We start from the raw sequence: 65,404 nt of genomic DNA, 5'->3' as shown, positions 1-65,404 counted from the left end.
TCACTCATGTGCCTGTGGCCATCTCATGGCTTAAGCCTGATGGCCTCTCTCACAGATCTGGTGGTAGTAGGCACCAGCTCTCACCCCTTGATGCTCCTGCACATGGCTTCTCTAGCAGGCTGGCTTGAGTTTGTTCTTGCTGTGGTCTCAGGACTCCAACCACAGTCTGAAGAGCACAAGCCCCAAGGCAAATGCTTTCCAAACTTTTGCTCCTGACACATGTACCAATGTTCCGTGGGCTAAGTCACAAGACCAAGCCCAGATTCAGGGCTTTGGCATTAAAGAGTTGATTGGCAGCTCTGTATGCATGTGTGTGTGTGCATTTGTGTGTGTGCATGTGTGTGTGTGTGCATGTATATGTGTATATGTGAGAAGAGGGACCATTGTCACTAGTAGGCTTACTTTGGGATGATCAGCTGGGAACTCAATCACACTTGGGGGAAGACCCCCCAGTCATTGCTATTTTTCTTTGTGGCTGGCTCCTCTCTCCAGGGAGGAATTCTTCCACCTCCTGCTCTGGGGCAGAATCTTGGGTTCCAGTGTCTTGGGAGATTTAGGAGGGAAAGGGACCTAGGCAGGGGATCTCATCATTCAGAATGTGGATTTTCACACAGTTACCCTTTTTTCAGTACAAACCCACTCATCTGTCAGCACTGCCAGGTTCTCCTTTTGGGCTCAGATTTTTCAGAGTAACCTTCCAGCTCCTTCCAGGCTTGCCCCCATGATTATTACCTCCCACCAGGTCCCTCCCACCACACATGGGAATTATGGGAGCTATAGTTCTAGATGAGATTTGGGTGGGCACACAGCCAAACCATGTCCAATTCTCACTGTCCTGCCCTGATTTTTAATCTTCAAATTTGTCATTCACATCCTATGCCCTCACTTTCCTGCCCTGCGTGGCTCCCTACTCATTTAACTTCTTCAAACATAGCACTTTCAAATGAAGGCAGTGTGGAGGGATCATAGGAATCATGGTGGCATCTCTCCTCACCACATACTGGGGATACACCCTAATTAAAAAAACATGTGGCTGGGTGCAGTGGCTCACGCCTGTAATCCCAGCACTTTGGGAGGCCGAGGTGAGTGAATCACCTGAGGTCTGGAGTTCTAAACCAGCCTTGCCAGTATGGTGAAATCCCATCTCTACTAAAAATACAAAAATTAGCCAGGCGTGGTGGTGGGCACCCATAATCCCAGATACTCGAGAGGCTGAGGCAGGAAATCTCCTGAACCTGGGAGGCAGAGGTTGCAGTGAGCCAAGATCATGCCATTGCACTCCAGCCTCAGGGACAAGAGCAAGGCTTCATCTCAAAAAAAAAAAAATGCAATTTATTGTACACTATGGGTAGAAATTAACCAAACACAGCAAATTATTAATATAGTACCTTCTAATTAATCATTATTTACTGTGCTTCATATTGTGCTAAGAAGTGGAGTAGGAGCCAATAGACAGATACTTTTTTTTTTTTGAGATGTAGTCTCGCTCTGTCACCCCAGCTACTATGCAATGGCGTGATCTTAGCTCACTGCAACTTCTGCCTCCTGGGTTCAAGCAATTCTGCTGCCTCAGCCTCTTGAGTAGCTGGGATTACAGTCACAAGCCGCCACACCAGGCTAATTTTTGTATTTTTAGTAGAGATGGGGTTTCACCATGTTGGCTAGGCTGGTCTCGAACTCCTGACCTCAGGTGATCCACCTGCCTTGGCCTCCCAAAGTGCTGAGATTACAGGCGTGAGCCACCTTGCCGGGCCGACAGATACTTTATAAGACAGCATGCTGAGGGATGTAATGGGGTTTTGAATCCACACTGACAAGACTGAGAAGAGAATGATCTGCAGGGTTCGGGGATGCCTGGAAAGACATCTGTAAGGGGCAAGTGTGATGGTGAATATTTTCAACTTGATTGGATTTAAGGGTGCAAAGTATTGTTCTTGGGTGTGTCTGTGAGGGTGTTCCCAAAGATTAACATTTGAGTCAGTGGACTAAGAGAGGCAGACGCACCCTCAGTCTGGGAGGGGACCATCTAATCAGCTGCCAACAAGGCTAGAATAAAGCAAGCAGAAGAACGTGGAAGGACTGGACTGGCTGAGTCTCCTGCCTTCATCTTTCTCCTGTGCTGGGGGCTTCTTGACCTCGAACATCAAACTCAAGTTCTTCAGCTTTTGGACTCTTGGGCCTACACCAGTGGTTTTGCTGGGGGCTCTCAGACCTTCAGCCACAGACTGAAGGCTGCAATGTTGTCTTCCCTACTTTTGAGGCTTTGGGACTCAGACTAGCTTCCTTCTCCTCAGCTTGCAGACAGCCTATTGTGGGACATCAGCTTGTGATCATGCGAGCCAATTATCCGTCATGAGCTCCTTTTCACAGATACATCTTTCCTATAGTCCTATCCCTCTAGAGAACCCTGACTAATACAGCAAATAACATCTGCCAGGCAGAGGAGGGAGAAAAACTCATTCAGGCGAAGAGATGATGCTGTGACAAGACCCAAAGGCATGCAAGAGGCATTCATGTCCCTGAAATGGAGAGCACCCTGTGGCTCAGACCTCAGGGACTCAGTGGTTAGCACTCTCTTGGTTGTAGGTAACAGATATTCAACCTGAACCTGCCTACCAGAAATTTATTGGCTCACTACTTGGGAAGTTCAGGCTTGGGCTGGCTTCAGGCTTAGCTGGATCCAGGAGTTTCAATGATGCTATATCCCTCTCCTTTCTCTCCATGCTTTAGCTCTGCCTCCCTCTGTGTGTGGGCCTTGCTTCTTCCTGTGCATGATAGGAGGTGGGATACTCCAGGGTCACATCTTCCCAGGACAGCAGTGCTCATTAAACAGCCTTCCTCTCTTGCTTGGCAGAGACACTAGGCATGGGGTTCTGCTGGCCTGACTCCAGCTGGGGCTCCTGTGATGGGGTGGGATAAGAAGGGCAGGTTGGTGCCCTGAGAGTGGAAAGAGTTGCTGGGCAGTAAGCAAGGCTCGTCCACTGGGGGTGCTGGCAGCACCGTAGATGAAGGTGGGGACCAGGCTCCCAAGGGTCTTGTGGGACCAGTTAGGAGTTTGGATTTCCTTCTGGAGGCAACTGGAAACGAACCAGAGTTCTAAAGAAAAAAGTGATCCAGCTGGAAGATGGAAGCCAGCCCAGTGACCAGCCAGACAAGGAACGGTGGTGGGTGGGGAGGGGACAGGAGGCAGCAGAGGGAACAGGAGGCAGTGGAGGGGGAGTTGAAAGCAGGGAGTCAAGAGGTGGGAGCTGCAGAATTTGGCCTCTCTTCCCATGACTGTGAAGTGTTTAGAGACTGGCTTAGGCTAACGTGGGAGCTCACCTGGACCTACCACCTCTTGCTGCATGTAGATGCTAATTGAGAGTGGGAAGCCAGGCAATTGAAGCACTTATTTTTTATCATATAAGAAAAGAAATGCCAGCTGCAGAGGCTCATGCCTGTAATCCCAGCACTTTGGGAGACCGAGGTGGGTGATCACTTGAGCCCAGGGTACGAGACCAGCCTGGCGACATAATAAGACCCCATCTCTACAAAAAATATACAAAAGTTAGCCAGGTGTTGTGGTGTGTGCCTGTAGTTCCAGCTACTCAAGATGTTGAGGCAAAAGGATCACTTGAGCCCAGGAAGTCGAGGCTGCAGTGAACCATGATCATGCCACTGCCTCCAGCCTGGGTGACAGAACAAGACCTTGTCAAAAAAAAAAGAAGGAGAAGGAGAAGGAGGAGAAGGGGAACGGGAAGGGGAAGGGGAAGAAGAGGAGGAGGAGGAGGGAGGGAGGGGAGGGAGAAGGAGAGAGAGAGGGAGAAGGAGAAGGGGAAGGGGAAGGGGAAGTGGATGGGGAAGGGGAAGAAGAGGAGGAGGAGGAGGGAGGGAGAGGGAGAAGGAGAAGGAGAAGGGGAAGGGGAAGAACAAAAAGAGCAAAACCTAGCCTCAGCACGAGGCTATGGGGAAGATCGGAAAAAGAACTGGGCCAGGGGAAGTCTGGATTCTGTTTTCTGTCATTGGTTAGAAGATGACCTTGGTTATTCCCTTTGCCACTGTGGGCCTCAGTTTCCCCTCCGTGGATAACAGGTTGGGGTGAATGATCCCTAGGGTTCCCTCAGCATGATAGTGTCCCGGTTCTATTTTCAGCAATGGAAATCCCTGTTTGGGACTGAAGCTACGTATCACACTCTGCGGCTCAGTGGCGCTGTGGAAAGAGCAGGCCTGGGGATGCGGGAAGTGTGATTTTCTTTACTCTGTCTAAATAACATGCAGGGGCCTTTGGTGGCCACACATGCCCAGCCCCTCATAAAGCCCCTGCCCTGTGGTGGCATGGTCATAAACTTTCCTGCAAAGGTCATGTGAATTTATCGCCCCCAATACTTTATAATTAGAAATTATGGCCTCCCTTCTGCATGACACTTTTGAGCCTTAGCAGATCTTAAATTAAAACTATGTTTATGTTTCAAAATGTTCTTCAGAAAACTTTAAACTCATGAGTTGAAAATTTGACTTTAAAAAGTTCTGAACACTTATCTAAATAAACACTCGGGTTTGACCTAACATGTATGAAGCAATAAACTTGGAATTAAACTCGTGTGTTAAAACTGATTATATCTGGAATATAAAAACACATCAAAGCAGGTTTCTGGGGGGAATACTTCTGGGTGTATGGTAAATTTCTCTTTTCCGGGGCAGTTGGAGTGGGCTACAGGCCTCTCCCAAGTGACCGGGAAAGAAACATGGAGTGTCCTTGTTCAGAAAAGAGAGAGACAGTGTGTGTATGTGTGTGTGTGTGTGTGTGTGTGTGTGTGTAGGTAGGTAGGGATATGAAGTGATATGTTACTTCTCTAGGCTGTACAGTTTCTAAAATGTTTTTAATGATTTCCCTTGACTCCATTTCCCTTCTTTATTTCTTCATCTCCTGCCAGGGAAGATGGATAGATGGCGGCCAGGAGTGCCGCCGCTTCCCCTCCCTCTGAGCCAAGGCGCCGAAGCCTGCCCGCTCCAGGCTTTCCCTCCAGGCTTCTTCCCCCAGTTTCTTTTTCCTCTTCTACTCCTGATGGATTTTTCCTTCCTCCTTCAAAAAGACCCTCACTCCTACCCACGGAAGAGATGCTGAACTCCAAGAGTAAAGTGAAACGACTTTATTGCATTATTTGACAGATACTTACTTTTCCCCCTGAGGAGAAATTCATGAACCGGTATCAAAGGATGAGAGTGTGGCCTTTGTTTCCCTGGGCCACACATGATGGGTGTGTCGCCTGTGGTCTTAATCCATTTGAAATCCATGGATTTCCACTGACTCCCGGCTGAGCAGCTCAGCAGAAGCGCTCTCAGGTCGGCTAGCAGATGCACACACAGAAGTAAAGAGGTTTGAAATGTAATAGGAGGAAAATATTGACACTAATTTTTCATTCTCTAAAAATTATTTGTGTAAGGACTCTGGAATATTGTATTTTCTTCCAGGAAGATTTCACACGTAATATTTTGGTATATAATCAATAACAATGCAAGTTGTGGAAATCTTCAAGTAAGATATTTTCTTTATGCTCAAATTAAGGAAAATGGTCAATTCATTAAAGAGGAAGGACAAGGAGAAAGGGAGAGAGAAGGTGAAGGAGAAGGCGCTGTCAACACCTAGTAAAAAACAAAACAAACAGCCTTGTGGGTCCTTGCTGCTGACATTGAGAAACCGACTCAGTTTCCCACACGTGCACATCCTCCTGCAACTTTTGTGTGTCTCGAGACACAGTGAGCCCCTCCACCTGCAAGCTGGTTTTCATGCTCCACATACAAAGCAGAAAAGCAGATCCATCTAAAGCATGCAAGCTTTAAAAAAATAATAACCATTTTTAAAAAGGTATAGTTTGCATACAGTACAATCCATCCATTTCAAGTTTAAAATTCATATGTGGAACTATCTCCATAAGAACATTCTCATCACTCCAATGAGTCCTCTTGAACCCCTCTGCACTCAGTTGCCTCCCGCTCCCCAGCCACTGGCAACCACTGATCTCATTTCTGTTTCTGTTTTGCTTTGTAAAGACTGTCATAAAAATAAAATCAGACAGAAAACAACCTTTCGCGTCCACCTTCTCACCCTCAGACTCATGCCCTGGAGGGTCATCCATGCCGTTGCACATATTTGAGCCTGCTACTTTCTGTGACTGAGAATTCTATGGTCTGTATATACTACAATTGCTCATGCATTCATTGGCTGATGATCATTTAGGTTGTTTCTAGTTTAGGGTGATTTTTAGTCAAGCTGCCTCTGTACACATGTGTTTCACCTCTCTCAGGTCTCTTGCAGACAATTTCATCTCTCATCTTTCTAGGGGCTTGGTTGCTGGGTCCTGTGAGGGTGTACACTTACCTTTAGAGGAAACTGCCAAACTATTTTCCAGAATGGCTGGACCATTTTGCCTTCCCACCAGCAATGTAGACAAGTTCAGCTGCCAATGGCTATAATACATAGAAAACAAAAACTGGAAAATGACACATTTTGGCAAGGATGTGGAGAAATGGGAATCTTCCTCCACTGTTGGTAGGAATGTAAAATGGCACAGCTACCGTGAATAACCATTTGGCAGTTCCTCAGTAAGTGAAATACAGAATGACCATATGATCCAGCAATCCTATTAATACTTTTGAGTATGTAACCAAAATAATTAAAACAGCTGTTCGAATAACAATGTGTACATGAACATTTACAGCAGCATCATTCACCATTGCTGAGATGTAGACACCACCTGCATGCCCACACATGGATGAATGGGTAACAAGATGTGGTCCAGCCATACCATGGAATATTACTCAGCCATGCCATGTAAAGGGATGAAGTACTGTCACATGCGGCAACGTAGACAGACCTTGAAAACAGTACGTTATGTGAAAGAAGCCAAAAACAAAGGGCGACATATTATACGGTTCCATTTCTATGAAATGTCCACAATAGGCAAACCAGGAGACAGAGAGCAGACGAGTCGTTGCCAGAGGTTGGGAGGAGGGCATGTGTTAATCATGTTTTTTATTTTCTGTATTTTACGGTGCTTTGACATCTTGGGTCCTTGCAGATCCAGGGAGGGACTGCCCCTCCCAGGGTTCACTAATTCCTGGAGATAGCAAACAACTTGTCTGAGAGCATGTCTTGATTTGCAAACCAACCAATATCCCCACCCACCTGATTGTATCAGCCTCCTGCAGATCATAACACTACCCACCCTTCCCTAAATCACCCCAGAGCCAGACACTGACAACTAGGGACCACTATAGCCCAGAGCCTGCTGAAATTGTTTCAGCTATTCAATCCTAAACATGCTCAGCTTGCTCACCCCGCCCTGCCTCTGCAGTGAAAACCACGATCAGGGATCTCTCGCACACTTTCCCCTCACCTCTTCTGCCTCCTGATCAATCCTGGTGCTTCGCCATAAGACCCTGCCAGGTGTACTGCCTCTCCTGTTTCCGGCGACCTGTCAGTATAAAACTCCTCCCTTCATGACAGTCATTTCCATATCTGCGTGTCTTATTTCCCCCGATTAAAACAAATCCTGGGTATATGTTAAAACAGAGGGGAATAAGGAGTGAGTATTAGTGGGTACAGGGTTTTCATTTGTGCTGATGAAAAGACTCTGGAACTGTTCATATATAGTGGTAGTGGTTGTGCAACATCGTAAATGCGACAGATGCATCATTTTTACCACAATAAAGACAGGAAACAAATTCAGTTTCTCTGCATCTTCGTTAGTACTTGCTAGCATCAGTCTTATTAATTCTAGCCATTCTAGTAGGTGCACAGTTATCTCCTGGTGGTTTTAATTTGTATTTCTCTAATGACTAATGATGTCGGCTTTTTTTCTACCAAATGTCATTTTTATTCTGAAATAATTTTAGATTCACATAATAGTTGCAAAAATAGTTCAGAGAGTTCTCGTATGCCCTTCATTCAGTCTCCCATAATCTCACAAAGCCATAGTACAGTGGTGGAAATCAGGAAACTAACATGGATATAATACTATGAACTGATCTATAGACTTAATCAAATTTTCCTGTTTTTACACTTTTTTTTCTGGTCCAGGATTTAATCCTGGATGCCACATTGAATTTAACTGTCAAATTTCCTCTAATCTGTAACAGATCCTCAGTCTTTCTTTGTCTTTCATAACTTTGACACTTTTGACAAGTCCTGGCCAGTGATTTTAAAGAATGACCCTCAAATTGAGTTCATCTGATGTTCTTTCATGAACATATTGAGATTATGCATTTTGGGTAAGAATACCACAGAAGCGATATAATGTATTTGGAATGTGTTATTACTGCTGATGCAACTTTGATAACTGGGTTAGGTGAATGCTAGTTTTCTCTGTTATAAAGTGACCCCTTTTCCTTTAGTAGAAATTCCAAATTAGTAATTTGGAAATTACTAATTCCAAATTAGTAAGATTCTTGTGGGAAGAGACTTTGAGACCAGGAGACTATCCTGTTTTTCATCCTATTTTTACTCAATAATTTTAACATCTATTTGTGATTCTTGCCTACAACAGCTTTTATTGTGGTGCTTGCCAAATAGTGATTTTCTATTTGTATTATTTCTTCTCCATTTACTAATTAGAATCCTATTGTAAGGAAGAGCAGTTCCCTTTCCCCATTTATTTATTTATTTGCTATTTATATCACTATTGACTAACAGATATTTATTTTACACTGTGGGGTATAATCCAATACTACCATTTATGCTGTTGCTCTAATTGCCTCAGCTTTGACCATTGGGATCACTTTCACGTTGGTACCTGTGTCTTTCCCAAATGTCCTATCATTTTTGAGCACGTCTTTTTCTTCGGCATTACAAGAATCTCAAGATTTGTTGACCATCTCTTAATATACTTAGTTGCCATTTGTCTGTCATCTTTGGCGAAATGTCTGTTCAAATATTTTGCCCGTTTTTAATTTGGTCACTTATCTTCTTATTAAATGGGTAAAAATTTTATATAAATTCTAAATACAATTCTAAATGTATATAAATTCTTAATATAAATTCTAAATAAGAATTTTACATAAATTCTAAATACAATTCTAAATTTATATAAATTATAAATAAGAATTTTATATAAATTCTAAATTTCTTTACTTAATGTATATTTTGAAAGTATTTTCTCTCACAGTTTTCATCTTATTTCATTTTCTTAACAGTCTTTCAAACAGTTGAAGTTTTCAATGTTGATAGAGTCCAATTTATCACTTTTTCTTTCACAGTTTGTATTTTTGTATCATATCTAAGAAATCTTTGCCTAACTCAGATATCAAAAAGAACTTTTCTGTATTTTCTTTTAGAACATTCATTGCTTTAGCTCTTTTATTTATGTGATTTATCTCTGGCTAAGTTTTGTTTACAGTGTAAGATTAATAGTTGAGGTTGATTTCTATTACATATTGATGTTCAATTATTCTAGCCACTTATTGAAATTAATATTCTTTCCCAATTGAATTTTCCTGCAAATTTTTCAAAAATCCATTGACCATATACATGTGAGACTATTTCTGAGCTATCTGTTCTTTTCCTTTACTATATATCTGTTCTTACATTAATAAAACACTGTCTACATTTCTATAGTTTTATAGCTAGTCTTAAAGTAGTGGGAATCCTCCAACTTTGTACTTCTTTTTAAAAATTATTTTGTCTATTCTAAGTTGTTTGCATTTCCATATAAATGTTAGAATCTGAATTTCTACCAAAAATACCTGCTGGCATCTTGGTTGGTATTGCCTTAAATCTACAGATCGGCTTGGGGAGAATTGAGATCTTAATAATATTGAGTCTTCAAAACTGTAACAGATCCTGAACATATATTATTAGATTTATACCTAGGCAACTATTTTTATTCGTTTGTTTGTTTGTTTTTTGGTTTGGTGCAATGCTAAACAGCACTTTTAATGTTTTCTTTTTCAGCTGTTCATTGACAGTATACAAACATTAAACTGGTCTTTGTATACTGACTTTGTATCCTGTGACCATGCTAAACTCATTTATTGTTCTACGAGCTTCTATGTAAATTCTTGGGGTTTTCTACATAGATAATTATGTTGCCTATGAATAAAGAGTTTTTATTCTTTCTTATCTATGTGCCTTTCATTACTTTTTCTTGACTTATTTCAGTGGATAGGACTCCAGTACAATGTTGAAAAATACAGTGAGAACAGAAATCCTCACCTTTTTCCCAATTGCAGCAGGAAAGTATTCAGTCTTTTGCCAAGAAGTATGACGTTAGATGTAGGCTTTTCACAGATGCTCCTTATCAGGTTGAAGAAGTTCCCCCCTATTTTTAGTTTTCTGAGAGTTTTTTTTTTAATATAATGAATGGGTTTTGCATTTTGCCAAATATTCTTTCTGCATCAATTAAGTTGATTATATCACTTTTTTCACTTTTAGCCTGTTGATATGGCAAGTTATGTTCACTGATTTTCAAATGTTGAACCAACCTTGCATCCATAGGATAGACCCTACTTGAACATGACATATTATCACTTTCATATATTACTGGATTTCATTTGCTAATATTTTGTTAAGGGTTTTTGTGTCTAATTTAGTTTTTTGGTCGGTTCATTTTTTTTTCTTGTAATGCCTTTTTTTGATTTGGGTATCAGGGTAATCCTGGCCTCATAAATTGATTTGGGAAGTGTTTCTTCCACTTCTACTTTCTGGAAAAACTTGCATGCGATTGGTATTATTTCTTCTTTAAATGTTGGCAATATGTATCTGTGAAGCCATCTGTGCCTGTGCTTTTCCTTGTAGAATCCAAATACATTCAAATTACTATAAATTCAATTTCTCTAAAAGATGTAGATTTATTCAAGTGGTTTATTTCTTCATGAGTGAATTTTGGTAGTTTGTGTTTTTAAAGGAATTGTTCTGTTTCATCTAAGTTATCCAATTTATTGTCATTGTTGTTCATAACATTTTCTTATTATCCCTTTAATTTTTGTAGTATCTGCTTTATTTCTAATATTGGTACTTTGTATTTTCTCACTTTTTTCTTATTCATTCTGGATAAGGGGTTATTGGTATTTTATTGTTTTTATGACTCTATTTTTTTTTAACTTCTGCTCTTTATCATTTTCTTCCTTCTGTCTGCTGTGGGTTTAATTTTCTCCTCCTTTTGTGGTTTATTAGGGTGGAAGCTTAGTGGTTTCAGACCTTTTATCTTTTGTAATATAAGCAGTTAATGATATGAATTTCCATCTAAGCATGACTTTACCTGCATCCTACAAATTTTGATATGTTTTACTTTTATTCTGTAATTCAAATCATTTTATAATTTATTTTGTATTTCTTCTTCCACCTAAGAATTATTTGATGCTTACCGGCCAACCATTGGTGGCATTTCCAGGTATCATTCTGTTGTTCATTCCAGAATTGATTAAATTGTGGTCAGAAAATACACTTTGTGTGATTTCAGTCCTTTTAATATTGTTGTGATTTGTTTCATGGCTCAGAACATGTTCTATCTTAGTGAATATTCTGTGTACACCTGAAAAGGATGTGTATTCTGAAGACGGTGGAGTGTTCTGAGAAATGTCAGTTAAGTCAAGTTGGTTGGTACCGGTTTTCTAATCTTCTACTGCCCTCCTGATTATTTTGTATACTTTTTCTATCAATTACTGAGAGAAGAGTATGGGACTCTCCAACTATCATTATGGATGTGTCCATTTATCATTTTATTTCTCTCAGCTTTTGCTTTATGCATTTGGAAGCTCAGGAGTAGGGACAAACACAATTAGGATTGCGATGTCTTCTTGATGAATTGACCAAGTGGTTTATAAGGTCTTTCTTTGTCTTTGTAATATTTCTTATGCTGAATTTTAGTTTTTCTGATATTATTATAGCCACTTCAGCTTTCTTTTAATTGGTCTCTACATGGTATTTCTTTTTCTATCCTTTCTCTTTTCACCTTTTTAAGCCTTTACACTTAAAGTGTTTTGGTTTTTTTTACTCATACAGCGAGTCTTGTTTCCTTTCCAGTTTTAAAATCTCTGCCTTTTAATTGGAGTGTCTGCATGTAATTGCTTATAGGGGGGTTGAATCTAAATCTATAACTTGTTTACCTTTTTTTTTTTTTTGAGACCGAGTTTCGCTTTTGTTGCCCACGCTGGAGTGCAATGGCATGATCTCAGCTCACCCGCAACCTCCACCTCTCTAGGTTTAAGTGATTCTCCTGCCTCAGCCTCCCGAGTAGCTGGGACTACAGGCATGCACCACCATGCCTGGCTAATTTTGTATTTTTGGTAGAGATGGGGTTTCTCCATGTTGGTCAGGCTGATCTTAAACTCTCCACCTCAGGTGATCCACCTGCCTCGGCCTCCCAGTGTTGGGATTACAAGCGTGAGCTACCATGCCAGGCCCACTTGTTTATCATTTATTCATTCTGCACTCTGTTCCTTTTTTCCAGTTTTCTTCTCTTCTTTTGGATTAATTAAATATTGTTGTGTATTCGATTTTACCTTATACTTGGTTTATTTCTACAATGTTCTCTCTTTCCTTCTCCCTCTGTTGTTGCCTTAGAGTTTACAATATGCATCTTTAAGTTATCACAATCTATCTTCAAATACTGTTATACCCTTTCACATGTAGTATGTGAACCTCACAATAGTGTACTTCCATTTCCTGCTCATTCTTTGTGCTTTTGTTGTCATGCATTTTGATTCTTCATATGTTATGAATTTTACCATTGTTACACTTTTAGTTTAGACAGTCAATCATCTCTGAAAAAGATTAAAATGTAAGTAAATAATATCTTTTATAATTACTCATTTTTATGAGTTCCGGCATTCCTCATTTATTTGTACAGACCCAGACAGGCATTTAGTATCATTGATATCATACATTTTCTGCCTGAAGAACTTTCCTTAATATTTTTTGTTGTGCAGGTGTGCAGGAAACACACACCTTATTTGTTAATCTTAAAAAGTCTATTTTGCTTTCACTTCTGAAAAATATTTTCACATTATATAGAATTCTGGGTACACAGCAACATTTTCTTTCAGTACTTCAAAGATGCCACCTCATTGTCTGTTGGTTTACAACATTTCTAATAAGAAATCTTCCCTAGCTCTTATCTTTGATCTTCTATGTGTGATGTGTATTTTTCTTCAGTTTTTTTTTAAAGAGATCTTATCTTTATCTTTTGTTTCTATTTGTCCTAAAATATATCTTGGTGTGATATATCTGAACTTCTTTGATCTTCGGTGATTTCTTGGGCTATTTTTCCTTAATTTTAGTAAATTATTAACTACTGTCACACAAATTCCTGCCCCACCATCTTGCTCTCTCTCTCTTCTCTTCTTGGGACTACAATGACATGTATGTAGACTGTTTGATGTTGCCTCACAGCTCGAGTGCTCTGTTTTGTTATTTTTTTTCTACTCTTTTTTCTTCTTTATGTTTCAGCTTGGATGATTTCTACTGGTTAACTTCAATAACATTTTTTCCTATAATGTCTCTACACATTTCTGATAAGCTTGTCAAAGGAATTCTTCACTGCTATGGTATACATTTTTAATAATTTTTAATCTCTACCATTTTCATTTGACTCCACCCACTTTTTTTTTTTTTTTTTTTTTAGACAGAATCTCACTGTGTCGCCAGGCTGGAGTGCAGTGGCATGATCTCGGCTCAGTGCAAACTCCACCTCCTGGGTTTAAGTGATTCTCCTGCCTCAGCCTCCCAAGTAGCTAGGATTACTGGAGCGTGCCACCACGCCCAGCTAATTTTTGTATTTTTAGTTAAGACGGGGTTTCACCATGTTGGCCAGGATGGTCTCCATCTCTTGACCTTGTGATCCACCCGCCTCAGCCTCCCAAAGTGCTAGGGTTATAAGTATGTGCCACCATGCCCGGCCATTTGATTCTTTTATAGTATTTACTTCTTTGCTGAAATTTCCCATGTGTTCATACGTATTGTCTATCTTATCCTGGATCTTCTATTATATTAATTACAGTAATTTTAAATCCCTGTCTGATATTTCCAACATCTTGATCATCTCAGGGTCTGATTTTGCTGATTGCTTTGTCTCTTAACAATGGGTCATCTTTTATACCTTTTTGTGTATTATATAATTTTTTATTGAATGTGGAAAATTCTACATAAAATAAAAGTAGAGACTAATTTAAATAGTACTTATGCCTGGAAATGAGCATGTGTCTTCTGATGATAGGTGTTTTGTACAGGAGTTGAGGCAATCTGTTCAGTAGTTGAGTTGGGTGTATAATTTCTGTTCTTAGAGTTACCTTTAGTGGGTACAGACTTCAAATTTCTTCTTTGGAGGTCTGCTTCTTCCCTGTGCTTACTTGGGTCTGGAATGCTATAGGGTTTCCCTCTATATTTCTGCTATACCTTCAGCTCTCAATGTGTCCTGTACATCTGCACCACAGAGAAGGGCTTTCTCCAGTTGCAGCCTCTTCCAGTCACAGCCTGCTATGCTTGTTACTTGGTGCAAGCCTTAGGGTAGGGTCAGGAGAGGTTTCTCAATTCTCTTGCTCCAGCCTCAGTCATAGGTGTGCATCCGGGCCTCAAAGGTGGGGTTTTGGCAGCATCCCTAACTTTTCCCCATGACATCCAAATTCTTGTTTGTTAGTGTCTGGGAGGGTCTTGGGTAGAAGAGAGTTTCCTAATCCTCCTTTAGCAACAAGTAGCAGACTTCTGCTTTGTATCAGGGCAGGATACTGTGCCTGAGTCAGGTTCCAGCCCCTCCTGTAAAGAAGATGGCTTTTGCTTCCTCCCCTTCCTGAAAGACAGAGCATCTTTGCCTGATTTCTGGGAGCTGTCCCTTCCCAGCATGGCTTTTGCTACATATTGGACATGGGTCCATGATGTAGGCAGGCTTTCATGTCTACTGATACAGACTGTCTCAGGTCTCCTTCCCTCCTTCTGATCTTTCACAAAAGTACTTGGTAAAGGTCCATAGAAAAAAGTCAGTGAGTGAGTGCAGGCTCTCTTGTGTCTAGAATTACCAGGGATTCTGATGCAGGGCAAGCAAGCACCAAGATTGGGGCTTAGCCTGGGAGGTTTCTTGGCTTCACCTAGGAAAGAATTCAAGAGCAAGCTGGTGGTGTTGGACAGCAACTTTTGTTGAAGCCACAAAATAGAGCAGCAGCAGAGGTCCTGCTCCTCATGGAGCGGGCCTACCCCATAGGCAGTGTGCCCAGAGTAGCATCTCGGGGCCGTTCTGTAGTCACATTTATACCCACTTTTAATTACATACAAATTAAGGGGAAGATTATTCAGACATTTCTAGAAAAGCGTGGTAACTTCTAGGTCCTTGCCATGGAAAGGGGTGGTATCCTCCAGGCATTGCCATGGCCGCGGTAGACTGTCATGGTGCTGGTGGGCATGTCTTATGGACAGGTGCTTTCGGTGCCTCTTACCCCTTTCAGCCAGCCTTCAGTCTCGTCTGATATAGAGTCCTGCCTCCTATGTCAATTCCACACTGTCACGCCAGCCCATCGTATTGGTTTGTTAAGGGGGCTGAAAATTACCACAGACTTAGTGGCTTAAAACAACAGAACTTAATTCTCATACAGTTTTGGAAGGCAGAAGTCTAGAAACAAAGTGTCAGCAGTGCCCTATTACTACAGATGCTCTAGTGTGGAATTCATTCCTTACCTCTTCTAGGTTTGCCAGCTTCCTTGGCTTGTGGCCACATCACTCCAATCCCTGCCTGTCTTCATGTCGCCTTTTCCTCTGTGACTTTCTTCTCCTCTGTATGTCTTATAAGAGCATTTGACAGAAGATTTAGGACCCACTTGAGTACTCCAGGATGATGTTCTCATTTCAAGATCCTTAATTACATCTGCAAAGACCCTTTTACCAAATAAAATGACAACTGCTATGGGTTAGGACATGGACATGCCTTTTTGGGGGGGCCACCATTCAACCCAATATATCCATACTCAGCATTTAATAAACCATTAGATTTCAACTGTTTCTTTTTTGCTTGTTTTTATGTTAACTTTTCTTACACTTTGCCAAACGTAAAATAATCCACTTGTCCCAACTCTTCTCAGTGGGCTTGTCACCCTTTGTGGTTCAGTTCACCTGTTTGCCTTGTATCCTCAGCTCTCAAGAAAACCTATGATCTTACAGGTTATGTGGTGTCTTCTTGTGGTTAGAGTAGGAACAGTGTTCTCTGGCAGCGTCCTACAGCCCAAGCAGAAATAGAACTCCCTCACTTGGAAAGCCTGTGGCATGGTTGCCTCACCAGGTCAGGACTCTGATCAGTAGAAGCATTTAGCTTGTCTTGTAGATCACTCATGACATTTGCAGTTATCACTCCCACTTGCAGCCGACGAGTCTTTTTCTCAGAATAATTTTTCTAGTCTTCTAAGTCTTGAAGGGAACTAATTTGTAAATTCGCAAGGGTGGGACTTCTGGGGTTTTCCAAGTGTGAGCTCTTCTCCACTTAAGATCTGATACCATAAAGTGCATCCTATCAGTGCACCATCCATCCTCTGGTACCCATGTGGACAGAGCAGTGTCCCGGCCTGTGCAGTAGGTGAGATGCAGGGATTTGGCAGAAGTCCCAAGTGGGGTCCGGGGTCCCTCCCTTCCATCCACAGCACCCATATAGGGATAGCCCCTCATAGGTGGTGTGAATCACACCCCCCTTTCACTCTCAAGTATCATTTTTTAGAAAATAAACAGGTACCCTACCCCTAGGGGCTCAGCTGCCCAGGATTTTCAGAGCTCCTTGATGCACAGTGCTTTGCCTCCTGAACTGTTTCTGTGTTCTCCTGCCCCAGACTCACCCCTGGAGCAATGATAGCTTGGGTCCCTGAGCACCGACCCTCACTTTCCTTAGCATGACTCTGCCCTTGGAAGCAGCTCTACGGAGCCTCCTGCTCAGCTCCCCCAGTCTCCAGGGCCCTTCCCTGGCACTGGGTATGTGGCCAGGATGCTTCTGGACCTAGGTGTGGGCAGGTTTAGCGGTGTGAACAATAGAAACCAAGCCCAGAGAGGCAGAGCATTTAGATCGGGAGTCTGCATCAGATAGGACAGCTGGCCCACACACTTATATATTTACCTGGAAGTTCCTACTTGTTTGGGGACAAGTGTATTGATGATGAAGGGCAGCTCTGCACAGACCCAGAAGCCAAGGGCATGTTCACATCCTCCCAAGTGAGGAGGGAGGAGGGACCACTACCCACCACCCTGGAGCTCATGCTTGTCCTTGACTCCTTTTTCTCTTCATCCTAACATTCCTTATCTTTTTGGGTTGTGAAAATATTTCATGCTAAGTAAATTCTCCTTTGACATTTTCTCCTTTTTTCAGTGGAGTTTGTGCTTACCCCTCCTTTTTCTCTGTAGGGAAGGGACTCCCAGAGCCCTGAACTTCAGGGAGGACACACCAACACTAAGGCACACACACACACAACCTCTCATCCTCCTGAAGACACGTGGCACATTAATCACACTCCACAGCTCACATTGTCCAGAGCTTACATCACGAAGCAGCGTCCTGTGAAGAGGCTGGGTCTGAAGAGCACATGAGGCAGAGAATGTGCATTGTCAAGTTGATTTATACTTAGAAGAGTCAGCAACAGATTGTTGGCACCATGAATCATGGCTTAAAGATCTTTGCATCGCAGGAAGAAGGGCTCCTTCGGCATCTGAGGGTTTCAACTCTTTGGCTCCTTCAGTGAGGTCTTTCATGTGGGAAAGTGATCATGAAAAATGCCACCTTTCTTTGGAAGGGGCTCCTCTGAGATTCTAAAATATTTGAATTCACCTTAAAAGGGAAAGATGGGCATTCTGGCCTTGATTTGTCTGCAGACCTCACCACCTTGACAGATGTGTACAGAGTTGTGATCTTGGGTGAGTAACTCAGCATTTCATGACCTCATTTGTTTTTTTATAAATTGGGATGAAAAATGGAACACATCCAGTGAGCTGGCCCTAATGACTAAGACAAAGAGTGCACAAGAGTGAAGTCTGATGTCGGCGTTAGAGATCGTTCTCATGCTCATTCTCGCAGACACTGCCTTGAGTTTTACAGGCTGTGCTTTTCATGTCCCTGTCCCCTCTCCCCAGGAGAGCCCAGGGAGAGCCCTGTGACTAACACAGAGCTTCACTTCCTGTAATTCCTCTCCCACAAGGAGCACTTCTGTCTTCTGATTTAGGACGATGTTCCTATGGAGGCAGAATAATGGCCCCCAGGATGCCCACATTCTAATCCCCAGAGCCTGTAAATATGTGACTCTCCATAACAAAAGGGACTTTCCAGATGTGATTAAGAGGTTTTTTTTTTGTTTTTTGTGTTTTTTTTTACTTTTTTCATGAAAAAATCATTTGAACTTTTATTTTAGATTCAGGGGATACACGTGCAGGTTTGTTATATGGGTATATTGCTTGATGCTGAGGTTTGGGGTACTAAAGATCCCATCACCCAGGTACTGAGCATAGTACCCAACAGTTTTTCAACCCCTGTTCTCCTTCCTCTCTCCCTCCCTCCTCTAGTAGCCCCTAGTTTCTATTGTTGCCATCTTTATGTCCATGAGCCCAAATGTTTAACTCCCACTTATAAGCGAGAATATGTGGTATTTGGTCTTCTGTTCCAATTTCACTGACACAGACCCTCCTGTCTTCCAATTATTCACTTAGGATGATGGCTGCCAGCTACATCCATGTTGCTGTCAAGGACATGATCTCATTCTTTTTTATGGCTGTATAGTATTCCATAGTGTATAGGTACCACATTTTCTTTATCCAATCCACCGTGACGCACATCTAGGTTGACTTCATATCTTTGCTATTGTGAATAGTGCTGCAATGAACATATGTGTGCATGCATCTTTTTGGTAGAATAGTTTATTTTCCTTCAGGTATATACCCAGTAATAGGATTGCTGGGTCAAATGATGGTTATGTTTCAAGTTCTTTGAGAAATCTCCAAACTGCTTTCCACAGTGGCTGAACTAATTCACATTCTCACCTACAGTGTATAAGCATTCCCTTTTCTCTACAGCTTCACCTGCATCTGTTATTTTTTGACTTTTTAACAATAACCATTCTGACAAGTGTGAGATGGTATCTCATTGTGGTTTTGATTTGCATTTCTCTGATGATTAGTGATGTTGAGCATTTTTTCGTATGTCTGTTGGCTGCTAGTATGTCCTCTTTTGAGAAGTGTCTGCTCGTATCTTTTGCTCAATTTTTAATGGGGTTATTTTTTGCTTGTCCAATTATTTACGTTCCTACTAGATTGGGGATATTAGACCTTTGTAAAAGGTATAGTTTGAGAGTATTTTCTCCTATTCTGTAAGCTGTTCTGTTTACTCTGTTGATAGTTTCGTTTGCTATGCAGACACTCCTTAGTTTGAACAGGTCCCATTTGTCAATTTGTGTTGCAATTGCTTTTAAGGACTTAGTCATAATATTAGTCATAAATTCTTTCCCAAGGATGATGTTCAGAATCGTGTTTCCTAGGTTTTCTTCTAGGATTCATATAGTTTGGGGTCTTATAATTAAATCTTTAATCCTTGTGTTAATTTGTGTGTATGGCGAAAGGTAGAAGTCCACTTTCATTCATCTGCATATGGCTAGTCAGTAATCCCAGCACCATTTATTGAATAGGGAGTCCTTTCCCTATCGCTTATTTTTTTTAAACTTTGTCAAAGATCAGATGGTTGTAGAAGTGTGGCTTTACTTGTGCGTTCTCTCTTCCGTTCCATTGGTCCAAGTGTCTGTTTTTGCACCAGTACAATGCTGTTTTGGTTATTATAGCCTTATAGCATAGTTTGAAGTTGGGTAATGTGATGCCTCCAGCTTTGCTCTTTTTGCTTAGAATTGCTTTGGCTATTCAGGCTCTTTTTTGGTTCTGTATGAATTTTAGAATATTTTTTTCTAATTCTGTGAAAAATGCTTTTGGTAGTTTGATAGGAGTAATATGGGTAATATGGCCATTTTAATGGTATTGATTCTTCCAATCCATGAGCATAGAAAGTTTTTCCATTTGTTTGTGCTCTCTATGATTTCTTTCAGCAGTGTTTTTTAGTTCTCCTTGTAGAAATGTTTCACCTTCTTGGTCAGATGTATTCCTAGGTATTTGTGTGTGTGTGACATTGTAAATGGGATTGCCTTCTTGAACTGGCTCTCAGCTTGAACATTATTGGTGTATAGAAATGCTACTAATTTTCGAACATTGATTTTGTATCCTGGAACTTTATTGAAGTAGTTTGTCAGTTCCAGAAGCCTTTTGGTGGAGTCATGAGAGTTTTCTAGGTATAGAGTCACATCGTTGGTGAAGAGATATAGCTTGACTTCATTTCCTGTTTGGATGACTTTTATTTCCTTCTCTTGCCTGATTGCTCTGGCTGGGACTTCCAGTTTAAGAGTCCTGAGACAGGGAATTTGTCTTGAGTTATCTGGATGGGCCTAATGTCATCATAAGGATCCTTATAATTCAGAGGCAGGAGGATCAGGGTCAGAGAGACTGGAAATAGGACAGAAGCAGAGGTTGAGTGTCACGATGTGATCACATCATGGAAGACAGATAGACAACCTCCAGAAGCTGAAAGAGGCAAGGCAATGGGTTTGCCTCCAGAAGAACACATTCCTGCAGACACCCCCTTAGCTCCATAAGACTCATTTCAGACTTCCTCTTCCAGAACCAGAAGATCATAGATTTGTGTTGTTTTAAGCTGCCAAGCTCGAGATGATTTGTGACAGTAGTGCTAGGAAACTGACACTGCTCCCTCTGGACCCATCGCCCAGGGTGAGTCCAAAGTGATGGTGTCACAGGTTCAGGGTTCGCAGCCCCATTAGTGCTCTTGCTTTCCGGCTGAATTCTGGTCTGTGGAGCCCTGGTGCTTCCAGGCAATTGGATTTGCTTAATTGCTTAGTTTTCCTTCTAAGACTCACCCTAACAAGGGCCCCATGTGAGGCCTCTGACCAAATGTGACAACAGTTTTGACGAAAGTGCAAGGAAGCCTCATTAAGATCAATAACTCTTCTTTCATCATCAAAATCCACCCCAAAAAGATGCAACAAGGCTGGCACATGGTGCCCTGGAGCTGTGTTGTGCCACAGCCCCACTGGGCCCGGGGGCAGAGGACCCAGCTTCTTGTCCTTCACTGCTGTTGACATATTTATTACAGATCCGTTTCCCAGTAGACCAGCCCCCAGGCACATTAGTGTAATAATGTAGGAAACCATTAGTAGGATCTTTTAGGACCTGGGGTAGAGGAAGCTGTGACATGCTTGCCACAGAGGAATCTAACTGGCTTATTGTTCATTTAAAAAATCACTTTGAATTGTTCTAGCTTTGGCATTCAGAGCTGTTATCCGATGTGTATAATTAAGAAGCACGAAGTAACAAACTTTGCTAACTTCAAGAGAAGCTGGCAATTCAATTAGAATAATAATGGAAACCAACTGGGTGTAAAAAACTGCCTCACTCAGGGCCTCAGTTCCAGAGAGACTGGTCTTGCCCAGATCTGAAGGGTCTCTGTGACTGACAGTGAATTTCACACCGTGCAGGCCTCCAGGAAGAGGAAAGTGCATGTGGTCAATGTGTTCTTTATCATGGTGTAGAGGCTGCATGCTACCTGTAAAGCTGTAAAGGTATCAGGCAGCCTGGCAGATGCGGGCTGGAGTAGGAATCTTGCAGGAACAGAGCAGGATGCAGAGGCTGGCTTTGGAGTGATCCTAGGCTGTTTCCACCCTGGCGAGTTGAAATGTCCATGGTGATGAGACCTGTCCGAGAGGACAGTGGGGAGCCTGCCTCAATATTTTAGGCCTTTTCAGTCACTGGTCAAATCAGAGCTGTCTCCTTCCAGGAACACTGAACACAGCAAAATCTGGTGTAACAGAAACTAACATTGATTGACTGAGTGTCCTCTGTGCCAGTCACCGTGTGAGCCCTGGAATGCTCCTTGGTCAGAACGCGGTACACAGTTAAGTGCCCAATAAATGGGAACTGCTGTTTTTATTAAGGTCATTGGGATTACTGCTGATAATCAGATGTGAGGTAATCTTGTCTCCACAGCAAGATTGGCTGTTCCATGAAGGGGACGCCCTCACACGCACATGCACACATGTGCTACACATACGTATTTTCACACCCCAAGAAGAGGCCAACACGCTCACCACACATGGATGCTCATTAAACTCTCTTCAACTTGAAATGGAGTCAAATGTACATTCTTTTTTAGAAGTCTGCAGTGTGGAACCGAGTGTTTATGTAGCGTTGAATGACAGAGGTCCTGCCAACGTCCACTTGCCATAGTGAACATGTCTGTGTTTCATGGGCTTTGTTACCAAGGAGCTCGCCGATCCTTCCCACTGAACCTAAAGTGAAATCACAGCCCTGGGTCTAATGAGATCACTCTTTCCATTTTGGGCAAATAAAGATGTTTTTTTAAAAAGTTCTCTTCAAAGTCTGCTTTGAAGAGCGAGCGAGAGAGGTGGGTAGCAGATGAGGATGGAACCAGAGCTCCTGTCACTTCCTGCCTTCCTTTTTAAAGCTCTTGATGAGCCTGCTTTTTGTGGAAGCCTTGGTTACTAACATGATGTTTTGGTTGGTAGGAATACTGGATTCCTGGAAGTAAGAGTATTGGGACTCCAAGACGGGCATCCTGCCTAGTATCTCTTCATGCCATCCCTTCCCCAAACCACACTCAGCAGCATGACATATTTTTTATATATATAATCAGCAGAGTTTCTGTTCTCTGCTGCTTCCTGGGGGTCACAGTTTCTCCTGGCAAGGCATGTTACCCAGAGTTCTCATGCCTTGACTTGCTGCAGTGTAAGGACAGGGTGCCCAGTGTCACAGCATTTCCCAAGCTCTGTAGGAAGCACCCTGACCCCAAGCAGATCTGACCAGAGGGACCAAGGTGGGCTCACTGTGAATCAAGGGCAGCTGGCACATGGGTACACTTTGGTAATGTCTGTTCCATGAAATTCTAGTTAAAATGAACAGGACCATGTCACAGCATGAATTGTAGTCAGTATAATTAATCCCAAATTAGCCATTTAAATACCTACCTTCTATAACCCAATTCAGTTTACTGTTGAAGCCTAGATTGGCTACATATATAATGGAAGTAAGTCAGTTAACTATGATATAAACCAGTAAATTTTTTTCTAGGTTCAGTTATATTTGGAATACAAAAGTTACAGAGACCCAGATTTTAAATGTAAATTTTTTTTTTCTTAACCTGGAAGATGATCAAGGCAAGGGGTAGAGAAGAAAAAAAAAGGGCACCAAATGCCAGCCTGAGGGTGAACTCTTCAGAATAGACTAGAAAAGAAATGGAAATAATTTAGGAACAAAAATATCCTAGCAAATAATGTTTATCTTCAGTGAGAAGACAAGTTGATCTTTGAAACAAGAATAAGATGATATGAAAAGGGAACAGAAAATACAACTAAGCCCTTGGACAATTTCTTTTTTTTTGAAACAACATGTGATTGCTAAAAAAAAGTTTTCAACAGAATATTTGGGAGATAAAAATCAAGAAAATCTCTGAGAAAATAGAACAATACATCAAAGAAACAAACAAATAAGCAAACGAAAGAGACAGGATTAAACCCAGAGGTCCTAGATTCGCTCCCCCTGAATGGGAGGGTTTGTTCCATGCAGCCTCTGCTTGAGTTGGTATCCACACTCCAAGCCCCTGGAGCTGTTCTCTGACAAATCACTGCTTCAACAATGCAATTTGTCAGTTAAGTCCCAAATGGGATCAAATCACCCTTCTCACTGTGCTTGGCTTACGTCACCCATGAGTTTTACCCGAAGTCTGAATCTTGTTCTTTAAATTCAAAAAAAAAAAAAAAAAAAAACGGTCCACTCTTGGGTAATACTTTTGTTCACCCCATTGCATGTTTATATTTCCAGCTTTATCACAGCTTCCTGTCATCAGGTTCTCAGCCAGCCCTGGTGTCCGCAGCATGTGGGAGCTCTCTCATCCACCTGGTGCCCAGGGCATGCGGGAGCTCTCTGGTTAGCCTTCTTGGCTGGAAGCCTATGTCTATCTGGAGATGATGGTGGTTCAGAAGGGCTGAGCAGAGATCCGCCAGGAGGAAAGCACTCCCACTCCAGCACTGTGTCAATGACCCTTAGCATTGTCAGAGATGGAGAGCCTGGGCTCCGGAACAGCCCAGGCGTGTGAGGGCTGCCCATGGCTGGCTCCACACAGCCCTGGGAACACAGTGAGCACTCAGTCATCATTCACTCTGCTGTCATAAGTCTTCTCCAACCGCTAAATGCCCTAGCGGGAGAGGCTGAGAGATTCCCACAGGGTGGAGGACTTGCCACCAGAGCCCCATAGAGGAGGAAACGGCGCTGGCTTGGCCTGCAGCTGGCTGAAAACTCTTACCAAAGACATGCTGTAATCTCCAAGACATTGGAGCTCCATGGGTCGGAGCAACGGAAGAAGCCGAGGCCACCCTCCACCGGCTCGTTCACCCAACGAAGCTTCAGTGCATGCTCTGATACCTCCCATCCTCACAGCAACCTTTAAGGGAGGGCTGATATCCTCTCCAGTTCACAGATGAGGAAAACGAGGCAGCAGAGTGGCTGCATAGGTCACCCAAGGACCACGTAGAGAGGAAGAGGCAGAGCCAGGATTTGAACCAGGAAGTCTACCCAGAAAGGTACCAGCTGCTCAGTCTACAGAGTGGACAAGGCTTCCTGCTCTGGCTGTGGGTGAGTTGTGGAAAGTAGAGGTTCAGACCCCCATCAGCTTCAGCCCCTCCTCCTGCTCAGTGGAACCCAGAAAATACAGAAGGCTCTGGAAACACAGTTTAGAATCACTGGGCAAGTTAGAAAGAGAGGTGAGAGCCTGGGAGCCAGCCAATGGGTTCCTGAACATCAGAGAGGTCCCAGGAAGGAAAGCAGGGCTGGGTGAAGCTGCTAAGGGCTTTGATGGTAGAGTTGTGACAGAAGGGTTTCATTCATCAAAAAAGAGCCAAAAAGTCACTGTAGGGAAACTGTGAAGGAGGATGCATGCCCTGACCTCAGCGAGTGTTCTGCCCGGTGGGAGACAAAAGACAGAGCACCACTGTGGAGGCCTCCAGGGCCCTAGAGATACAGACAAGGGATGCAGAGAGCTCCCTGTGTCCAAAGCACTCAGGGAAGACTCCGTGGAAGGTGGTCATGCCTGGCTCCCAGGTGGGCAGGGTGTGGGCAGGGGGAGGCACTGCAAAGTCCTTGGGAACAGGGGCAGGCTGTAGTTTCCCAGGGCGGGGCAGGCGCATGACGGAAGGAGCAGGGGAGTTGTCCTAGGAATGAGGAGGAGAGTGATCTCCCTCTATAGAAAGGGAGCTGGAAGGAGGAGACCAGCAGGAGGAAGGGGTCAGAATAAAGGGAGAGGAAGGCCTGGCCAAGGCTTTGGAGGTTGACGGCTTAAAGATTTCAAGGGAAAATTGCTTTTGGCAATGGTGGAGGGAGGATTTAGGGCAGGTGATGCTGCAAATAGGGGCATCGGCCTGGAAGGTGCCACGATAGCCTGGGAAGATAGAGAGCATCAGGGTCTGGATGGGAGCAGGAGGCAGGGACAGGAGAGGAAATGGTGAGTGGGGAAGGGGAAAGCAGCGGGAAGGCTGGCTCCAAACCTGGCCCCTGCCCAGCCACCAGCACAAACGGCCTGTGAGCTCCAGGTTTCTCATCTTTACAATGTGGATATGACAGTCACCATGTGACCATGCAGCGGTGTCTTGAGGGCTTCGTGGGAAGGTGACAGTAATGGGTCCAGCACAGCTGGCTCCTTGCAACGCAAGAAACGGCCTGATGTTTCCTGTCCTCAGAGGGACCTGGTGACAAACTGGCTGCGAGGCTGAAAGAGGAAGGAGTCAGAGAGGGATGCGTGACGTAAGCCAGGTTTGCTGGAACCAAGGTGGGCCATGGACACCCAGGTGGGGTCAGCCCCACCCGTATCACTCATGGACAGGATGCGAGTGGGCAAGGTGGCTTCCTGCTGCCCTTGGAGGAGTGAGATCGGCGGGGCAGACACAGACTTGCACTGCCTGGGCCCCCTGATCTCCAGACACCGCCAGACTCTCCCCACTTACCCCACTTACCCTTTCTAAAATGGAAAGAACCTGAAGAACTGGGAAACCTCATCCAAAGCCCACCACTGCCACTCCAGATAACTGTCTCCTTCTGGAGGTTTCTTATTCAGAGTTTCACACGCAAACAAATCAACAAAGGAGCTATGAACCAGAATCCTCCATCCAGGGCTGTCCCTGGCCTCAGGAAAGGGGATTTCTCATGCAGGAGATGTATAAGATGTATCTGTCAGATCAGAGAAATTACAATCACTGTCAGAGCTGTGGGATTTTCTGTCTTCCTTCGCATGGATGTGGCTAAGATCATGTCAGAAGAGAACACTGAGGTCTAAAAGGCCAAAGGGCAGAAACGAGAAGTAGAAGAAATACATTCATTGGCTTGTTTGGCAATACGGAGTCACAAATCGCACTGTTTGAATTTAAAATGTTTTAAAAATTGTATTGTCAAGACCATTTAAGAATTTGGAGTAATCCTCATAATCGCTTAATATTAACCCACTATATGTCCATCTGTTTCCCTTTCTCTTTGACCCTGGATGTTCTAATGTAATCAGCATTTTCTGAGTTGAAAACTGAAGCTGAGGATGACGAGAAGAAAGAAGCTATATTAAAAAATAAATGTAGACCAGGATAACACCGATTAAATTTTGTCATGAAGGAGAAAAAGTGAACACCAGGTCCAACTCTGAACTTGAGGTTGGAGAGCGGAGACTTAATTGAGAGCAGAAATAGAAACACATTTGCTCGCTGGGCTTTGACCTTCTGCCAGCAGCACATCGATGGTTTCCTCAGTGTCTGTGCGTCATGCTTATGATGTCTCCTGCTTTCTCTCCACCCCGTATTCAGAAATAATTGAGAAGATTCAACAGATGTGGTTCTATCTCTGTTTCTCTTTGTTATTCAAATGAGGGAGGAAAGCAAAATTTTAAGGAGCTGGTTTTAATTAGCAAATAAAATAACAACATCTTATACTTGCAGACCACTAGATCTGAAATTGATTTGCAAATAGGAATTTGTTAATCCTTCCAACGTTTCCTAATATAGGGTTGTGGAAAACGTTATTCTGCTTTTAGGAGAAGTGGGCTCTGCGAGAAGCAGTGGCCATAGATTGAAAGACCCTTCAAGAGGCGACTGCTTAAATTCCTTGTAAACATCACTTGAAATGAAAACCAGAACGAGGCTGCTTCTCCGTGAATCACTAGCACCCAGATGTGGCAAAGTTAACTGGAGAACTTCCTTGCTCTGACTTCCAGATGGCTTGAAAGAAAACAATGTCTTTATCACTGGAGTGTTTCAAATCAGTTGTGGATAGGTCAAAACTTCCTGCTGCATGGGGGTGGTGTCAGAATGAACTGGGCTATTGTTTCTGCACATGGATCTTCAGGATTGTTCTGAGATGGGACTGGAATGAGCTAAACCATGAGCATGAAATTCCAGAGATGAGAAGGCAGTCCTAGAGGAGCTTACTAAGAACTGACCTTTGGTTCCAGAGGTGGAATTGAAGCAGGCTCCTGCCCTTCTGAACAACTGGGCCCTCCACGCATTGAATGGTGGCCCCCACAAAAGACACATCCACGTCTTAATGCCCAGAACCTATGAATTATCGTATTTGGAAAAAGAGTCTTTGCAGATGTAATTAAGTAAAAGATCTCAAGATGAGACCATCCTGGATTATTCAGAGAGGCCCTAAATCCAATGTCAAGTGTCCTTGCAAAGGACAGAAGAGGAGAGAACCAGAGAGAAGAGAAGGCCGTATGAAAATGAGGTGGAGATATGCACTCCAGCAAGACCAGGAACACCTGCAGCCACCAGAAGAAGGAAGAGGCAAGGACGGATTCCCCGCCAGGGCCTTCAGAGGACGCGTAACCCCGTCAACACCTGGATTCTTGATTTCCAGCCTCCAGAACTGTGAGAGAATAAACTTCTTTTGTTGGAAGCCACCAAGTTTGTGGCACTTAGTCATGGCAGCTAGGAAACTTAATATAGGCCCTGCCTGACACAGAGAACACAGAAGACCAAGACAAAGAAAGCCTTGTGTCACCTTCTAGTCTCTAAAGACCCACTGGGGGAGAAGGAGGAGCGGGAAGACAGAAGAGGTAGGGTGGCAGCCTGTTGCCATCACGAGTGGTGGCCAGGGCTTTCTAACAGAAGCAAGGTTGGGAGGACTTTTCTGACCACCTGCCCTGGTGACCTGGATGGAAAGGACCAGCACATCCACCATCAGTGGGGCTCAGTCCAGATGTCTCCTCAGCTGTCCCAGAGAGCAGACGGCAGGTATGCCAGACTTAGGGTCCCAAAAGTTGGGGTCTGGTGTCCTAGTCAGAGTAACTGGGCCTTCTGGATTGGTCCCAGACACAAATGACACACAGATCCTTTAACGACACACAGCTAAAGGTCAGTCACACTCTTGCATTTCAAACTTAGGTGCCTGAGCCTGAATTCAAGCTCCTTGCATTAAAATCAAGATGAATTGGCCATTTTTATCTTTAAGACCCTCAGGCTTCAACTAATGTAGCAGAGTATGGCAACTAAAAAAAGCTTGTCTCATAACACATGATTTATTTGGGAGGAGGCACCCAGGTCCCAAAAGGTGGTTTTCCCAGGACTCCCGGAAGTACTTTTGGGATTTTTAAATTAGGAATAATCTTAGAAATAGGGAAGAAGGACTCATGTCTGATCTGATCACCATGCAGGCACCAAGCCCTGTCACAGGAAGACAGTCACAAATTGGGTAAGCTCTTTGAACACTGGGAACCTCATCTGTTCAGAGTAGAACCTACCTGTTCTGAACTGACGTTATTCCTGGAGGCTGATTTGATTTCATAGCCCTTTTTTTTTTTTGATGCAGAATCTTGCTCTGTCACCCAGGCTGGGGTGCAGTGGTGGGATCTCAGCTCACTGCAACCTGCACCTCCCAGGTTTTAGTGATTCTCCTGCTCAGCCTCCTGAGTAGCTGGGATTGCAGGTGTGCATCACCATGTTTGGCTAATTTTTATATTTTTGGCAGAGATGGGGTTTCACCATGTTGGCCAGGTTGGTCTTGAACTCCTGGCCTCAAGTGATCCACCCACCCACCTTGGGCTCCCAAAGTGTTGGGACTACAGGCCTTAGCCACCATGCCCAACCCTGATTTCATAGCTTTAAAAGTACACAGTGTTCACTAAAAGGTGTTTCTGAATTAGGTAGAGTTTGTGATAGGGGCTCGAAGGATATGGCAAGGAATACAGCAGTTTAAAAGGCACATGCAGTCTATTTAAAATAAGGATATGATCAGATCAATTAATGCTTTAAAAATACAACTGAAATACTCAAATTAAAAACTCAGTGGAGAGTACAGAAGAAAGAATGGATGAACTTGAGAGAACAACAGAAATTAACCAATTCGGACAATAGAGAGAAAATAGACTAAAAAAAGAAACAGAGCCTCGGGGACTTGTGGGACTATAACAAAAGATCTAATTCTCATGTCCTCTAAGTCTTAGAAGGAGAGAATAAAGAGGAAGATCCTGAAAAAGTATTCAAATAAATAATGGCTGAAAATTTCCCAAGTTTGGCAAAAGACATCAACTTACAGATTTGAGATGCTGAGCAAATCCTAAACAGGATGGACTCAAAGAATCTCAGGCCAAAACACAGCATAATCAAATTCCAGGAAACCAAACACAAAGTAAAATCTTGAAATTGGTGACAGCAAAACAATACCTTCCCCCAGGGGGAGAAGCAATTTGAATGACAGCAGGTATCTCAACAGAAACTATGGGAGCCAGAAGGAAGTGGCACAACATTTTCCAAGTGCTGAAATAAAAGCTGTCAACCTTGAATTTCATATCTGGCAAAAGTATCCTTTAGGAAAGAAAGAAAAATAAAGATGTGCTCAAATAAAGGAAAATTAAGAGAACGTGTTGCCAGCAAGCCTACCCTAAAAGAAAGCCTCAGGGAAGTTTGCTAAACAGAAAGAAAATAGAAGACTCTTGGCACATCAGGAAGGAAAGACAGTGGAAAGAATAAAATACGGGACATGCTGCTTTGCAGCCATGAGTCACCAAGCAGGAGTAAAGTCAGTGTGAAACTGGTTTGCTGGAGAGACTGCCCTGAGATAGAGAGATGTGATCAGGAGAATTCCAGTGTGGCTCTCTTGAGTCCCAACTTCTAGGATTCAAGCTGTACAATCCCCTTTGCCTGAGAGTGGGCAGGACCTGTCAAAGGCAAATCATCCTGGGTGGGTACCAGATAATCAGATGAGCCCCATAAAGATGGACCAGGGGTTAGAGACATTCTCCTACTGATGCTGAAGAAGCAGCCACCTCACAAGATTCACAACTGCCACAGTGAAGGGCGGCCTCTAGGAGTTGAGGGCCGCAGTTATAGAACTGCAAGGAACTAAATTCTGCTAAGAACTTGAATGAGCTTAGAAGAGGACTTCAAACTCCAGATGAGCATGCAGCCAGCCAAGAGGACCCAGACTCCTGATGCGTGGTAACTGTGGGATAACAAATACATGTTGCAGTAAGTCACAGATACACACACACACACACACACACACACACAGGCATTAAAAATAAAGATATTATCCAAGTCAATTGATTATTATACTAAGTATAGGTCATCATTTTGCATCAATAAAATAACACCTTCAGTGATGTCAACTCAATGGAAACATTTCATCCACCAGTTCTTGCACAGGGAATCAAAATTTGCAATTTATATTTATTTATTTTTAAATGGCAAAAAAGGTCAGTTATACGAACATGATTAGTAATATCCCCAAATTACTCAGATATCCACCAGCATATAAACTGTGCTATACCCACAAAGAGAGCACTGTGCAGCCACAAAAAAGAGCGCTCCACCCCTACCTGGGACAAATCCCACAAACACCATGTTTAGCTAATGAAGCCAGACACAAAAGTCTATATGGGACACAATTCAATTTACATGAAGTACAAACAAAAATCTATGGCAACACTAATCTATGTTATTACAAGTTAGAATTGTGATTGGTTTTGGAAGGAGTCCCTGTGGGACTGACTTATCTGGTGCCGCTAATTCTGGTGCCTGGCTTCCTGGATGTGTTTAGTTTGTACACATTTATATGTAGACTCTTGTTTATGTATATCACATGTTACTAAAAGATTTCAAATGACACAGGAACAGCTTCCACTATGAAAATGAGCAGTTTGCATTTGCTGTGAGGCATGGTCTTGTTGCTCTGCCTGAGCTGGAGGCTCTCCCTGTAAGAAGCAGGCCATGACACTAAGGACACATTCCACACAGATGCCCCCCCATCTGCATTTGTGACCCAGGCCGTGACATGATGACGGAAAAGGTCACATCATCCCCATCCTGCCATGAGCCGTGGCCCATGGCAAGCTATTGGGGCTGACACCGTAGATAAACCATCTTTTCTCTATTTACAACCACCAACCACAGAATGCACATTCCTCCCTTGCTCTCCGGAGTAGTGACTGGAGCTTAGTACCTTCGGTGTCAGGTAGGACCCCCAGGATGTAGGAAAGAAGGAGACTGTGGAAGAAAGACTCAGCTAAGTTGTTCCAAGCGATCAAGAGGAAGTCAGGGTGAGGCATCCCAGTCACTCTCCTTTGCCCTGAGCCCGGTCCCTGCGCTGCCTCTGCCTGTTGTGAGAACTTGGGGTGCCACTCAGTCCACTCCAGTCAGTGGCTGGAGTTTGGAGGGTGGGAGGAAGAGAGGAGCCAGGGAATGACCACCCACACCACTCCCAACAGTATCTCCGTGTGCAACAAACCCCCCCCCCAACCCCAAATTCATTGGTGTCAGTGAACTCTGGAGCATTCATTTAGATGTAAAATCTCAGGGGAATGGCCCAAACTCTCTGGCTGATTGGCAGCCTCGCTGACCTCTGCTCATTCACTTGACTTCTGAGTGGCGGTCAACTCTATACCTTGGCCAAGAGATTCCTGTGGGCACCCACCCCAGTGGGCATCACCCCTCACCTTACACAGCAGGCGCTTGCTCCTCCATCAGTAATCTCAGTGCACTGGACTTAGAGTGATTTTGTGGAATTTTTATTGGTGCATGGCAGTGGGATGGAGGTGTTGTACATGTCACCAAAGTGATAACTCCAGAATGGCCGTCGTGTAGAAACCTGTAAAAACTGGCATCTCAACAACATGGCAAAACCCCGTCTCCACTAAAAATACAAAAAAAAAAAAAAAATTAGCCAGGCATGGTGGTGCATGCCTGTAATCCCAGCTACTAGGGAGGCTGAGGCAGGAGAATTGCTTGAACCCTGGAGATGGAGGTTGCAGTGAGCCGAGATCAAGCCACTGCACTCCAGCCTAGGAGACAGAGCAAAACTCCATCTACAAAAAAAAAGAAGGAAAGAAAAAGAAAGGAATAAAGAAAAGAAAATTGGCGTTTCAGGGGTGGTCTTTCTGTCATGGTGGTGCCCGTGCGCCCAGCTTCAGAACGGCTGCAGCCCTGGGCAGGTTAAGATGTCAGATGCGGTTGATCCCAAGAGCCACCCCATCCTGACACTCTGCTGACAGGGCACTTCAGGAATGCCCATGGGTCACAGATCTCTGGGTGTGTATGTTGGGGGGTGTCTGTTCAAAGAGTCAACACTGAGCTCCGAGGGATGCAGGATCTCACATCTACAGGGGCGGGCTTAGACATGGCCATGTCCCCCGGAGCACCTGCCACTCCAGGACAGGTAGCAGGTGCCCCTAGACAAATGGAGAACCTGAGGTGGACTGTGTTCCATGGAGAGGACTCCCTTTTACAAAAGGTCCGCAACCAAATTTTCAAATAGCAGTTTCTTCTAGTTCCTTCAGCTTTTCTTAGATACGATTCTGTTTATAACAATCACCACCACAAAATGGTCATCAGCTGCTCAGAGTCACAGCTACTACAGAGAGTGCCCTAGACACCCACCTGCATTTTGGAAGGTAAATTGGACAAGAGCGAAAGACAGAAGACCTTTCTTGCAGACGTGGCTTATTTGACTTGGGGATGAAAATGCACCAATACAAGGCCTGGTTGTCTTTTTTAATCACCTAGAATAACGTATTTGTCTTTGAAAACCGAAATTAAATCTTTACTTGTTTGCCATCCTTCTTCATTCTTTCAGATTTCCGTTTCAAATAGCAAGAATACCATATATTTGAAGCCCTGTTTTTTCTTGTCTGTTTCATATAGCAAGACTACTATATATATGAAGCACCTTTTATTTTATTTTTATAATTGAAACAAAGATAACACAGATCAGACTTTAAGATTTGTGGAAGAATCAACATATTTATTTCTCAAGTTATTGGCTCTGATCCAACGCCTGAAAGATGATTTGGTTTGTCCTAAGTAGGGCATGTTTTCATCAATACTTAAAGCCTTCACCGTAGCACTGATTAATAGAGAATGTTTGAATTGACTAATCATTTCACATTCCTTGAAGTATTTTTAATAGAAAAAGGCAGTACAATTAGTGTGAGGAGACTTTCAAAAACTTTTAGAGGAAGCTGATATCTGATTGTTATGAGAAGAAAAAGCACTGTTCTAAAATTCTTAAAATAATAAAGTTCACTTTAAATTTCAAAACATAGTAGGTAATCTGTTTCTGGTATTTTAATGTCAGGTTTGAAGAGGTAGCAGTTATTTTTGGGAGGAGGAATAAACTATTCTCTCTTCAATCAGCTCAAAATTACTTTCTTTTTAGTTACTGTGCTTGTTTTATCAGCTACTACTCTGCTGGTTTTACCATGTATTTTTTTTATTTTAATTTTTGCCCTAATGTTAATGATGGCAGCTCCAAAGACAGGTGAGAAAACTTCATGAGAAAAAATATGATACATTTCCAAACTCCCAATTGTCCCCAGATGTGACCTGGAAGCCTGTCTGTTCTGTGTAGGGATAAGCTTGATGAAGTCTTAAGAACACTCCCCAAGAAACACTATTTGCTGGAGAGATGCATGCTAGTGAGATGCCCACGTCTCCAGTACAGCTTGGGAGGTGGGGTTTTCATTATTAATTACAAATTGCCTCTGAGACAGCAGAACTTAGGGAAGCAGTTAGTGAATAAAAATGTGGTGAAGCAAAGAATGGAGGAGGGCTTTGACACTGCAGTGAAGAGGATTTGGGGCTAATGAGAGCAAATGATGACGACCATAAGCTTTTACTAGGAAAACGCCCCCGCCTGATTTTTCCTTTCAAAAATGCCTTCCATAAATGGTGGAAATCCTATAAATATCCCCTCCACAAATCGGCTGGAGGAAGACATAGTGGGAAGAGGGGGTTTGTGTAGTTTGTGGTGGAGTGGAATTCCTCGGCCCCAATTCAGAACCATTCCCTGTGGGATCCTTCTGCTTTAAAGTGGTCCGCGGGTGGGGCTCCCAGAGTATCCACGTTCTGAGCCAAGCTGATTATCTCTGCTTTTTATCTACAGACGGAAATAGGAGCAATACACACAAAATTAGCTCCATAAATAAATGCTGAGGTCTAATTGCCCGGTCGGCTCTGGCCCAGGAGGCTGTGGGACGTTCTCTGGTCTCTTTCATCTCTGGTTGTGGCTGGTTGGCCCAGGACGCAGGAAACTCGTGTTTTCTGCCATCAGAGAAGTGCTCTGGTGGCCTCCGTCCATTTTCCCTGGGGGAGAAAAATTTACTTTGTACTAATTGGCCTCCTTCTTGGCAGCACTGGTGCAATCGTCGCAGTCCCCTGAGCTGAGACTGAGTCCTCCGTGGAAAGGAGAGAAGGTGACAGGCGGCTTGGCTCAAGGACACAGAGCTAAGGGATGAGGGCATGTACTTTCTGGAACCTTCGCAGCAAATGGCTGGTCCTAGGACAAAACCTGTCATCAAAGTCCGTTGCTCAGAGCTGCTCCAGGTGGCGTCTCTCTCCCCAGACACCGTTCCCGCACACAGCGGCACAGGATCCCAGGGCAACGTGTGCTGCCTTTCTCTAAAGCACCGTGCAAACTGAAGGTAAAAGGATGCTCCTTCCAGCAGGTATTTCAAATTTCGTAAACAGTCCTTCCTGACTGTGCTGTGCTCATAAAGCAGTCACCCATATGGAAGAAAAGAGGAGGACAACAGAAGTCTTCCACAATTTACCACTCAAAGGTAACTGCGGCAATATTGTGGCAGCGTCACGCTTGTTTAAAAAGAGACTTGCAGTTATTTTTTATATTCAGTAACATAACCTGCTTTTTTTTTTACTTAACATTATCCCATGTACATTTTCTCCTGTTATTAAAAACTCTCAGTTTATACTGACAGTATAATATTTCATCACTTAGCTTTCCCTTATTTATTTGAAGACATCTCTCAGATGATGGACATTGTAGTTACTCTTAGATTTCATTATTATAAATGAGGTGGTGAGGAACACCTTCAGGCATAAATCATTGTCTCCGTTCTTTATTATTCCCTCAAAGTCGATGATTCATCGCGGCATTACTGGGTCAAAGGTAATGGACATTGGATCATTTTTAACACATAAATTTCCAAATTGCTTTCCAAAAGCATTCTAGCACTTTGTAGCCTCACTCTTGCCAAGGATCTAGGAGGCTACCTAGCCCCTCCCCACCTGACTCCCAGCACTGGGCATTAACATTTTTAAAAACTTCTGCTTATGAGAACGCTGCTTTGATCTGCGTTTCTCTGACCATCAGTAATGTTAGGCACATTTCTAATTTACTCATCCCACATTTTACACTATTATTACTGTGGGGAAGTTTTTAATTAGCAATAATCGCACCTCGGATAAACCTCATGGGCTGCAATATTACCACTGTGCAAAGCTGTGCACTATGATTATTTCAAAATTAACTCTTTAATCTTAATATTTGGGGTTGTATACAGTAGATAATGTGTTTTTCTAAATAGCCAACCAATTATATGAACACCACTTACTGTCTAATCCTCCTAGTCGTCCTGGTTTGTGATCCATTTTTTGTCGAATATTCACTTCGTTTCTCTCTTTCCAGGTTATCTCTCCTGCTCTGTGAAGTCTGTCTGTCCTTGGATCAGAACAATGTAAGGATTGTGGATATAATTGCCCTGCACACCGGCATCCGGCCTTACTTACTGATGAGGTGTGTGACCGTCTCACTGTTTACCCTTCATCTTGTATCTGTTGTTTTTGGTGTTTTTTAATCCCGGGTAGCTTTCACATTTTTCTCCTTATCCTTGTATTTTGCAGTTTGTTATGCTCTGTCTTCACAGGAATTGGTTTCTATTTATCCTGTCTAGGACTTGAGGATATTTTAAAATCACACCACATATATCCTTCAATTCTGGAAAAATTTCAGGCATTATCTCTGCAAATATTGACTATTCCAGAGTCTCACCGTTCTCTTTCTAGAACTTCTATGAGGTGCATATTTAAGCACCTCATCTTGTTCTGTCTGTCTCTTAATTTCTCATATGTGTTTCCATTTCTTTATCTCACTGTGCTGCAGGCTGGCGAGTTTTCAGGTTTCTTCCCCCAGTTTTCTGCAGTCATGCATCACTTAATGATGGGAATATGTTCTGAGAAATGCATCGTCAGATGATTTTGTCATTGTGTGAACATCAGAGCGCATACTTACACAGACCTGGATGGTGTGGCCTCCTACACCCCTAGGCTGTGTGGTTTAGCCTCTTGCCCAGGCTACAAACCTAGACAGCATGTGACTGCACTGAATACTGTAGGCAAGTGTAACACAATGGGAAGTATTTGTGTATCTAAACATAGAAAAGGCATAGCAAAAACAGTGTTGGCCAGGCGCAGTGCCTCACGCCTGTAATCCCAACACTTTGGGAGGCCGAGGAGCGTGGATCACGAGGTCAGGAGTTTGAGACCAGCCTGGCCAATATGGTGAAACCCCATCTCTACTAAAAATACAAAAATTAGCCAGGGGTAGTGGGGCGTGCCTGTAGTCCCAGCTACTTGGGAGGCTGAGGATGCAGGAGAATCGCTTGAACTTGGGAGGCAGAGGTTGCAGTGAGCCAAGATCACGCCACTGCACTCCAGCTGGGTGACAGAGCAAGACTCCATCTAAAACAAAACAACAAAACAAAACAAAAAACATAGTGTAAAATATGAAAAAGAAGGCATCTGTTGTCTAGGGCACGTACTGTGAGTGGAGCTGGCAGGACTGGGAGTTGCTCTGGGTGAGTCCGTGAGTGAGGAGTGGTGAATGTGAAGGTCTACACTGCTGAAGTCTTTATAGACACTGCACACTTAGGCTCAACTACATTTATAAAAATATTTTTTTCTTCAATAATAAATTAACCTGAACTTGCTGTAACTTTTTAACTTTATAAACTCTTATTTTTTAACCATTTTGACTCTTGTGTAATAACACTTAGCTTAAAACACAAACACATTTTATAGCTCTACAAAAGTATTTTCTTTGTTTATATTCTTATTCTATAAGCTTCTTTCTGCTTAAAAAATTTTTACTTTAATTTTTCACTTTTTAAACTTTTGTGCTAAAAATCAAGCCACCACACATCAGCCTAGGCTTACACAGGGTCAGGGTCATCCATACCATTGTCTTCCACCTCCACCTCTTGTTCCACTGGAGGGTCTTCAGGGCAATAACACGCATAGAGCTGTCACCTCCTATGATGACAATGTCATCCTCTGGATACCTCCTGCAGGACCCACTGAGGCTGTTTTACAGGTAACTATTTTTCTATTTTTTAACAAATGGAAGGAATATACTCTAAAAAAATGACTCAAAGTATGGTACAGTAACTACATAAACCAGTAACATCATCATTTATTATCATTATAAGTATTACGGGATGCACATAATTCTATGTGCTAGACTTTTAGACAACTGGCATGCAGTAGGTTTGTTTATACCACAAACACGTGAGGAATGTGCGGTGCCACCGACATCACCAGGTGATAGGAGTTTTCAGCTCCATTATCCTCTTCCGGGAGCACAGTCACACATGCGGTCCTCATCCCGTGCATGACTGGGCTTCCCTCTTCAGCGACATCGCGGCAACTCTTGGAGGTTTCTTTTTAGCTCTTATAAACCTAGGATTCCTTCTTAATTATTTTTCATGTTTGCTGATTCTTATTTCATAATTGCCTATTCTTGCTTTACGGATTTTTGTAGTTTGAATGTATGTATCCCCCCAAAATTCTTGTATTGGAGCTTGACTCTCAAGGGGTTGCTATGAAGAGTTGGGGCCCTTGGGAGGTGATAGGCCAAGAGGACTCCAGTCTCATGAACGGAATTAATGTCCTTATAAAATAGACTTCAGAGAACTGCCTCCCGCTTCCACTCTGCTGGCATGTGAGGACACAGCCTTCGGTCCCCTCGCCACGTGAGAGAGAATCCCCTCGCCAAGTGAGAGAGAACACGGCGTTTGTCCTCTCCACAGGGCACAGCAGCAACAAGGCCCCATCTTGGAAGCAGAGGGCAGCCCTCACCAGACACCAAGTTTACTGGCCCTTGATCTTGGACTTCTCAGCCTCCAGAACTGGGAGAAATAAATTCCCATTGTTTATAAATTACCCAGTACATGAAATTTTGTTACAGCCGCAGGAATGGACTCTTTCCCTTCCTTTAGCTCTTTGAATATTTAAAGTATTTTTAGTTTACAGTTTCATTCAGATTATTCTATTAACTTTAGTTCCTGGGGTACAAATATTCCCATTCTGGGGCAATGGACCCTGTGGTCTATTTTAGTTGACACTGGGCTCAGCTGTAGCTACTTCTCATCCGTGAGCGTGGTTGTCAGCCTGCTGTCTCCACACCCTGAGCACAGAAGTGTAACTTTGGGCCTCACACCTGCCCACAGCACAGGCTGAGCTTCTTCTCACTTTACAGCCTTTTAAAGGATTTCTGCTTCCAGGCTATGACCTGTGGCCAAAACACAGATTTTCTGCTCCCTCCCTGCTCATGCCTGGAAACTTCCAAACTCTCCTCTCCTAGATTCAAACAAGAAGAGAAATTCCGGATTCTTTCTTCTCATGGACATTTGAACCCCTCCTACTGTGAGAACTCCAGCCCACCTGCACACCCTCCTTGGAGCACACCACTGGGACTCCTGTTCACTGCTCCAGCTGAGAGCTCCCTCTTGATTTCTGGGAACTGGTTTCCCTTTCTTGCTTTTTTGTCTTGGCTCAATTTTTAAATTTAAAGAACAGGTGCAGTGGCTCACACCTGTAATCCCAGCACTTTGGGAGGCCAAGACAGAAGGATCCTTTGAAGCCAGGAGTTTGAAACAAGCCCGGATAACACAGCAAGACTCCATCTCTACAAAAAAAAATAATTATCTGGGTGTGGTAGCATGCACCTGCGGCCCCAGCTACTCAGCATGCTAAGCTGAGAGAATCACTTTAGCCCAGAATTGGAGTCTGCAGTGAGTTATGATGGCACCACTGCACTCCAGCCTGGGAGACAGAGCAAGACCATCTCAAAATAAATAAATTTAGATCAGCAGTTTTAAGTGTTTGGAGAAGACTGGACAAATCTCATGACTGTTGGATCCTTTGTAATGACTATAAATCTACTTAATTTTTGTGGATTCAAAAGTGTTGTAACATCCAGTTGGGCTAGGCTTCCTCCATCTCTTCCTTCTCTTCACTTTCCACTCTTTCCTTTCTTGTCTTTCTTTTCCTTTCCTTATTTGTTGAAGCCATTTTCACATGACTTCCAAATGCACTTATTTTCCTGAAGTTAGAGAAATCCTATAGGAATTTTAATTTGAATTAAGGAATTTGTAAGTTTGTAATATTTAGTCTTCTTATCTAGAAACATGCTGTAGGAAACTGTGTTTCCTGTCCACTCCTCTTTATCTTCTCTTATCCTTCCTTATTTTGTGAAGTTAAAATCCTGTAGGAATTTTAATTTGAATTAAGGAATTTGTATGTTTGTAATATTTAGTCTTATCTAAAAGCATAGTGTAATAAATTTTGTTTCCTGCTCAGTCTTATGTTATCTCCTCTTTTCCCTCCTTCCATCCCTCCCTTCCTCCTCTTGTCCTTCCAAATGTTCACTAGAATGTGAACTACTTGGCTAATGTTGAAGAATCCTATTGACTTGGATACTCAGGTACAGACATCCCTCAGTATCAAATGGAGACTTATTCCAGGACCCCCAAACAGACCAAAATTTGAGGATGCTCAAGTCCCTGATATAAAATGGCGTAGTATTTACACATAACCTACACACATCCTCCTGTTTGCTTTAAATCACCTCTAGATTATTTATAATTCCTAATACAGTGTAAATGCTGTATAAATAGTTGTTATATTGTATTGATTTTATTTATATTATTTTTAATTTTCATATTACTATATTTAATTGTTTTTCCCAGTATTTTTGATCCTCAGTTGATTGAATCTGCAGATTGGAAACCCTGGAATACAGAGGGCTTAATGATATTTTCACATCACTCAGGAAAGTTTTCTTCTATTATACCTGTGATTTGCTTTTTGTTTTTTCTGTTTTTAGAAATTATTTTTCATAAGTTGGATCTTTATTCTGTCTTCTCTGTCTATTATTACCTCTCCCATCATTTTCTTATTTTTTATTCTTTATATCTGCATTTTGAGATGATGTTTTAAAAGCTTGATTATTTTCACCATGAATTCAACTTTCAGTGTTGTGAACTTGGTCTTTACTGTCCCCAGGGCAGACTGCAGAACGTGTGGCTTCACTGTGTTCTCTTCTCACTGCAGCCAGCAGCTGCCTCGCCAAGGTCCTTCCCAGCCCTCCCTTCCCAAGGCTCCACATTCCCCTGGTGGGTGTAGACCCAGAGTTAGGAGTAAACAGACGGGTAGCCGGCGAAATGGAAGGACTCCATCCCCTTCCTGCATCACACCTGCTCTCTTCCGAGGAAAGCACGCTCTGACCACCATTTGTGTTTCTCAGGCCACCTTCTTTGGTGCCATGGTTGCTTCAGGATCTTCCTCGCTCCAGTGTCCCCTCTTCATTACACCCCTGGCCCCCTTCACTGTCTGGAAGGACCATGAGAACAACCCTAGCTCCAGAGAGAACAAGCCAGCAATGAGGCAACCTCATGCCTGGCGTCTGCCGGAAAATGGGGCAACACGGTCCTTGCCCTTCTTGTCCAGGCATCTTTTAACCTCAGAATGGCCCAGGTGGTCTCCATGAGCTGCCTCTGGACCGCTTCCTTCTGCGGCTGCTCATCTAACCCTGCCCACCCCGTCCTCCTCCTGTTGACCCAAGCCTTCATTCTTGCTCTATCCCGGATAGGGGATGGAAAAGCCCATCTGAACACACTTCGAAATCAGGGATAATCTTAGTTTTCTGAACTTTATCAAGTTACAGGGCAAAATCAGATCTCCAGAAGGAGGGAGAGTGCTTCTTAGAAAGGAAGAGAGCTGGAAAGACAGAAAGACAGAGTGTCCTCCCCCAACCTGGCCAAATTTAGAATTGGATATCGGTTCTTTACCAAACAGCCCGTTGAATCAGCTAATTAAATGACAAATATTAGCCAATGGACTGTTGGTGTCATGTAGTTCAAACACCTGTTTAATCTATTGAATTCTTCATTTTGCAACCTATTGCTTTTCCATTTTTTATTAAGGCGTGATTTCCATTCAGTAAAATTTATCCTTTTCAGTCTTGATAAATGTATACTGTCATGTAACCACCACACAATCAAGACATAACATGATTCTGTCACCTTCCTCACCTAAATTTCTAATGTGTCTAAACCTTACAATCAAGTAAAGACATAGAGAGCCGTTCACTGAAAATGAGATCTGGCCTTAAAAGTAGTTCTTGTGGACAGAGATTCTCCCAGTTACCTTCCCGTCTCATTTACATTGAATTTGCTCAAAATGTGAGAATGTCAGGAAGAATGTGCCTGTGTGTGCCCCTGTGTGCTTAACGCCGGCAACACTAATTCGACAAAATTGACTTCAAAAGCCACCCAAGTGTTCTGTCGCCTGCCAACGTGCATTGCACAGCCCTGCGTCCTTGTGTTGCCCACCCAGGTTGAGCCGAATGAAGCCCGTTTCCGGAGCAGCAGTGCGCAGTGGGAGTTATTGTCAGAGGGAAGGGTGCAGAAGGGAAAGGTTACAGGAGGATGGGAGGGAACCAGGACTTAGTGAAAAGCTCATGTGGAGCAGGGAGTGGGCAGAGCAGGGGTGGTCCAGGGACAGAGAGGCAGGCACGGACATGAAGGGGACCTGCAGGCACTGTGATGTCAGTGGGCACAGTGACCAGCTGTCCTCCTGCCACACAGGCAGCACTGGGCAGGTGTGTCCTACTGCGGCATCCCGGCCAGGATGGCAGGGCCCCAACAAAGGTCATTGCCACCTTGCTTTTTTCTCTCTCCAACACACACGTATGATCACTCATGTGTTTCCTCTCTGCAAACATCCGCCCCATAAAGCAGGGGTACAAACACCTCCAGAACAAAACTGCAGCACCAGAGACCTCTCAGGTTAAGTTTTAAACTGAGCCGGAACCCTATGATAATTTTGCGATTCTCATAAAAGAGTAGTGTTTTAAGGTCAAAGAGCCTGTAGCCTGAGGAGCTTGGTGACAGTTCTCAGAATGGAGGTGAGCAGGAAGATGCAGCCTCCCAGCTCCCCAGCAGGTGCTCACCTGCATTAGACTTGCAGACTTAGCTCATTTGACCGCAGAGAGCCCAGCCCGGCATCTGCCGTCTACGCATGGGATCTCCCAGAGACTCACATCTTTCCAGGAAAGGTGATGCTGAACAAGAAACACTGATATTTCAAAGCCTACAAAGTGAGCCTTGGACAAAATCAGCCTCCAGCTGCCTCTTGACTTTATTACCAAATTAACCGTGCAACAAATATCATGTAAATGCCTTTGAACTAAAAGGAAAAAAATGTTTATGCAATTCAGAGTGTTTTGTTAAGGCATAGTTTGCATTCAGTAACATTCATCCTTTTTACTTTTGACAAATGTCCACAGTTGTGTGACCACCACAGTCAAGATGTAAATTCTGGCATGTGGCATAGCGTCATCGAAGGCCACGGCCAGCTCTCCCTGTGGGGCTGGTTAGGGTGGCAGCTCTGATGGCAGATGGCCTCAGGTCACATCCTGTCAGTGGCTTTGGATAGTTACTGGATCTCTCTAAGGTTTCCATTTTCTCAGCCACAAATGGAGATGACAACATTGTCCGCCTAAAGATAGATGTGAGAGGAGGTGACAGGAGGGTAGGCAATGCCCAGGCACAGGGAACCATCGGCTCCTACCAGCCATTTGCTTGGATGGTGAGGCTTTCATCTGTCAGCATACCCAGAAGCCCCCCTCCTCCCGGAGATTCACCGTATCCTTCTACCAGAACCCAGACGAGACCCCCTACCTGGAATGAGAAATAACAACACCACTGGTAACAGCAGAGCCAACTCTTTCATGGAATTCTGGGCTCCCTGCAGGTGCTAAGGATTTCACATAAATTAATTTGTTTAATCCACACCATGTATGCAGTAAGCATTACTCAATCTCCATGCTACATGTGAGAAAACTGATGTATAGAGAAGGCCATTTGCCCAGGAATTCACAGTGGCTAAGAGTGGAGCCTGAGTCTCAACCAGGATCTGCATTCTCAACCGTGACATGGTCCGCTGTTTCAGGAGGGAGGGTGTGGAGGGGAGGCAGAAAGACAGGCTGGAAACCATGGCTGGAAACTCTAATTTATCTAGGAGGAATGATGTTTCTCATATAGGAAGTGAGAAGAACCCTTATAAAATTATGTTTATGAAACAAAAAAATTAAAAATGGAAAAAGGATTTCAATAGACATTCCTCCCAGAAGAAATAAAAATTCCAATAAGATGACGAAAAGATGCTCAACATCACTAATCATTAGGGAAATGTAAATCAAAACCGCAAGGAGATACCACTTCACATTCATCAGGATGACTATTTTATATATATATATATATACATATACATATATGTATATATAAAACAAAAACAAAAAAACATGTAAATCACAAGTGTTGGCAAGGATGTGGAGAAATTGGAAGCCTTGTGCGTTGCTGATGGGAATGTGAAATGGTGCAGCTGCTGTGGAGAACAGTATGGCGGTACCTCAAAAAAATTAAACATACAATTACCAGATGATCCAGCAATTCCCTTGCTGGGCATATACCCAAAATAATGGAAAGCAGAGGCTGGAATGGATACTTGCACACCCATATGTGGAACAACATTATTCACAATAGCCAAAAGCGGGAGGCAACCCAAGTGTCCACAAACAGAAGAATGGCTAAACCAAATGTGGTCCATCCACACGGTGGAACATTACCCTTAAAAAGGAAGGAAATCCTAGTACCTGCTGCAATGTGGATGAATCCTGAGGGCATTTATGCTATGTGAAATAAGCCATACACAAAAGAACAAATACTGGCTGGGCGCGGTGGCTCACACCTGTAATCCCAGCACTTTGGGAGGCCGAGGTGGGTGGATCACGAGGTCAGGAGTTTGAGGCCAGCCTGGCCAATATAGTGAAACCCTATCTCTACTAAAAATACAAAAATTAGCTGGGCGCGGTGGTGCATGCCTGTAATCTCAGCTACTTGGAAGGCTGGGGCAAGAGAATCACTTGAACCTGGGAGGTGGAGGTTGTAATGAGCCGAGATCATGCCACTGCACTCCAGCCCTGGGCAACAGAGCGGGACTCCATCTCAAAAAAAAAAAAAAAAAGAACAAATACTATATGATTATGTGATTCCACTCATATGAGGTCAAGTTCATGGAGAGGGACGGTAGAATGGTGGGTACCAGAATGGTGGGTGCCGGGGGCTGGGAGAGTGGAACTGGGCATTTGTGTTTAGTGATAGAGGGTTCAGTTTTACAAAATGAAAGGAGCTATGGAGAGGGATCCTGGTGATGGTTACATGACAATGTGAACATACTTAATGCCATTAAATGGTATACTTAGAACAGTTAAAATGGTATATTTTATGTTATGTCTATTTTATCACAATTTTAAAAATGTATGTCTAATCCCAGCACTTCGAGAGGACAAGGTGGGTGGATCACTTGACGTCAGGAGTTTGAGACCAGTCTGGCCAACATGGTGAAACCCTGTTTCTACTAAAAATACAAAAATTAAGTGGGCATGGTGATGCACGCCTGTAGTCCCAGCTACTTGGGAGGCTGAGGCAGGAGACTCGCTTGAACCTGGGAAGCGGAGGTTGCAGTGAGCTGAGGTGGCACCACTGCACTCCAGCCTGGGTGACTAGCGAAACTCCATCTCAAAAAAAAAAAAAAATTATGTCATGGGTCTCCTTGCAAGTGAGAGAGGGAGAGGGAAGAAGGGGAGAGGTTATCAAGGGCTCTCTCTGGCTTTTGCTGGCCATTATCTCCTTTACACATTTCTACATTTTTAAGTGCCTTTATGACAACCATATGCTGCTTTTATAATTAGAAAAGGAAAGAAGGTCACTTATTGAAGCCCCCTTACCTCCCACCTCTTCCCTTGCCTTCCACTGACCCTCCCTTTGTCTTCTTGAGTGCTTGTCCCTAAAGGTGGAAAAGATATTATTAGACCCATTTTGCAGAGGAGAAAATAGAGACTCTGAGAGGAAAAATGAATTACTCAAGGCCACAGTCCAGTACCTGGTGATGCCTGGAACCAGGCCAGACCCTGCTGGGGTCACCAGGACCCCACCCCACCCCCTACCCCGCCCCCCCACCACCACCACCCTGCCTTCCTGCAAAGGCGAAATCACTGAACACCAAAATCCCCTGCTCATCATCCCTCCTGGGGCTATTTCTGTTTTAAACAGCTGGAGGCTTTGCCTAGCAGAGGTTCTGTGAAATACAGCAGGGTGGTCAAGTCTGGGGTGTGTCCCTGTACAAGCCAGGCTCACCACTGCACCAGAAATCAGGTCTGCTCTGACCTGACCACACACATCCAGAACAGCAACAATGTTCTGACTTACATGATCCAGATAATCCCCGGCCTGCCCCCCCCACCCCGTGAGCATGGACACTACCGGAAGAGGGGGCAGCGGGAGCTGGCCTGTCTGTGCACGTGGCTCTCTGCTATGTTGCCATTTCCAGGGAAGCATTTGCTGCATTTTGTGTTGATTGATGTCCCCCACCCTGCCCCCCTACCCCAGCATCACCTCAGACCCCTGCAGAGGCCATGGCTGAAGCCCAGCTCCTTCAGGGACACAGGCGCTCCGATGCCTTTGACCAGCTGGGCACGGGCCGGCCCCATGTTTTCAGCACTCTCCTTTTTTTCTTAAATAAAAGAGCTGGCAGGGGAAGCAGTTTCTAGAGTGTTTGAATTGGCCCCATTTATAAGTCTGTCCTTTTTTCTCTTACGGATACTATAACCACAAACTGCATTTGCTTACAGTCACTTTTACACTTGGTTCTCTTCGGCTTATTATCTGCAATTCTGAGAGATGTCTGTGATAACTAAGCTGTTTCTACACACAGCCTTGCTGCGGTGTTGGGAGCCATGATCCTGCTGCGGTGTTGGGAGCCATGAGCCAACTGCGGGAGGGCTGGAGTCTGTGTGGTTCTGAGTGGCTGAGATGAGCCAGCCCCACTGGGCCTGGGTCCTACATCTACAAAACTGTGTTTTCCAGCTGGGAGAGACCAGGACCCAGGGGTTCAAGAGTAGACAGGCAGGGAAATCCCTGGCCCAGGACCCTTGCTAGGCAGCCACCGGCCTCCTCAAACGCTCCCCCTTCTTGGCCCTTTGGCAGCAACAGTGTCTCCCTCTTCAATGGAGAAGGCTGGGTCCTGCAGGGGACTTTTTAGCCGATTTTTTTTCCAGCTCCTATTGTGCAGGCTCTGAGCTGTGTTTATTTGGATCTTTCTGAAGAACCCTCTAACCGTATTCCATGTCTGTAGATGTGTTTGGCAGAGTTGTGCGGTTTTAACCGTATTCCATGTCTGTAGATGTGTTTGGCAGAGTTGTGCGGTTTTCATCTTGTTCTTTTTTAAGTTGCAAATGCTTAAAATTCTGCTGGCTTTTTAGCTCCCAAGGGAAGCCCCCCATCTCCAGCCCCCATGTGCCGTTGCCATGGTGATCTCCCTTTCCCCTTTAAAGTCTGGAATGCCGCATTCCATAAGATTTGCACAGAAAGTCGCTTGATCATACGCAAAGGCCTGTCTGTCCGTCTCCAACATTCTGTATCAATAAACACGCTCTGAGACCCTCTCTCTTCCTTGCTGTTAGAAATCAGGCTTTGACCCTCATCTGAGGGACTCTGGAGGGGTCCAGGGCAAACAGGGTTCGGCCTGGTGTTCACAGATTGTCTCCCGTTCCCTTTCCTCGGTACGTTAGCATTTTCATCTATTGTCGCAAGAATATCAGTGTGCGTTACAGAGCAACGGTGCAATTATATATGCAGCGGAATGCAGCCCCAGGCTCCAAATATTGAATTTTACACAGATACTAAGGGCATGTAAAATGTTAAAGTACATTTAAGTCCTCAAATAAATAACTTTAATTACATAAAGAACTAGATTTCAAGGAAATTACGGTTATTTGCTATAGGAAAATAACCTCCAAGTCATGTTTACGACTTAATGGATAGTCATTTTGGGGGGAATTCTCTCTTCTTTGAGTCTACACGTTCAACCCTTTTCTGAAACAGGAATAGGACTAATTGCTCTTGAGTGAAAGATTGTTGTGTATTTTGTCTCAGATCAGATGGATGAAGGTAAACAAAAGATACAATGTTTCCTTATACAAAGAAGTTGCCTCCTCAAAAAAAAAAAAAAAAAAAAAAATCCCACAATCAGAATAAAGCATCAGGAATAAGACCACCATTTTGTTATAATAACACAACATTCCTCTGTATTAAATAATGATGGTTTTATGTTTGTTACTGAGCAGAGTTTTTTTGTTAATTATTTCAAGAGCATGTCCTTTAGTGTTTATAACTGTGCTCACTGTGATATTAAACAGCCAGGAGGTGTTAGCAGCTGATTAAAGGAGGGAAAGGAGACCCTGCTAATTATACGGCAACCTTGGAATCGGTTTCTCCCGCTGAACTAGAGGACAAGCCACACACCTGCAGAACTTTACCAGCAGGAGCAGTGCCGGGGCCCAACTCAGGCAGCCAGCTCTGCTAATGAACCCAGAAAAAACTCACAAACTTGTTTTCCCTTCAAGATAGAGACGACACAGTGGGGTTTTCATAAGTGTGTGGTATGGAGGCAGCCAGGTGTAGCCACTGCACAAATGCGGTGGGAACACTCTCGTATGATAAAATCAAAGACGATGTCGCCTGCTTCCACACGACAGATCCAGGAAACTGCAGGATAGAGTCATGCTCGTGTGCCCGGGCAGGGAGAGCTGGTTCACCCATGTCCGAACACTGCGACACCAGTTCTCCTCCAAACATCTTGGGCTACTTAAATGCAAACTTGAGTCTGGGTGCAGTTGAATTCGTGCATTGAATTTCTTTAACAGTAAATGTCAAGTGGAATATGGCATCAGGTTAGTTTCAGGAAACTTTCCACTCCAGTTATTTTGTTTTCTAATTATATGATATACTTTCTATCACAAGGCCCACCAGGATTCTCAAGCCTGATTTTTTAAAATAAGTATTTATTATATAACAAGTTGATGGGCCAAGCACCTTCATTGTAGCACTGTGGCCATGCATTTTAGAAAAATGTCCTCCATTGCCATGATTGTGTTTGCATATCTATGCATAAATATGGGCAAAAGGTTGTATAAAGTTAAGCACATACTAGAATCAGAGAAAAAAATTCTCAATTCTAGAAATGTTTGGAGACAGAATACTATTTCCATTGCTAATTTAATGCAGGTTTTAAAAAATGTTCTATAACTTTAAAAAATTACAGATGGAAAAGATTTTTGTCCTTCTCCTTTATCTAGACAAATTCAGGAAAGCCCGGAGGCCTGGTATAGATGTTTTCATCAAAAATTTCACCATGCTGTGTCAGAAATCAGAAGATAGAATTTAAAACCATCCCGTTTCCTCTGCAGAAAGCTTTTCAAGAAGATACACTCGGAATTAGCAATATTTCCACCAAAATATGAAGTGTAAAGAGAGCCTTCAATAAAGCCACAGGTTTGATGTTTTTTCTTTTTAAAAGGAAAAAAACTAATTTAAAATTCTTTTTAAAAGAAAAAAACCACAAGATAATGAAAATGAAGTTATACCTAGGCTGATATTGCATTTGCCAATATTTTACTCCCACTGTTTAATCATTTTAATAGTTGCATTTAAGAGTTTAGGATATTCAAACCTCACCCAGCTATAGCAAAAAAAAAAAAAAAAAAAAGAAAGCTGTGTGATTTAAGTAGTGTCCTTTTCTGCATAATTTTAAATTAGTTTTTATTTTTAATTAATTGTGAAATTGCTTGATGAGGCTTTGGTGCCTTCTTAACTGCTATAATGAACAAATTCACTTAAACTTCAATTTAGCAATCTACAGTTTTCTAAGAGCTCAAATAAATGAAAATTCAAACGTAATTTTAAAAAGGATTCCATTAACTACAAAAGGGTCTATATCAAGTTTATTAGAAAGTATGGAATTGCTACAAGAACACATTTTCAATCTTATAAATTAGTTTTCAGAGGCTTAAGCAGAACAACACGTAGACAGAAAAAGTAGAAGTTTGTTGGTTAAAAAAAAAAAAAAATCCCATTCTAATGAACCGAGGCTATAGCTTAAAACACAGCCAAAGCTTTAAAGCTAGGTGGTCCAGATTTCTATGTGACCATTTTCACACAGGACATCTCTAGTTCCCAATGGAAATATTTCTTTTCCGGCACTTTCATTTTCTGAAACAATTTACTAGAGTTTCGTAAAAAGAGAATAACAGCTTTGTGTTTCATTGTTGAGGGTTTTACTTCACTTTACATAACTTTTCCTCATTTCACTTAGTAGCTATTTGAGGAGCTTGCCTGAACTCTGGGTAACCTCTTAGGTTATGCCTGCTGGATTTCAGGGACCTGGAGCTGCTGGTGCTGGCAGGCCAGTGGTGACTCGGGGCGCCTGTCTGACCGCCTAGGAGCCGGGACCGGGCTCTCTGCGTACATACAACTGCATGGGGGACAGGGAACTTCTGCCTTTGTTTGGACAAAGGATGCAGTAAGACCAGAGAAAAGGAAGGCTTTACCTGTGGCTCTTTGCACTTTTAATACTCTGGAAGGAAATAGTGAGTCTACTTTAATGGAAAACAGCGAATCTTTTGCAGGACTCAAAAAAGGAAGTTTGCTAAGAGCAAGGAAATGTGAAGGAGTTGGAGCGACAGCGTTAGAACATTTAATTTGGCTTTATGTTGTAATTATGACTTGCGGGAAGTGGCCTGGCATGTATGAATGCTGTTGCTGGAAAGAGCGCTTGAGCACCAGCGAAAATTCTGAAACACAACGGACGCACACACAACAGAAAGCAAACCGTGGAGACAAGGGCTTTGGAAACGTCCCCTCCTCGGCATTCATTATAACCAATAATTAATTATGGAGATTTTTTAAAGTCCCTCCCTTGGCATCACGTTCCTCAGTGAGAACGTGGATGAGAAGTCAGAGGTGTTTGGGACATATAAGTGCAAGTAGTTACGGGCAGGGTTTTTCAGTTTTTGTTTTTAAAGAGAATGAAAACGAAGTGGGGAGACAGCGGCACAGTGTGCAGTGCCCTGCCGGCCAGGCCACGCTTTCTCCACCCTGACTCCCACGTTCGCTCAACAGTATGAGAACTTCACGGTAACATGGAAGGGATCCCTGCGCTCCCTCTAATGCTATTTCTGTTCGATGCGTTCTTTGGCTGCGAATTTGAGAACTGCCTTTTTGGCAAAGCCAGTAAGTTTTCTGTTTTCAGATCAACCGAAAGGACGTTGACTTTCAGGTTCCTGATCCTTCTGAATCCAATCCCAAATTTAAAACAGCATCCGATCCTGGCTGCAGCCTGAGCTGGGCCCCAGGTCAGCCAAGCTTCCCAGGTGGGAAGTAAGGAATCCAGGTTGCCCAAGATGCTGTGGCCTGGGTGACAGTTACCAGCTTCCAGAGGGGCCTCAGCCTTCAGGGTGCCTTGCTCAGAGCAGGCACATACCTCTCACCGCAAGAGCCATCTGACGGTGGTTACTCGACCCCTCCCCCAGAGTGAGTTCACTGTCCACCAGAGGGGACAGCTCCCACTGCCAGGCTTCGGTGAAACCACGTGGACTGTGGAAGCAACCCAGTGTCCACTGATGAATGAATGGAGAAACAAAAAGTGATTTATCCATAGGGTGGGACAGCACCCAGCCTTGGAAAGGAAGGGAATATGGATGGCACCTAAGGATGTTCTGCTGAGTGAAACAACCAGCCACAAAAAGACAAACCTTGCACGATTCCACTCACATGAGGAAGCTAAGGAGTCAAAATCATAGAAACAGAAAGTAGGATGTCGGGCGCCAGGGCTGGGGGAGGAAACGGGGAGTTCGTGTGTCATGGGGGACAGAGTCTCAGTTTTGGAAGATGAAAAGTTCTGGAGCTGAACAGTGGTGACGGTTGCACAGCGGTGCAAATGTGCTTAATGCCACTGAAGTGTGCACTTAAAACGGTAAAAATGGCAAATTTTATGTTATGTATGTTTCACCACAATAAAAAAGGAAATAGCATTTTTCTTGTCAAATGGGGCTGGTGGTAGCTGCTCTGTAGCCTCATAAAGAAGTTCCTAAGGTTTTTTTTTATTTCCTTTCTTTAAATTTGGGTTTAAAACTGCTATTTCCTTTTTTATTGTGGTAAAATATACATAACATAAAATTTACCATTTGAACCATAAGTTAGCCCAGGCCCTGCCTCTGGCCCCTGCTCTTCCTGACTCCTGGTTGGTGCCTCCTTCATCTGTCCATGGTTGCCACAAGCCCGTCTTGTCCGGTCCTGGGCACAGAGGCCCTATGCTAGGCTGGTGGAAGAGACAGTCCCTGCCCAAGAACAGGGAAGGACATAGATGGGAGAAGGGACCCACTGCCAAGGGGACCAGCACCAGAGCTCAGCTCTCAGGCTCCCTGCGTGGCCCTGGCCTCTCGACCTCGCTGGACTCAGTCTTCTGACATCTCCAGTGAAGAGCTGGAGTGGTCTGAGTCCCAGAGCCACTTCCGGCATGGGACAGAGGCCTGTGCCTCAACAACAGCGATTTGCTGTGTGATCTTAGGCAAGTCAGTGCGTGTCTCTGGGACATAGAGTGAGTTGTCTAAGATCACACAAACCCCTCACCACTTTAAAAAAAAAAAGAAAAAAGGAGGGGATTTGATCAAGATCATCTCAGGATCCTTTCCAGTTTGGACATCCTGTGATTTTAGAATCTTCACCCACAGTTCTGAGCTTTTAAAAAATTCAACATTTGTGTTATTTCCTTATGATGGGGGAGAATAACCCTGATGTCAGATCTCACTTGCTTATAGTGCTGTGTGTGTGCACATGCGAATAAAGGAATGTTCAGAAACGCTTTTCCTAACAGAGAACCTGTTCCTTGGGGCCAAGCGCAGAGTCCGTGTAACTTGCCTTTGAAGTGTGTCACCTGAAGTGCATGACCACAAGAGGGCGGTGCATGCAATGGATTTTGTCAGCACGCAGGGGCGAGAGCTCACAACTTTGAGAGTTTTTCTTCCCTGGAGTCTCTTGTAGCGTCTTTCTCTGGGGGGCTCAATGCCTCCCGCACCTTCTTCAACAGGCTGAACACATACGTGGAAGCAGCTGAAGAACTGAGACCATTCAAAACCAGAATATTTTCTAATCACCAAATAGAGTCCATTTCATAATAAAACTGGCTACAAAATATTTTAGGGTTCGGTATGATATATCACAGAGTAATTTAGGCAAGGAAGCACACCAGGCTTAAAAATCAAACGTGGCACCCTGCAGGCTTGCAGCCATGCCTCCAGCAGGCAGGTCGGGTTGGCGAGTTTCTGAACCTTGAGAAGGGAAGGCTGGGTGGCCAGGCTCTATCCAGAGCCTCTTGGCTCACTGTGCCGCCAGCAGCATAATTGCATCCTGGTGTGACCCACAGGCTGTATCTACAATGCTGCGCTGGTGAAGCACTGCTGTTACTAGATTTGAAAACAGGCAAAATGGCTCTGAAAGGAGAGAAAAATGGAAAAGCTCCTTTCCCCAACATTCCACTCTCTGTCTTTGCGGCCTCGGCGTTGCTCCAGCCAGAGGGATTATTTGAGTCCTGTGTCCCAGCCCACCTTTCCCTGGCTCAATGGTGCAGCCACACCTCTGGTTGAGAATACACTCCTGTGTCGCTCGTTGATTCTGATCTCCTTCGTGCTCAGCACCTGCTTCCTTTAGCATCCCCAATGCAAGCGCTTCGAAGCCCGTGCTGACAGCCCAGTCATATATGCTTTGGTCCCTCTGCATAAGTAGGAGAGGGGAGAGCTCCTCCTAAAAGTGCTGTGCCCATAGTAACTGACTATTATTAAATTAGAATGGTGGAGTGAGGAGATCCTCTCTGCCAGGCACTGTCCTAGGATTAGCATTTGTGAAGAATCACTTGCTTTCCAATTGACTTTGTAATTTTATTTGCGATTGGTTTTCAACAGCAGCCAACATTTCTTCTTTAACTCCCTCTATCTCTCGCTTTTTCTTTCCTATTGTCATCTAAACACCTTAAAAAGATGAAGACTTCATATATGAAAGTTAAGGCACCATGGGTCATGCATCTTTTAACTATGATTTTGTCCCGGGATCTGCTACTGACTGGTGCTATCAGTAGTTGATAGCACAGTGCTAGAGCAGAGAAGAAAGACTCCACACTGCTGGGATTAGAGACAAATTTGTTACATTCACACTTCAACCCAAGTTTGTCAGACACGTGTCTAAATGACTCACGAATTATTTATTAAGCAAACATTTATTAAAAGCCTACAGTGTGCAAAACGAAGTCATTGAGCCTTAAGGATGTGATATGAATTAATTCAACAGGTTCCTTGGCCTCAAAACTATCACCGTGAGAAACAAGACACATATACAGATGTGTGTGAAGAGAGCCATGACACTTCTTCAGCTGGTGACAAATGCCTTTAGCGTCCTTTGTTACTCCCAGTTAAGTTCATTTGCTCATCCGTTCATGTAATCTATGTGCATGCAGTTTCCACTGAATGTCAGGTGCCATGTCAGGCACGGGGGCGTTGAAATGAGGAAGGCCGACCTAGTGCAGATGGACTGAGTGTCAGGTGCCATGTCAGGCTCGGGGGTGTTGAGATGAAGAAGGCCGACCTAGTGCAGATGGACTGAGTGTCAGGTGCCATGTCAGGCACGGGGGCGTTGAGATGAGGAAGGCCAACCTAGTGCAGATGGACTGAGTGTCAGGTGCCATGTCAGGCGCCATGTCAGGCATGGGGGCGTTGAGATGAGGAAGGCCGACCTAGCGCAGATGGAGAGAATCACAATACAAAGAATTTGTCACGGACCAAATTTACCCTCCATATGAAACAGAAACACACAAAAAGCAGACCAAATATGAAAAACAACGGTCTTCCGAACACTGGAAGGAGGCAGTGAAAGACAGTGATCCCTGTGGGATGGGAAGGAAACAGGTTAGCCCTATGGTAGCCCAATGCACTGCCTCGAGTTTTCAGGCCGCAGAACAAGAAGGAGGTGTCTCCTCCACTCAGGTAGAGCCCAGCAGACTCCCTGAGTTGGGAAGATAGAGATTTTGAGGAGACCAGTGCAACTACCCCTGGCAGGGCAAAGTCCCAGAGAGGAGAGAACCCAGAGATCTGCAGAGGCTCACCTTCAGGATTGGCGGGTGTGTGTGAGGAAACTGCCCAAGACCGAGCAGAGAATCACCTTAAAGATGAAAGGAAATAATGCCTGGCACTCACATCAGTCTGCAAATAGCACCTGTGCCCACGTGACAAACTGGAAATCTCAGAGGACATCGGGTGGCATATCAGTACTTGCCTGAGTATCGGAGAATAAGTACCCTTAGTGTAAATGAGGTTCTGGTTCCACCTAAAAAACCTCAAAAGTAAGATCCAAGAGGATCAAGAAACTCAGTTGCATCCCAGAACAAACCTCCAGAATATTTGCAGAAATACAAAAACACCCAGCACCCAACGAGATGAAATTCTCAATATCTGGCATCCAATCAAAGATTACCAGGCAGATAAAGAAACAGAAAAATATGTCCTATAATCAGGAGAAAAATCAATCAATCAAAACAGACCCAGAACTGATGCAGATGTTAGAATTAGCAGACAAAGAAATAAAAGTTACCATAACTGTATCCCATATGTTTTTAAAGTGGAGTAAAGATGTGGAAGATATAAAAAGGACAAATTAAAGTTTTAAAGATGAAAACTGTAATGGCTGAAATAAAAAACACACTGGATGGATTCATGGCGGGTTACACGTTGCAGAAGAAAATATTAGTGAACTTGAAGACACAGTAACAGAAGCTCTCCGAAATGAAACACAGAGGGGAAAAAAAGTCATTTTTTCTTTTTGAGAACAAGTTGGCCCAAGTTTCTTCTTTTTAACTTTTTTTTTTTTGAGGCAGACTCTCACTTTGTCCCCCAGGCTGGAGTGCAGTGGCACGATCTCCACTTACTGCAAGCTCTGCCTCCCGGGTTCACGCCATTCTCCTGCCTCAGCCTCCTGAGTAGCTGGGACTACAGGCACCCGCCACCACTCCCGGCTATTTTTTTTTTTTTTTTTGTATTTTTATTAGAGACAGGGTTTCACCGTGTTAGCCAGTATGGTCTCGATCTCCTGACCTCGTGATCTGCCCGCCTCGGCCTCCCAGAGTGTTGGGATTACAGGCATGAGCCACCACGCCCGGCCCTTTTTAACTTTTATTTTCGGTTCAGGGTGCGTATGCAGTTTGTTACGTAGGTAAACTGTGTGTCACAGGGGTTTGGTGTACAGATTATTTCATCACCCAGGTAATGAGCACGGTACCCAACAGGTAATTTCATGGTCCTCTCTCTCCTCTCACCCTCCACCCTCAAGCAGGCCCTGGTGTCTCTTGTTCTCCTCTTTGTGTTCATGTGTCCTCGTTGTTTCACTGCCACTTATAAGTGAGAACATGGTATTTGGTTTTCTGTTCCTGCATGAATTTGCTTAGGATCATGGCCTCCAGCTCCATCAATGTTGCTGCAAAGGACATGATTTCGTTCTTTTTTATGGCTGCATAGTATTCTATGGTGTATGTTTTCTTTATCCAGTCTGCCATTGTGGGGCATTTAGGTTGATCCACGTTTTTGCTATTGTGAATAGTGCTGCAACAAACATACGTGTGCATGTGTCTTTATGGTGTTTTTTTAAGTGAAAATTGTATCAGTGAGATATGGAACAACTTCAAGTGGCCTAATATATGTGTAATTGAAGTCCCTGAAGGAGAGGAGAGAAAGTGGGATAGAAAATATATTTGAAGCAGTAATGGTCAAAAAATTTTCCAAATTTGATGAAAACTATAAACTGATAGACCCAAGAAGCTCAATGAGCCTTAATCTTGGGGAAACTACGTGAAGAAAACCACACCAAAGGCAGGTTATAATCAAATGGCTCAAAGCCAGTGATGGACAGGACAATCTTAAAAGTGACCAGAGAAAAGTGGCATTTTGCATGCAGGGGAAGGATGATAAGATGAGAGCAGATTTCTTATCAGAAACAACACGGGCAAGAAGATGGTGGAGTAACACATTTAAATTACAAAAACAAAAATGCCGTGAACCTAAAACTCTACACCTGTCTCCATTACCTTCCAAAAATAAAGGTCAAACAAAGTCTTTCTTTCTTCAGAAGAGCTCAAGCTGAAAGCATTTTTCACCAGCAGACACACTACAAGAAATGTTCAAGAAGGTCCCATCAGAAGAAAAATGACACCAAACGGAAATTCGGATCTACACAGAGGAATGAAGAGTACCAGAAACAGTAACAATGTGAATAAATACATTGATAGTTTTCTTATTATACAGAATCTCTTTAAAATAAAATTGACCATTTAAACAAAAATAACAACCGGGCATGAGGTTCCTAACATATGTATAAGTAAAGTGAATGGCAACCTTAGCATCAAGGCTGGGAGTGAAGATGTGAAAGTATACTATTGTAAGGTTTTTATACTATACGTAAAGTCGTGTATTACTTCAAGACAGACTGTCATAACTTAGAGGTGCATATAAACCCTAAGGTGATCACTGAAATAACAAAAGAAAGAATTATAGGGCCAGGCGCGGTGGCTCACACCTGTAATCCCAGCACTTTGGGAGGCCGAGGTGGGTGGATCACAAGGTCAGGAGATCGAGACCATCCTGGCTAACACGGTGAAACCCCGTCTCTACTAAAAATACAAAAAAATTAGCTGGGCGTGGTGGCGGGCGCCTGTAGTCCCAGCTACTCGGGAGGCTGAGGCAGGAGAATGGTGTGAACCCAGGAGGCGGAGCTTGCAGTGAGCCGAGATAGCGCCACTGCACTCCAGCCTAGGCAACAGAGCGAGACTCTTGTCTCAAAAAAAAAAAAAGAAAGAAAGAAAGAATTATAGCTAATAAGCTATATGAGTGGATAAAATGGAATCATAGAAACTATTCAATTAATCTAAAAGAGGGCTAAAAGGGGAACAAAAAACAGATGAGACAAATAGATGATAGGCTTAAGCTGAACCATATCAATCATCATATGAAATCTACATTGTCTAAATGCCTCAATTAAAAGGCAGATGTCAGCTTTGATGAAAAGCAAGTCTATGATGCTTACAAGAAACCCACTTTATATAGAAAGACAAAAAAATATTAAATGTAAAAGGATGGAAAAAGATACACCATGCTAAGACTAATCAACCATAAATCTGGAGCAGTTACTCGTCAAAGTGGACTTCAAAGCAAAGAATATCACCAGGGATAAAGAAATGAATGATCATTTCATAATGATAAAGGGATCAATTCATCACGAGGACATAACAATCCTAAATGTTCATTCATCTTATTATAGAGCTTCAAAATACACGAAGCGAAATCTGATAGAACCACAAGAACTAGACAAATTCATAATTGTCAACAGAAATTCCAATATCTTCAATAATTGATAGAACATAGGGACAGAAAATCAATAATGATATAGAAGAGTTGAGCAGCACCTTCTGCCAGGTCTGTCCACCCAGATCATGGAACCAGCTCCTCCTGGCTTAGCGCATGGCCACCAAAGACCTGTCGCCGGGACCACCTGCAACCGGTTTCCATCATCCCTCAGCACACGAAGTGTATTTCCACTTCCTTCTTCTTGTATAGGACATTTCTGCCTGCAGCGGCCTCCTGACAAGTCTCCAAATTTCCAGGAATTCAAAGACCCAGTTTGTCCTCCCAACCCTTAGTGGGCAATTAGTCTTCATTTTCAGATGTGCGACTGAGGTTCGGGAGCTGAGTTGGGCCACACAGCTGCATAGCTGGGGCCAGCGTCCAAGCTCAGGGGCCTCTGCCTGTGTTTTGTACCCTAAGCCCTGGTGTCCCTGCTATCCCTGGGTGCAGCTGTTGAGTTCCTTGGGAAAGGGTCGGACCATATTCAGGCCTCACAACCGTGGGGCTTATACTCCTTTGGGAATGGCATTACACCTCTTGGGGAAGGGCATTATCTCCCCACCTGCCTGACCTCTGGCCCTTCATGGCACCATGGCAGGTGCCACATCAGTGTTTGCAAATGAGTGAGGCTTTGGCTCTGGGCTGGTCTTGGATTCAATGTAAAACTAGAATTCACTTCTTTTCAGGGTCCTATGCCAGAACCATGACTATGCTGAGCCTGGACCCCTGGGTGGCCTAGTGGGGTGCCCTGAAAAGCCTGCCCCAGCTTCCCAACAGAAGAGGTGGGGCCCCTGGACCGAACGGGTGCTTCCTCTGCTCTCTGCTGTGAGACGTAAGAGCACATGGGGCCAAGGTGGCGGGCACACATCTCTGGACCCATCTGAGGCATGTGAAGTTTTCCTCAGAGTGCAGAAAGCGTAGAGGGCCCCAGGCACAGCCATGAGGGTGAAGAATTGCCAGCTTAGCCATGCTCTGTCTTCTGAGGAGCCCCCTCCCATGGGTTTGTGCCAATCTGCAGCTCCCTCCCCTCACATGGAAGCTTCCGGAGCTCCTCGCTCTGCTTGGTTTAGCAAAACCACCCAACCACCCATCAGTTCTCAAACAGAGCTGCCCCACATGATCCCTGCACAGTGGAGGACTCAGTCTTCCTCCCTGGGCAGCTTCGTGGTGAGGCTGGGGCTACTGCTTCAACATCCCCCAAGGGCCGGCTGTGTGGGCCCAGGGAAGGTGGAGCGACTCGGGCTCATTTGTCCTGGCAGGAAACCACATTGGCCGGAAACACAAGCATGTTCTTCATCAGCCATGTGGAGCCTCGAGGGCCTGGCGGGATCTTACGTGTGCTTTTCCGCGTTCCCACCTGCTCTCTTCTGCACGAAGTCACTGGTGAGACAAACTCTTTCCTAAAAGAAAGCAATTTGCTGACACATGACTGCAAAAAGAGAAAACACTCCCACTGCCTGAGAGAGAAAAGGGCAGACAGATTATGTCTCTGGAATGTTCCACACTACCTGAAGGAAGGTTCAGGCTTCAACTGGCCCTGGCCACCCTTCAGCCAGGAGTGGCAGACCAGGCTCTGGAGTTGGGCAGGCCCATTTGCCTGGCAAGGGGAGACTGGGCCCTGGAGACCTGGCCTCAGAGGGACAGTGGGGGTCTGCCTCAGAGACTATGGGGTGACCACGCCCCAAGACCACCTCGGAGCTGGTGAGCAGGAAGTCAGGCCTCACGTCCAGAGCCTCTGGGCCTCTGGGCCTCTGGATATACAGGGGTTCCCGCGCAAGCCTGCCCCTGACTTAGTGCTGGGAGCCCAGAGACACAGGGACAGAACCCAGGCCTGCTGGCCTCAGGAATTAGACCATGCTCCAGGACCATGAGCCTCATTGGAGAACAAAGATGTGGAGGAACTTTCCACAGCCTACGGGGAGCTTCAAGGCACTTCCGTGCTGAGTGACTTCTCTGACAAACGTCCTTCCTCTTTCTATGCTGGGATTTTTCCTCTTAGCACCTGAACCTACCCAGGTTTACAAGAATTGGGAGCAAAGTTGGGAACGGACTCCAGCCTCCAGGTGAGGAGAAGCAGGCTGCAGGTGTGGCTCTCTGGGCGGCTGCAGAGAGGTGTGCACCCTGGAGAAAGGCTTGTTTGTATTCAGAGAGGTGTTCCGTGACCTTTAACAGTGACTTGAGTCAGCCAACAGCTCCCCTTCCCCAGTGCATCCGGGCCACCCTACCCGCTGCCTGTTCCCACCGCACCCAGGTTCCCCACCCTGCTCTGTGGCCACTCCCCTTCTCGTGAGCAGCCGCCTTCCTCAGGGCTTACTCGACAGGCCCCAGGTAACTCTGGGTTGCCCAGCTCGTCACCCTCTGTTGCTGTGGCATTTCCCACTTGCAGGGCCTCTCGCTCTCCATGTACCCATGACTGCACCACTCCAGGTCCACACGCCATCCAGCTGCTCAGAACAGGAACTGGGAAGGCAGCCAAGTTCTGCTTCCTTCTCATGCCTACCTCCAGCCGGTGCCCAGTCCTGCCCATTTCCCCTCCAGATATCTCGAGTCCCACTGCTTCTCTCCACACCCAGCATACTTGCTCCCATCCAGCCTGTCCAATCTGGCCTCTAGGGGGCAACTCAACTGCTGCTGATCCTCCTGCTAGAGAGCTTGCTCCACACCCATTGCAACTGGGGTGACCCCCAAAACCCAACCAGGATTGCGCCACTCCTGTGTTCAAGCCCTCCACCAGTGTCCCACCACGCTGTGAGTATAGCTGCATTCTTTTCCTCCAACAGGAGTTCGTAAATCCCAGCTCCTGCTCACTCCATCCCCTCTCTCTGGACTCCAGCCCTGACTCAGGGCCTGGCTCTCCCTGGGCCACACTGCCACCTCCCACCCTGGGGGTCTCCGCTGTGAGTTACTCTGCAGATGCCGCCCCACAACCACCTGTCTCAGGAAGATCTCCCACCCCAGTGTTCCAGGTCCCACGGCCTCAGTGCCTCACAACTTACTCCAACTGGTTACTCATTAACCTGCCTGCAGTCTCTTTTCACAAGGCGTGAAGTCCACAAGGCTAGGGCAGTTCTGTTTCCTCTGTCCCAGCACTGACATCGTGCCCTGCCTGCCCTCAGCACTAACGAAGACTTACTGATCAAAAGGAATGAATTCTTGAAACAGCCTGGAGATGTCCAGTACCCTGCGATTTGGCTCATGTTTCTTCAAATCTCTTCCCATATTTTTCTGCCCATTGGAATCCTTCTCATGGATTGCCTCCTCCAGGAAGTCTTCCAGGACGTGCCCTGGTCCTCTTTTGCTCTCTCAGTCACTTTCCCTGCTCTTCTGTTGAGCCCCGGAACAGGAACTCATGGCTTTCCAGCTCCTACTGGAGATGCAGCACCTTGAGATGGGGAATCCAGTGTCTGCTTCTCAGACCCTGGTGGCCAGAGGGGACCATGGCGGAGGTCCCTGCGGGCCTTTTGTGGGCTGTGGCCGATTTGGTTGTTGAGTAGTCAAATTTTCTTGAGGAAACAGGGCGACACTTGCTTTCTTGAGAGCCGATGGAGTGTGTGCAGTCCACACCTTGTGGAAACACACTCCAAGGGGCCCAGGCATGAAAGATCCATGACACAGAGTCAGGGCCTTGGGAAGGCAGGTGATATGGTTTGGCTGTGTCCCCATTAAATCTCAACTTAAAATGTATCTCCCAGAATTCCCATGAGTTGCGGGAGGGACCCGGGGGAGGTAATTGAATCATGAGGGCTGGTCTTTCCTGTGCTACTCTCGTGATAGTGAGTAAGTCTCACAAGATCTGATGGGTTTATCGGGGTTTCTGCTCTTGCCTCTTTCTCATTTTTTCTTGCTGCTGCCACGTAAGAAGTGCCTTTCACCTCCCACCGTGATTCTGAGGCCTCCCCAGCCATGTGGAACTCTAAGTCTAATTAAACCTCTTTTTCTTCCCAATCTTGGATATGTCTTTATCAGCAGCATGAAAAAGGAATAATGCAGCAGGGAACCCCTGCAGCATCTGGCCAGGCCGCCACATCCAGGACAGAGTTTGGAGGGCGGATGGCTGTTCTAGGCATTCGCGCATGAAGCTTTTAACCCAAGGGCTCTGCAGATGGCTTCTTGATTGGCTGTGATTTCTTCTGAAAACATTTATGATCTTTTGAAGTATTCATAAGTGTAAAGGGGTCTGGGGCGGGGACTCCCCTTTGGCAGTGGTTAGCTGTTTCTGCAACTGAAGTTAGAATTTGGCAAGATAGCCTTGGTGGGTGGAGCTGAAGGTCAGAGGTGAAATTCCTCTTATTCTGTAATGAGCATTAATGAAGTGATGGGGCCTGCGTTATTGGAGGAAATAGCGGGCTTGGAGGCAGGGCCTCGGCCAGCAGAGGTTGAGTGACAGGTACTGGTGCAAGCAGGTGACAGGAGCATGAGTCTCCTCCCTGGAACGAGGTGCGAGGTCATTCGTCATATTTACTTTCTCAGGAGCTAATAGGCGGCTTGTGGAAGTCATGAAGCAAATAAGTCTATTTTTAAAAGCATGTGAAAATCTCCTGCTTGCTGGCCTTTCTATAAAGAGATTATGTGCTAGGAGGATAACTTGAGGCAAAAACATCACAAAACAGCCTGGTTTCCGCAGAGGGAAAGTGGTGCTGATGTAGCGTCGATGGCAGAGGGGGAAGGACAGGAACATCTGAATGCCCTTCACGGCCGCCCTGGCCTGCTACCTGCAGCCCGTGTCCCCACCCACGCTGCAGGGAGAGCCAGGTGGCTCCCTCGGGATGGCAGCAGTGGACCGGGCAGCGAGGGCGGAGGAAGGGTGTGGATACAGGTTTCTGTGGCAGGAGGACAGGAAAGACGGAAAAGCTTCAGCAACTTGTTCCTGGGCCAGAAACGCCACCTGTCATGTGTTGAATTGTGTCCCCGCCAAGTTCATATGTCGAAGTCCTAACCCCAGTATCTCAGGATGTGGTCTTATTTGGAAACGAGGTTTGCAGATGTCATTGGTTGAGATGAGGTCACACTGGAGGATGGTGGGCCCTGGCCCCCTGTGCCTGGTGTCCGTGTGAGAAGATGGCCCCGTGGAGAGACATGCGGGTGGGAACCACAGGGCGATGAAGGAGCCAAGGACCTCAGCGAGCCCCGGATGCTCGGGAGGCCTGAACAGATTCTCCCTCGGCCTCAGGAGGACTCGCCCTGCAGATAGCTTAATCTTGGACTTGCAGCTTCCAGAACTGCAGGGCAATGTGTTTCTGTGTCGGCCACCCAGGCTGTGGCCATTTTCTTATAGTAGCCACAGGACTGACCCACCGCCTGCAGAGAGTGGTCTCTGTGTCCAAGACAGAGCTGCTCTCCCGGGTCTCCTGCACTGGCGGGGAGGTTGGGGCCAAGCACGGGCTGCCCAGGGTGCGAAAAGGGCCAGGAGAAGTGGCAGAAGTGGCCGACCCTTCTGGCTGGGGTCCCTCCCATCCCCAGGAGAAGGAGGAGCAGTGTGGTCCCGGAGGGGCGAGCTCCCTGGAGGGAAGTTTCATCCCCTGAGCTGACGGGGTCAGTGACATCACCCGCTGCCCCTCCTTTCCGGACCTGCTAGTCCTCCCTGGCCATTGCATGTGCCCCGAGGGTCCTGCACAAGCCGACAGTGCCCATGAGCCAGCCGGAGACGGGGCCGCCATGACACACACTCCCACCCCACGGATCTGCCTGGTGTGCAGGTGGTGGGGCTGTCCCCTCGACGGACAGGCCTTGGGCCTCCATGCCTGTGGGGACCCTGTGAGAGGCGCCTCTTTCAGGGGAGGTGTGTGGCTCCCACATCAGCTTTCTCATTGAGGCTGAGGCTGGGGCCAGGCCACCCAAATTCCCACAGGGCGCACATCTCATCCCTTAAGTCCTCTGTGGTCTAACGGGGGTCCTAGCCTGTCTTTCCTGCCCCCATGATCCACCTCCCATCTCCACCTTCCCATCAAGCCCCCAACTCCTGTCCTTCCAGCCAGGTCTCTGCCTGCACCCACAAATCCATCTTTCACCCCAGTCCACGACACGCCCCCACCAGAGGCTCATCCTCCTGAGCATCACAGCACCCTCTCTTTCCCTCCCTGAGTCCTTCTCACCTGTTGTTGACTCTGCCTAAAGGCGTCTGAGTTCTTCCGCTGAACAGGAGCACCGTTAGGGCAGCAACAGTGCCCAGCTCTCTTCGTGTTGACCCCAGCTTTCTGCCCACTGAACGCTTCACAGGAGAGGGGCATTTCTGGATTTGGAATTCATCCCGAGACAGGACCCACTATTGTCCCCAGTACCTGCTCCCCCAGTCCCCTGGGAGCTATGCTGAGGGGGAGAGTAGAAGGGATTTTTACTCTGAGAAGATCTCCTCCCTCTCGCTCTGTTTATTTTGTGATTTAAAAATAGTTTGTCTGTTGAGAGCCCGTTTGTTGCTGTGACCCTTCCGCTATTTAAACAGAGCCCCTGCCTCATCTCCCGACACCCTCAGTTTTCTAGGCAGAACATTCCACACGGCTGCAACCTCCCCCGCCCAGCAAGGCTTTCGCACTCAATCCCCTCCAACACCCCTGCGGGCAGCTTCTTTTTCACAGTGAGGACCTGGAACTCAGCACAGGCTCTGTATGAGGCCAGAGGAACGGACGCGAAGTGCACTGAGCTGTCGCTCTCCTTCCCTTCCGGACCTCACACTTCTGCTGGTGCCGTGAGCTTTTTCTTGGCAGCACCTTCTCATTACGGATTCCAATGAAGCCTGAATCAGCTGCGACCCTGAGCATTCTCTCCCTGAGATGGGTGTTGCTCCTGAGCCGTGAGCACACGCAACCCTGGGCAGCTGTTGCTTTTTTCTTTTAAGCATAGAGTACTTCATAGGGAAAACTTGTAAGGCTTCAGCTTTACAATGACAAAAAAATTTAGCATAACAAAACAGTCCAATGGTTATTGCAGAGCAGAACTGTCCTTAATTAAAGGGAATCCTTCCCTTAAGGCTGATGGTATTCCAGGGTGCGGACGAACCACTTGTTGCTTATCCAGTCATCTGTCAGGGAACACTCGGGCTGCCTCCCCCTTTTGGCGATTATGAAGAATGCTGCTGCCAACAAGGATGTACAAATACCCCTTTGAGTCCCTGCTTTCTGTTCCTTTGGGTATAAATCAAGAAGTGGGGTTGCTGGACCATCCGGTAATTGTGTGCTTAATTTTTTGAGGAGCCACTGGTGTTTTCCATAGCAGCTGCACCATTTCATCATCATCTTAATTCTTGATTTATACCTCAGTCACACCATCATTCTGATGGAATATTGTAATTCAGCAATTCATGCAAACATTTTTAAGATGTGAGGTCTTTATGTCACCTATTTTGATTTAATTGCTAACAAATTAATTTTTATAAATATTAATAGCCCAGCCAAAAGTAATTATTTATAAACATGGAGTGCGTGTTGATTT

At 44.7% G+C, this 65,404-nt stretch overlaps 1 long non-coding RNA gene and 1 pseudogene across 1 annotated transcript; one reads left to right on the top strand and one right to left on the bottom strand.

Moving 5' to 3' along the window:
• Positions 1–17,455: 17,455 nt before the first annotated feature.
• LOC134737725 (uncharacterized) lies at positions 17,456–39,946 on the top strand. The gene is made up of 3 exons (XR_010122915.1): positions 17,456–17,845; positions 34,702–34,991; positions 35,996–39,946. It is a non-coding gene; the product is annotated as an uncharacterized LOC134737725 (long non-coding RNA).
• LOC129032340 (U4 spliceosomal RNA) lies at positions 35,730–35,811 on the bottom strand (annotated as a pseudogene).
• Positions 39,947–65,404: the final 25,458 nt, after the last annotated feature.

Source organism: Pongo pygmaeus, chromosome 11, assembly GCF_028885625.2.
Source record: "Pongo pygmaeus isolate AG05252 chromosome 11, NHGRI_mPonPyg2-v2.0_pri, whole genome shotgun sequence".
In the NCBI taxonomy this organism is placed as follows: Eukaryota; Metazoa; Chordata; class Mammalia; order Primates; family Hominidae; genus Pongo; species Pongo pygmaeus.
Note: the sequence above shows the minus strand (reverse complement) of the source record. Positions and strands in the feature narration are given on the sequence as shown.